Source organism: Nyctereutes procyonoides, unplaced genomic scaffold (genome assembly GCF_905146905.1).
Source record: "Nyctereutes procyonoides isolate TBG_1078 unplaced genomic scaffold, NYPRO_anot_genome, whole genome shotgun sequence".
In the NCBI taxonomy this organism is placed as follows: domain Eukaryota; kingdom Metazoa; phylum Chordata; class Mammalia; order Carnivora; family Canidae; genus Nyctereutes; species Nyctereutes procyonoides.
In genome coordinates this window covers 75,838,467-75,899,414 of record NW_026575146.1, presented here as the reverse complement: position 1 = coordinate 75,899,414, position 60,948 = coordinate 75,838,467, and the positions used below count along the sequence as shown (strand labels likewise).

The 60,948-nt window shown below is 50.6% G+C and overlaps 3 protein-coding genes across 4 annotated transcripts; all 3 read right to left on the bottom strand.

Annotated features, from left to right (window-relative positions):
- Nucleotides 1-3,251: 3,251 nt before the first annotated feature.
- On the bottom strand, nt 3,252-5,746 carry IRF2BP1 (interferon regulatory factor 2 binding protein 1). The gene has a single exon (XM_055311350.1). The coding sequence runs from the start codon at nt 5,407-5,409 to the stop codon at nt 3,655-3,657; it is 1,755 nt and encodes a 584-aa protein (XP_055167325.1). The 5' UTR covers nt 5,410-5,746; the 3' UTR covers nt 3,252-3,654.
- A 1,666-nt stretch (nt 5,747-7,412) lies between these two features.
- MYPOP (Myb related transcription factor, partner of profilin) lies at nt 7,413-16,379 on the bottom strand. Of its 2 annotated transcripts, XM_055311353.1 has the most exons (3): nt 16,334-16,379; nt 15,030-15,581; nt 7,413-10,147 (listed from the first exon to the last, which is right to left on the bottom strand). In XM_055311353.1, the coding sequence occupies exons 2-3, from the start codon at nt 15,526-15,528 to the stop codon at nt 9,426-9,428; spliced, it is 1,221 nt and encodes a 406-aa protein (XP_055167328.1). In that variant the 5' UTR covers nt 15,529-15,581; nt 16,334-16,379; the 3' UTR covers nt 7,413-9,425. The 2 variants fall into 2 exon arrangements, with proteins under 2 accessions (XP_055167328.1, XP_055167327.1); XM_055311352.1 differs by having other exon boundaries at nt 15,030-16,369.
- A 10,820-nt stretch (nt 16,380-27,199) lies between these two features.
- On the bottom strand, nt 27,200-27,616 carry NANOS2 (nanos C2HC-type zinc finger 2). The gene has a single exon (XM_055309840.1). It carries the CDS (start codon nt 27,614-27,616, stop codon nt 27,200-27,202), a length of 417 nt encoding a protein of 138 aa, XP_055165815.1.
- Between the last annotated feature and the right edge of the window lie 33,332 nt (nt 27,617-60,948).

Genomic DNA, 60,948 nt, shown 5'->3' with positions numbered 1-60,948 from the left:
TGGGACTTCTCAGCCGGCTGGCTGACTGTCTCAGCCGCGCGTCTGTTGTCCCTGGGCGTCCCCGGGTCCTCACCTGGCTTCTCCCCGGGAGTCTGTCCATCCACCTAATGTCATTCTGACTTCTGCGCTGTTGCTTTGGGGCTTGTTCACTTGGGCACACAGTGTTGTCGGGCCCAGGTGCTAGGCCGTCTGGGAAGCCCCAGACACGGGGAAATGAGATGCTGTCCACCCCAGCTGATTCCTGGCTATTTCTGTCTCATTTCCTCCATTCTCTTCATTCAGTGCATGAAACCCTCTACCCATTCCTATTAAAATAAAATCTGAAGTCCTAACCACGGCCTACAGGGCCCCCGAGCTTCCCCTACCACCTCTCTAACCTCGTTCTTTTTCTTTTTTTTAAAATCTCACTTTTAAGTCATCTCTATTCCCAACGTGGGGCTCGAGCCTACCACCCTGAGATCGAGAGTAGCACGCTCTACTGGCTGAGCCAGCCAGGTGCCCCTTCTGACCTCATCCCTCCCCTTTGGCACAGCGGTACTGGCCACCTGGCTGCTGCTGGAACAAACCAAGCAGGCTCCTGCCTCAGGGCCTTTGCATCTGCTACTCCCCGATTTCCCCCTGGCTCGCTCCCTCCTCTCTTCTTTCAGTTTAGTGTCAGCTCCTCAGAAAGACCTCCTCTACCTCCTTCTTGAGGTAGCAGCAACCTCCATCACTCTCTATCCCCTTCCCCCGGTTTACTTTTTCTCCTTAGGACTTACCACCTCGTGGCTGTCACGTTTTATGGATCTGTCTGTATCTCCTACCCCAATGTTTGCTCCATGAGAGGAGGGGCTGCATTCATTCCCAGTTGTATCCATAGCACCTACCGCAGTGCTTGTCACATGAAGGATGCTGAATATTTCTCGAAGGGAAGGAGCACATTACTCTATCCGCCCTTTTAACTAACTCTGTTTTGGGTGATGCTGGGTTCAGAGCGCCGACTGAGACAGCCCTGGCCCTGCCCTCATGGGGCTGACAGTTCATTCACCAGGGATAATCCAGAATGTGCTGGGCTGGTATAGGGGAATGCAGGGTTTGTGAGAACCCAGAAATGACACTTGACACAGCCTGGGGATCCAGGAGGGCTTCCTGGAGGAGGTGTCAGCTGAGTGGGAGTGAGCCAGGCCTTGTTGTGGGGACCAAGTGATCAAGTCAGACTCAGCTTGGCCCTTCTTCATGGATCTGCGTTCTTTCTCTCAGTCTCCTAGGACTTGAGTTTGAGGATGTCTCAACTCTCTGTTTCAAACCCACACCTTCCCCTGATTTCAGTCTTTCTTTCTTCCGATCTCAATTCCTCTCTCCCTCCTTCGAGGTCCCTGTTCTTGGCATCTCATCTGTGCATCTCAGTGTCTCTGAACCTCTCTGGGGATTTCTCTACTTAGCTTTTCTGAAAGTCTGTCTGCATCTCTGTGTCCACGGCATCTCCCCCATCTCAGAGGGTCTCTCGAGCTCTCTTGTCCCCTCCGGGTCTCTGTCTTCTTCCAGTGAGCTGATCTCTATAGCTCCTACTCCACCTCTCCCTCTCCACCTTCACCATCATTCCCTGGGTCTCCCTGTCCATTTCTCCTTTTGGGAAGTTTCTTCATCTACTCACTGATTCCCCCAATAAATCCAGAACCCCTCCACTCTGGCCCCACCCTGGCACAGGGGGGAAGGGGGGATGGATCCAGCCCCTCACACCCACACAGGTCAGACCGTCTGTTCTGTTAATGGTTAACTCAACCTCTATCTAGAATACACACCAGCCAGGCTGGGGGTGACTCCCCTGCCCACCCTCCCACACCAGCTGTTCTTAAAGGACCAGGTGTCCTCCCCAGCTCTTCAGCCCTCACCAGGGGGTCCTGGTGTTTGGAGGCCCTGAGAATGGGGGGAAACTGCCTAGTGCTGGGGTCTGCAGAGCAGGGGCAGGGGGATGCCACAAGATTGCTGGGGATGGGTGCCCAGGCCTGGAGCTCCAGCCGGTGTCTCCCTTGCCCCAGGCTTATCACCTGATATATTTAATCAGGGCTGGTTTTCCCAGCCCAGCCCAGGGCCCAGGCTGGCAGTACCAGGGGTGACAACACCTGAGGCCTGATGGCTGGGGGAGGGGATGGGAGCACCCCCTCCCTCCAGCCCAAGAACTGGGGGTTCAAAAGTTAAGGGTCCTCCAGATGTTGAGGACAAAGTCCCCAGGTCCCTAATATTTGGGATTTGGGACATGTGGATCTGCCAGATATGTGTGGGACACGTGGGTAGCTAAGAGGATGAGTCGACTATAGGGTCTTCCAGACTTAGGTGGTGGGACACCTGTGTTCCTGAGATGTGGGGCAGGTGGGGTCTCAGGGCTGTGTGCCAGTGCTGCGTGGTCACAGGACACACTATCATTCCCCATCTTTCCGTCCATCTGCTGGCCTTGGCGCCCCGCATCGCCCCTTCCCGCAATCTCCACTTTGGGGTCCCACAGGGAGACTGCAGGAGTGGGGGCTGGGCTCTTGGGGCGGCCCCCTCCCCTTAACCCGTGCTTTGCCGCAGGCTCCTCAGGCCCCGCCTCTTGACGCCAGAGAGCAGGAAGTCCTGGTTAATGATCAGCCCATCGGGACAGGTGCGGGACAAGGCCGCGCACATCAGAGGCGGCCGGCTGCAAGGGTTGTGCCTTTTACCCTGCCAGTCACGGTGTCCTAGGATGGCCACTATTGAGACTGGTCTCCCAAGATGGGCGCGAGGAGCACAGTTCAGGGCACCACCAGAGGCAGGAAGCAGTCCCCTTGTTTCCAGGAATCCTGTTAGGGTACCCCACAGAGGTAAATTTCCTCTCCTAGGTCAGTCCCCCTAAGCAATGTAGCCTAATTCTCTGCCTCTGAGCAAGAACTCACTATCCTTCCCTTCTAGGAAGCCTCCTGATGCCTCCTTCCCCTCTCCTGGAGGGCGCGGAGTCCCCTCACGTCCCGGGCAGATACAGGGGCTGGACTGGAAGGGAAACCTCCTTCCCTAGGTTGGCTCTGGTTCCCACGCAAGGAGCCTCCCGTGCTCTGGGCCTCAGTTCTGCCATCTGGAAAATGGGCAGATGGCTAGCACGCTTGAGCTGCGGCCCGCCTTTCTAAAAACAGCCAACGGGCCCGCCTGAGTGGAGGGCGCCACCTGGAGGCTACAACGCAAAGTCCCTTCCCTGCAGGACCAGTTCGGTCCCAGAGAGGGCGCAGCATCTCACACAACTAAGGGACCAAGAAGAAAAAAAAAAAAACCCATCTTTCGGTTTATTGAAGGAGGAAAAGGGGGCGGGAGGGGGGGGGCAATAAAATGCTTTTGCTTTGTTTATAAAGAGCGAGATTTCATGAGGCCCCTTCTCAAGGAGGAGGGGGGCACCTCTCCCCCAACTACAAGCAGCAGCAAAGCCAAGCCAAGGAGGGGCGAGGGATACTGGAGGGGCCGTGGGACCCCAAACACCCCCTCGAACAGAAGCCACAAGCTTTCTCCCCCCACCCTCAATGCATCTACTCCAGGGGACCCATCTGGGATGAGGAAGGGGGTATGTACACAGGTGGGGGTAGCACTGGGCTGGGGGAGAGGGAATAATTTATCCGCAGAAGCGGTGGGTAGCAAGGGGGTGGGAGGCAGTAGACTGGTGGCAGTGGTGGCCTAGGGGTCCCGTTCTTTCTTAACCTTGATGTCTCCAGCAAGGATAGTGGCGATCTCGCCCTGCATGAAGGCCCAGGGGACAGAGGAGCCCACCAGGGGGCACTTGTCTCCACTGGGGCAGTACACCTCCCCGGCAGGGCCCTGTGCCTTGATGAATTCCCGTGAGCAGGGAAAGCAGAACTTGTGTCCGGGCACTGAGGGGCACTGGACGAAGTGGGTGTCTTCCAGCCGCTCCCGGCACAGGGTACAGCACAGGGGGGCCCCAGGGGTCGCCCCGGTGCCGCTACCACCCCCGCTCACAGCTTCTGCCCCTGCTGTGGGGCTGACTTCTGCCTCACCATTGCGGGCCACTAGACGATGCTGGGCAGGAGGCTGGGCGGTGGAGGAGGCTGCGGGGCTGGCACCCCCAGCGCGCACAGGGCCCCCGCCCCCGCCAGGGTCCTTGGGGGAGTGGCCCAGGGCCTCCGCCACATTCTTCAGGGCGGCGATGGGTGAAGGCACACCGGGGGTGTCGGCGGAGTATGGGCCACCGGGCGCTACCCAGTGCCGCTGTTGCTGTTCCTCGGTGGTCATCTTGCCAGCCGCCTCACCCTCGGGCTCAGGGGATGCCTTGCGACGGCGTGGCGTGGGCACCAGGTTCCGGGATGGGGCTCGCGGGGGTGGGCCACAGAGGGCTGCAGGGGCTGGCTCCGGGTACTGCTGCGGCAGGGCCTCGGCAGGAGCGGGCTCTCGGAAGCTGCGGACCCCGTCGGTGAGCAGCTCCCCCAGCTGGCGCCATTCCCCTGAGCCGTGCCTCCGTTCATATTCGAGGTACTTGAAGCCTGATGAGGCCAGAGCCTTGCCCGGCTCCCGCAGAGCATCATGAAACATCTGGCGAGCCACGGCCAGGACTCCTGCGTACACGTTGCCAGAACCACAGGGGTATTCGGTAAAAAGCTTCAGCTCGAACTCGTAGCCCGGCGGGCGGGCGGTAGCGTCAAAAGCGAACACCCGCCCCACCAACCCGTGATCCTTCTTGAAGCGGACGTTGAAGGGGGCGCAGGCCGACAGGGCCAGCAGCTGTTCCCGCACAGCTTTGGGGCGCCCGTGCCACTCCTCTGCCCGGCCACGCATGGCCTCGTTCAGTTCTGCCAGACAGTCCGCATTCCTCTGCTGCTTCTCCTTCTCGAAATCGGAGCCAAAAGCTGGACGGGCAGGACTCAAGCCGGGTGCCAGCGTCAGCCCTCGGCTTCCCAGGCCAGATACTGCAGCTGCCAGCAGCCCGGGGGGCACCAAGCTGGGCATGGAGCCAAGCAGGGCCCTTCGCGCTCCCTCCGCCACGGCCTCCTCCCGGCCCAGCCCATTAGCCAGGCGGGACCCCAGGGTGTACTCCAGGGCGGGCGAAGGCAGGGGGAGGCGGCCGGACGATGTGGCCCTGTCATAGCGGTCCTGGCCCGAGATGCCGCCGCCTGTCCCTGACGGCTGGGGCTGGGCCTGCGGAGGCGGTAGCTGAGGCCCCTGTGCGGCGGCCGCAGCCAGGTCCTTAGTGGTCGGGTGCTTGAGGGCTGGGGGCCCGGGGGAGCGGCCCTCGGGGAGCACGTGGCTGCGCTTGAGTTGGCGGGCAGCGTCGATGAGCAGCTCGATGCGATCCGCGCCCTCGAAGTTCACGCACCCGCGGCACACAGCCTCGCTGAAGTCCCACACCATGGCCCACGGCATCTTGGGCAGGTCGCACAGGTAGCACCACTGGCGGCGGGACGCCTGCACCGACGCCATGACCCCCGCGCGCGCGCGCCGCTGAGCCCCGGCGTTCCACCCGCCGCCGACGTTCGATCCGCGCCGCCCGACGTTCGATTCGTGTCCCGGGGACCGCGCGAGCCACAGTCAGGCCTCTCCGGCTCGGCCTCCCCTCCGATCCAGGCCCGGCCCCCCTTCCCCGCCCCCTGGGCCCTAAGCCTTTTTCCTCACTCCCGCCTCCTTGAAAAGCCTGGAGGAGGCACGTCGGCGCCCCCGCCCGCTCCGGGCTCCCGGCCGAGGCGCACAGCTCCGGCCCCGCGATGGGCCGCGGGCGCCGCCGCCTCGGGGTCCCGCCGCTCCCGCCGCCGCCGCCGCTGCAACGGCCGCCGCCGCCTCCACCTCCTTCTGCCCCAGAGGCCGCTTCGCAGGGAAAGTTACATAACGCGCCGGCAAAGCCTTCTGGGAAACGTAGTCCCGCCGGGGCCGATTCTTAAAGGGGACGGCTGGCGCCGGAGGAGCGGGCTCGCCGTCTCTCAGACGCGCAAATCCTACCGCTCGACGCTGCCCGGCGGTGAGCTCGGCGTGCTCAGAGGAGCTCGGGCGCTGGGGCTTGGGAGCGGAGATGATATCTGAATGGTCAGAGCTACCCCGGATTCAGACATGGTAGGAAGTGGACAAGCTTTCGGGCGTCTAGAGTCGGCTTGGACTTGCTGTGCACCTTCAGGCAAAAGTCTTGCTCTCTCTGAAGCCCGATTCCCCGCCCATCAAAGGTGGGCCAATGACAGGTTAGGGAGGCAGCAGCTTCTGGGGCGGGGCGGAGGGGCTCTGATTGGATGGTTGCAGGGTAGGGGGGACGGGAAGCTGGCAACTCGGGGAGGGAGGGTTCTGCTTTGGCACCTCGTTTTCCTGCTGTCTTGTGTAGCATTCTCTGAATTGGGCCGGGAACAGCCGGAGCGAGGGGAAGAACGGAGGCCTCTGGGCCAGGACTTGGCCTCAGTCGTCTCATCTATTAAAGAGAGTGGTGGAGCGCCCTCGAACTCCGTTCCCGCTCGACCGCGCGCTCCGGTCTACAAAGGGTTACGCGGTGTTTCTCCCTCCCGCCTCCCTGCCACCGCTTCACTACAATTCCCAAAATGCTCTGCCGGGAGGATAAACTGACGCACTTCCGCTGTCTGGGAGGTGGGGGGGAGGCCTTCCCCATTCCCGCTGTCTTCTACCCCCGGCTCAATTTCTGGGTGCTTTACTTTTTGGGGGAGCACCAGGTTGAGGGAATCCTCATCCTCCACGGCTCGGTAATTTGGTGGAAGAGAAAGAGGCCAGAGATGGCGAGCAAGAGTTGTGGGGGGTGATTTTTCTACAACCTTGAATGCTTACTACCTGATCGGACCAACCAGGTTTTGGGGACACCCCGCATCATCCCCCGGACCCGGGGAGAGGGATTTCTTCTTAGCATCGGGAACGGTGCGAGTCAGGCAGGAAGAGTTAGGGAGGGGAAGAGAGAAGTCTCCAGATTCTAACACCCATCACCCTCTTGCTCTCTGTAAGCTGGGATAAGCGCTCAAAAAATATCTGAATGGCTTGTCAGAGTTGCATTCATTAGTAGTTCTCAAACTAATTGGATTGTCTGCTTCCTCTCCCACATCCTGCTGCAATCCTAGCAGCTCTGATTTTGCTAGCCAATCAGTGTCAGCTTCACAATTTCACTTACCACCTGGATTATTTTCTGGAAATTGACTCCCCTGAGGTGGGGTGTGTGTGTGTGTAAAGGCGTTAAAAAGGATTACTTTTGCCTCATCCTAAGAAATACAAGCATACCTCGGAAATATTGTAGGCTCCTTCCAGACCACCACAATACAGCAAATCTAGCAACAAAGCAAATCAGATGAACTTCTCGGTTTTTCCAGCGCGTCTAAAAGTGAAGGTTACGCTTTGCTACAGTTTATTAAGCGTGCGCTAGTATGACGTCCAAAGAAACAACATATATACCTTAATTTTAAAATATTTTATTGCTAAAAGATGCTAACCGTCATCTGAGCTCTGAGTTTTAGTCACTGATCACAGAGCACCATATCAAATGTAGTAATAATGCCAAAGTTGGAAATATGGCAAGAATTACCAAATGTAACACAGACACAAGTGAGCGACTGTTGGAAAAATGGCACCAATTGACTTGCTTGACACAGGGTTGCCACAAACCTTCAACTAGTAAAAAATAAAAAAGCAGTATCTGCAAAGTGCAATAAAGCAAAGCACAATAAAGCGAGGTATGTCTGTATTATGTGCACAAGTGTAGGTTTTTTTAGGTACTAGCTGCAGTTTTGGGGTACTAGCTACATTTTAATCAAGTTAACACACCATATAGAATCATTAAAAAGGCCATCCACATATCCCCTAGAATTGCCTTTAAGCCATTCTTCAGGAAACACCAGTGGGGGATCAAGAGTTCTGGCCAGAGTCCAGCTTCAGGTGGCTGAATTGGGATTGGCCGCTCGCAAGGTTAGGGAAAGTCCCTAAACTTCTCAGGAAAAAAACAGAGACCTCTGGAGAGTCTGCTTTTCATTGGGCAGGTTCAAGTTTAAAGGAAAACCAGTAAAAATGTTTAGCATGGTGCCTGGCCCAGGAAAGGAGCACCATACATAGCAACCCTGCTTTTTGAGCTGCCCATTAACTCAAAGATGCAACCCTCTTCTGTGTTGGGCAATGCTGAGGACACAGCACTGAGCTAGGTACAGGCCTTGCCCTCACTGAGCTAGGTACAGGCCTTGCCCTGACAAGGCTTATCCTGGTGATGGAGGCAGACAAATCAATTTAAGTTTACTCAAATGATTATTTAACTGGATTTTCCCTGCCTAACTGATGGGGTGGGTAGAGATTGCCAGGAAAGCCTTTTCTGAGGAGGTGAATATTTGAGTCGAGACCTGAAGAATGACAATGGAATGCAGCTGTAGCCTCCTATGTTTTTGTGCCCATTTTACAGATGAGGAAAAAGAAGGCCCACACAGTTGGCCAGGGTGGCACCAGGGGCTGGGCCAGGTAGGACCGGATCCAGGGTGGTGGTTATTAGCTACTTTGCTACTCTGCTTTGTAGCAGGTTTAGGAGTAAAAAAGAGAACCAGTTCTTGCCTTCCTGAATCTGGGGGGTGGGGATGGAGGAACTGGCTTTAAACGGATAAAGGCAAGTGTTCAGTTAGGGACCACAGGATACTAGACAGTAATCGAGGCAGACCCATCCTAGCCTGGAGGAGGATATCCAGAAAGTTCTCCTGGAGGTGACACTTAGAGGTGTCAGAAGGAAGAGTAAGTAGTAGTAAGATTTGAAAACAGGACTCGACGGCTTTCAGGAAAGGCCAGCTTCCAACTTCAAGGGGAGGATGCCACGTGTTCATGGAGGGGTGGGGCAGGCGTCAGTGCTGAAACCCCAGGCCTGTCTCGGAGCCCAAAGTAATTGTATTAAAAATAAGTTTATTCATATCTTGTCACCACGGGGGAGAAACGAGGGGGATGGGCCCTGGAGGTCAGACACAGCAATTGGAGGCAGAGGGCCCCACCTATACCTCCCATGAGAACTCCACCCCCCCTCCCTAGGGTATAGACTGCTATATCCTTTGCCATCCGTATTCTGATGTGTCTCGAGACTCCCACCCCCTCCAAAGTCTGGATCGGGGAAGTGAGGAGGCCCCTACGGGTCAATTCTCTTCAAGTCAAGACCAGGAGTTGTTAGGGAAGGGGGTTATGTGCAGACCCGAGAGGTTCCCTCTGAAACCCACAGAGGGCAATAATAAATAACATAAAATTGATGGCTTAGAAGTTAGGGTTCAGAGAAGCAGCCAGGCAGACAGCGCTGTACTGGAGAAAGGGCCGGGGCACCCATCAACGAGGTCCCCTGAGAATCAGGCACTAACTAGTATAGGGAGTGGGGTGCTTGTGCCCCTGCAGCAGGGGAGCTGGGTTGCAGCTGAGATGGGGAAGGTGCATCGCCCTCCTCCACTGGGCTAAGCTGGGGGGAGGAGGTGCAGGCAGAGGAGCCCAGACAAGCTCAAACCCAACAGCAGATTTCAAGGAGATTTCCATCGCCCCCGCCTCTTCCGTGTAGGAAAGCCTTTCCTCCTCTTGTGTGGGGGTGAGTCATGGGGAGGAAGCGGGGCTGGGGGTGGCCGGGGGGTCCCCTCCTCGCTCCTAGGGGCAATGATCACCCCCCTGGCTGCTACCACTGCTCCGTCCACCACAGCAGCTACCACAGATACGGGCTCAGGGGTGATCTCCACTTTGGGGGTAGGTGGGGGCAGGAGGGGCCTGGGGGGTGGGGGTGGGGGTGGGGGTGGGGGCAGGGGTGGGGGCAGCCTGTCGACTGGGGTTCCGGGCAGAAGAGGCAGTAGGGCGCTGAGGGCCTCACTCAGCTTGGCCAGTCCCTGCTGAAGGGTGCCAGCCAGCTCCCGGATGGCGTTGGCAGTCTCCTGCTGAGCCCGCAGGAAGTCCAGAGAGGGGTCTGGGGCCGAGGGCGTGGGTGTTGGCAGTGGAGGAGGTGGTGGGCTGGGGGACGAGGGTGCCACATGCACCTGCTGAGGTGCCTGGGGTGGTGGTGGCAGCGGCGGCGGTGGTGGAGGGGCTGGGGGCGGTGGAGACAAGGCCAGGCGGGGCAACTGGACCGTCTGCAGGGCTGGAGGGGGCGGGGACTCACGCTCCTTCGGTGGGGGGCAGCCACCTTCCTGGGGACTGCAGGAGGGCCGGGCCCACTGCTCAGGGCTGCTGGAACCCCCCTTGCTGTGGGCTGGTGTATCTGTGGAGAGAGAGATGTAGGTAAGGTGACAGTGAACCCCCACTGCCATCTTGATTTCCCCTTTTCACTTCCCACCCACCCAGGCCCCAGAGCCATCCTTTCAAAACCCAAGGCAAATCAAGCCTCGGAGGAGAACACAGGGGAGAGAGTCAATATATTTAAGGACCACCTGGTGGCCGATGCCAGCCTTAGTGGAGACAGGGTCCTGGAAGTCCCCTGCTGAGCCAGTCAGCACCAACATTCTAGAAGGCTCTGAACGCTCTAGACACTCCCCCCATCACACACCTCTCAGGCTGCATAAGCTGGGCTCTGTCCTATCAGGTGGTAGGAGTTCTATCTCAGCTGTGTCTGTACCAGTTCAACCCCAAGCCTGCTGCGCTTCTCCCTGACTCCTCTCCCCCGAGATTTCATTCATGCTCAGGAACTTGTTCAGTCTGCAAACAGAGGCTCCCAGGTTTCCTGGCCCAGCCTGAAACCTCTCCTCCAGTTGTGGACACAGCATACCCCCTCCATCATCTAGCCAGGCCTCAAACTCTCTGGCTCAGAGCCGAGCTCCTGGTCCTCCATCTCCCGCCCCTCCCTCAGTCATCCCAATCTCCCCTGATGACAGCTCCTGTCTTTCCTGTCACTTGGGCCAAAATCTTTCACTCCTTTTCTCATCCAGGACACTGTTGTCCATGTGCAAATGTCACTGGCTCTGCCTTCAAACTATTTTAACATCCAACCTGTTTGTTCTGTCCACCTCCACCTCCACGGCCCCTCCTAGTCCAGCCACCAGCATCTTCCACCTGGGACTACTGACGTCCCACCAAAATAACATGTCAGCTATGCTACCCACAGAGGACCACATAGCCTATGATCCATTTATATGAAATGTCCAAAACAGGCAAATCTACCAGAGACAGAAAGTAGATTAGTGGTCACCTTGGGCTGGGCAGAGCTGGGGATGACAGCTAAGAGAGGCAGGGTTTCTTTCTGGAGCGATGAAAATGTTCTAAAATTGATAGTGATGGTTGTACAACTCCATAAATATGTGAAAAGCTACTGCATTGTTCATGTTTTAAATGGGTGGTCTTTCTCTGCTCAAAAGTTCCCTGGGGTTCTCATCTCTGAGAGTAAAATCAAAGCCCTCGAGGCCCCCGAGACTCTGCACAATTTACCCCACTGTCTCCCTGACCTCATCTGCACTCTTCTCCTCTGTATTGCATTCACCAGGCTCCAGCCACCTTGGCCTGCTTGTCAACCCACAAACACAAGAGGCCTGCTCCTGCCTCAGGGCCTTTGCACTTGCTGTTCCTTGGCCTGGAAAGCTCTTTCCCCAGATGCCTGCCTGGCTCCCTCCCTCAGCTCCTCTGCTCCAATGTGGCCTCCTTGGGAGGACCTTCCATGACCTTCTGTCTACAGTAGCTCCCGTCTCTGTCCTTTTCTCTCTCCTAACCCTACCTGATTTCTTTTATACCACTTAGCTCCACCTGGCATGGGGTCGCTCTGTTTGTTGTCTGTCTCCTTCTCCTGATGTCAGCTCCATCAGGCAGGGCTTTGTTTTGTTCACCGCTGTTTACCCAGCGCCTAGAATAATGTTCAGCACAAAATTTTTTATTTAATGAAAAAGGAACTGTGGCTTCCAGGGAGTCAGCACTGACTGAGGCACTGGGCCCCAGGTCCTTGCTGCAACCCGCCCACAGGCCCCCAGAACCCACGGGGGATCAGTCCAGCCCCTCTTTAAGGCTGTAAGGCCTCAGCTCTTACCCCTTTCTTGTCCCTCTTCCTTGGCTCAGAGCCAGCGTACATGCAGTTCCCTCCACCAGGAGCACCCCCACTGCATGGCCTCTTGGCCAGCTCAGATACTCCTTCCTCAGGGAAGCCTGTCTCCTGCTCCAAGGCCAAATCTGATCTCCCGGCTCTCCTGTCACAGACACAGCCAGCCACCTCTAGCCTTAAATGCTGGGGCCCAGCCTCCCTGGGCCAGCCAGGTGGGGGAGGCAGGGGAGGCGGGGAGAGAGGTGATAATCAGAGCTAACACTTGTTGGACAGTTTCCTGGCTCATCCCCAGGCAAACCAGCTAAGCTTTCCTCCTATAGTATTTTGGTGATTCCTCTTAGCTATTCTCTGGGGGTAGGTGCTGTCATTATTAACCCATTTTACAGATGAGGAGACCTGAGGCCCTGAGAGATGTCACAGTGCTAGTGAATGGGAGAGGAGGGATTTGAACCCATGCTTTTAGCCACTCCTTGGACCAGGCTGTGGGCCCAAGGGCAGTGAGCCTCCCTCATAAGGGGTGTAGGGTCTGCAGCCACTCTGCAATACTGCTCTTCTAGCCTACTCAACAACAGAAAGTGGCCCAGCCTTTGTGCTCATGGCGGGTCATGGAAGGGCCATGACAAGATTTAAAAGGATTTATTTGCAAACTTTGGGCCTCAATTTCCCCACCTGTAAATAGGTATGTAGTAAGCAAAGGTCCAAGTGACTCAATAACCAGAACATCTCCCTGAGGGCCATCATAGGGATTATATGAATCACCCCAGGCACAGGGTTTAGGCTTCTGCCTGGCAAACCCTGTGCCTGGCACACAGTAAATCTTCAATGCTGTTACTGTTTTTTTTTTTTTTTCTTCAAATACTGGGTGAGAGGGAAATTATCCTTAGGTCTCCCTCTAGTGTCAACAGAGATGCCTCAGGCTGCCCCAGACACGGTTCCAGTCTTTCAATCACAGCAGTTCCTCTTATGAGTTTACACGGTGGGTAATCTCTGTGTGAGGTTCCAATCAAGGACGCTTTAAGCATGTTCCTGCCTCAGGGCCTTTGCATGTGTGGTTTCCTCTAGCTGAAGTGCTGTTCTCCCAGATAGCTGCTTGGCTCAGTTTCTCTCTTCAGTCTCTGCTCAGATTCCACCTTCTCAAAGATGCCCTCCTTGACTACCCTACATATAGCAGCCCCGACATTCATCACTCACTATTCTCTTCATATGCTTTATTTTTCTCCTTAGCTTTTTTTAATCAAAGATTTTATTTATTTATTCATGAGACACACACACACACACAGAGGCAGAGACACAGGCAGAGGGAGAAGCAGGCTCCCTGTGGGGAGCCCGATAAAACACTCAATCCCAGGACCCCGAGTTCATGACATGAGCTGAAGGCAGATGCTCAATCACTGAGCCACCCAGGTACCCCTTTTATTTTTAGTTCTAATCATCTCCTGGTATATGATCTGTTTGGGGGCTACTTGTTTGTGGTCTGTCTCCAATAACTGGAATGCCAGCTCCATAAGGAAAGGGAAATTGCCTTTTTCCGCACTGTATCCCCAGCATCTACCACTGTGCCTGCCTGGCAACAGGTGCTCAATTTGTATTTGTTGAATGAATGAGTGAATACAATAACTGTACAACTCTTGAAAAAAAATTAAGGTCGCCATCTCCGTTCTGGTTCAATGTGGCCATTTCACAGATAGAAACGATGAGGTTTGACATTCGTACTGAGAACAAGGGTCCCAAGTGATTGTGTCTCTCTCTCCTGCCCAAAATGGCTCTCAGGCCTCCCAAATGCCCTGAAGATAAAAAGTCTAAAGTGCTGACCTTCACTTACAAACTGCCGGTGATCTAATTCTGGCATACGCATTAAGTCTCAGTCATATCAATCATTCCTGGTATTTCCAGGCCGTCTAGCCCCGTGGTTAAGTGCATGCACTGTGAGTTGGACACAACTCATATTTGAGTCCCAATTCTACTACTTACTTGCTGTGTGACCTTGGGTAAGTGAATGAACTTCTCTGAATCACATAGTCCTGAACTTGTTTGATCACTTCCATGACCTTCTCTTTCTCAGAACCCTTCGGTGACTCCTTACAACCGCTGCGCCACCCAGGGATCCCTCCTTACAGCGCTTGGGATAAAATTCCTCACCTCAGCCTAGAAGCTGCTGCATGGTCTGGCTTCTGCTGACTTTTCTGACCTCTTCTCAAAAACATTTCCTTTCTTCAATCTTTTTCACTTTCCCCTTCCCCTAAATTGCAAACTCCTCAATTCCTAAACTGGCTAAGCTTTCTTGTCTCAAAGCCACTGTACATGCTGTTCCTTCTCCCAGGAACACTCCTCAGCTCCTCATTCTTGCTCTGTGTCTCTGATGTCTCCTCCTCCAGGAAGCCTTCCTTCACCTCCCAGTCTGGGTCAGGTGCCCCTGCTGGACTCCCACAGCTCAGCCCCAGGAGGTCAGGGCTAGGGATGTCTCAGGCACCATTGGGTCCCCAGCACTGCCCAGCACAGGGCAGATGGTTGGGGAAATAGCTGTAGAAGAAAGAATAATCCAGAGTCAAGGCTAAGTGGAAGTTTTTGTACTCTGTTCTCCACACTTCCCCTACTCATGGCATGACCTTGTGCAGGAGACGCCAGCCGTACTAAGGAATTTTCACATATTAACTCATCTAATCTTCACAACAAGCTTTTGAAGTAGGGACTATTTTCTTTCATCCACATTTTACAGAGGCGGAAAGTGACCTGCAGTAACTTACCCAGAGTGACCCAGCTGAGTGGCAAAGTTGTGACTGAAGCCTGGACAGTCCGCCTCCATCGTCACTACCCTATGTTGCGTTTAATGAAATCCTGAATGTGCCGGGAATCCCAGGTGTGTGGACTCTGGAGCCAGACCTCTTAAGTCTGCGTTCCATTCATGACTCACAATCATGAGCTGTGGGACTTTGGGCAAGTCATTTCACTTTTCTGAGCCTCGGTTTCCCCATATTTAAAAATGGGAATAATTACAGCACCCACCGCACAGGGTTGTAGTGAGGATGTGATGAACCACGGAAAGGGCTGGGGAACAGTGCGGAGCACGCGGCTGACTTTGCGACTGTCTGCTCTGGCGAAGGTGATGCTGGAAGGAACTCACCTGCCCGTCGGTCGTCCCTGCGGTCCTCGGACAGCACGTAGCGTTGGGCGCCGGCACTCGGGGCGGGCGGCTGCGAGGAAGCGGCCCCGGAGGGCTGCTCGGCCCCTGCACCTGCTCCCGGCCCCGCCACACCCGGCCCCAGGATGGCAAAAATGGTCTCCTCCTCCGCCGAGAAGGCGTCCTCGGCGGCAGGCCCCGCGCCCTGCGTGGAGTGCGGCACGCGGGCCAGCTTCTCCTTGGTGCGGCGCTTGAAGTCATTCCAGCGCTTCTGCACCTCCTGGCCGGTGCGCTTCCAGCTGGTGATGCCGTTGATCTTGGCCGCGATGCCGTCCCACACTCGCCGCCGCTCCGCCACGCTCACCCGACGGCTCTGCGCGCCGTAGAGCTGCGGGTAGTGGGCGCGCACCTCGCGGATCAGGATCTGGTTCTCCTCGAACGAGAAGCGCGGCTTGCGCAGCCGGGTGGTCTCCTCCGCCTCGCCCGCCGCCGCCGAGGCCATGGCGCCCCCCGACGCCGCCGTCCGGCCGCCTGGCGCATGGGGGGGCGCCGGCGCTGCGGGCACAGGGCGCACGGCGCTGGCGGGGGCTCGGCGTCCGCGCGCCGCCCGCCCCACCCCGGCCGCCCCGACACCGCCTCCTGTGTCCCCGGGGCCAGGGGTTGCGGCGTTGAGTGGCTGGGGGCGACGAGCCACGCGGGACATTCGGAGTGCCTAATAATAGCTGACACCCGCTGAGCGCTCCTCCCGTGCTTCGCGCGGCGCAAAGTGCCACGCCGAGGAGTTGATGGAAATTGGGGGAGGGTCTGGAGGGGTGGAGGGAAAGGAGGCAAAGCCAAGGAGGAGACGGTGTCTGCAGGAGTTAGAGGAGAATGGGGGGACAGGAGAATGCGAAATGGAGGGGCGATGAGGGTGTCTCGGGGGTCGAAGCAGCATGGGGGTGATGGGGGTCAGGAGATGCTGAAGGAGAGATGCAGCAAGAAGGGGGATCTGGAGCAGAGGAGCGCTCTGGGGGTTCCGGGGCAATAGGACGTCTGTAAGAACGGTATTGAGAAGGGGTCCTCAGAAGGGATGCCCAGGAATAACGGTGAACTGGGGGCTTCTAGGACAGTGGAGGCGCGGGGACTATAAAATACGAGGGATTAGGGTATGCGGGGATTGTGGGGGCTCTGGGGATTGCCAGGAATTAAGAGGAGCTTCGGGAGAAATGGGGTCCGGGAGTTAGAGGGGACAACGGAGGCGATGGGGGACTCCAGGAAGAGTGAGGGTCGTGGAGGATGGGGACCGAGTCGAGCCGCGGGTCACTCACCGGCGCCGCCGCAGCCCCCGCCTGCCCGTCGGTCAAGGCTCGGGCTTCTGCGGCCTCTTCCCTCCCCCCTCCTCTCTCTGCCCCCTCTGGGCCCCGCCCCCGGCCACCCCAATAGCCACGGCGCAGGCGCACCTAGCGTCTGTCAGCCCCCAACGCCCGTACCGCTTGAGTTTCACGCCCCTCCCACGGCGCAAGCGCAGAATTGCTTTCCAAGGGCCTCCTCGAGCCGGGCTTAGCTGCGCAGGCGCAACATTAGCGCGGCGTTAGGTTCCTTCACTTGAAGCCACAGCCGCGTACGCGCAAAACTGTCCACGCATGCGCGCGCCCCCCCCCCGCTTTGGTACCCGGGGCTCCGTGTCTGCGCAGGCGTAGCAATCCTTGGAGTAGGTGGGAGAAATGGAGAGCTCGCTGAGAACGAGCGGCGTCCTCGCCTTTCTGACAGTCTTCCTACCTAACCCTCTTACTATACTTGGGTATCTTTCTCTAGGAGAAAGGGGAGGGAGACGGCGCTGGAGGGAAGCGCTCCGTTTCCATGACAACGGCGTGGGTGGCGTGGGGGCGTACGAAACCCCGATTGCCGCCCGCTGGTACCTGCCCCGGCGCGGGGCCGCTCTGGATCCGCCAACCAACTATTACCCAGTGGGGCGGGGCACCCTGGGGATATTCCACCCCGGGCGAGTGCAGTAACCAGGGCAACCCGTCAACCATCCAGCAGTGCCGGGAGGTGGGGGGGGGAGCCCGTCCACACACTGACGTCATGGAGCGGGGAGGAAGGATTTAGAGAGAGAGTCTGCGGGACTTTTAGGGGAGGGTGATCCTGGCGCAGGTATGACTTAAAGCATGCTCGGAGGCGGGACTGAATCTAGAACACGGGTTGGGTGAGCTGGAGGAAAGGATGATGGAGTTAAGTCTGGCCGAGAAATGCATTTTGCATCTTGCAGGAGTCCTCAAGGTCATTCAACAAACGGCGCTTCATTCATCTAGTCAACGAACAGTTACTGAGCACCTATGTGGTTCCAAGTGCAGTGAACACGAGAGACGAAAATCTGTGCCTCCATGGAGCTCACAGTCGGGAGTAACAGACAATAAGCAAAATAAATAAGATACATAAGTGAGGAGGTGATTGATGAGTATTACGGAAAAAATGGAGGTAGGAAACAGAGTTGGGGAGTATGGTGCTTGTGGGCATGTCTGTAATTTGAAAATAAGGTGGCCAGGGGAGACCTCCCTGAGAAGGTGACATTTGAGTGAACAACGTGAGGGAGGTGAGGGACCCAGTGAAGCCAGAAGCAGGACTGTGTCTCTTGTGTTCCCGGAACGTTGAGGCCAGTGGGGAGGGCAGGGCAGGGAGGTAGATGGGACTGTGTCTCCTGTGTTCCAGGAACGTTGAGGAGGCCACTGGGGAGGGGAGGGCAGGGCAGGGAGGTAGATGGCACAGGGCTCATGGGTCCCTGTAAGGACACTGGCCTTTACAGGAGTTCGAGTCACAGGAGGACCCTTGAGTAGAGGAAGGACATGATTTATCTTACTGTTCTTGGTTTAATAGGATTCCTCTAGGGGAACTGAATTTAGGAAGCAAGAGTGGAAGCTGAATGCCCAGTGAGTTCAGGAGAGAGATGGTTCAGGAGAGAGGTGGTGATGGTTCCAGCTTGGGTGGTAGCTGTGGAGGTGAAGTGAAGTATAGTTGGGTATAGGAAGTGGGAGAAAGAAAGGAGTCCAGGATGACTCCAACATCTTTGACTTAAGCAACAGGAAGGTTGGAGCTACTAGAAGCAAAGATGGGCAGAGCTGCAAAAGGATCGAGAGTTCAGGTTTGCCCAAACTTGAGGTGCCCTTCACTCAACCAAGGACAATTGTCAGATCGGCAGTTGGATATTTGAGACTGGACTTAGAGGAAAGGTTCAGTCTTGAGATACAACTTTAGGAGATGTCAGTGATTAAATGACATATAAATCAGGGCACCTGAGTGGCTGAGTGAGCATCTGCCTTTGGCTCAGGTGGTGATCTCAGGGTCCTGGGATTGAGTCCTGCATCAGGCTCCCTGCATGGAACCTGCTTTTCCCTCTGCCTGTGTCTCTGCCTCTCTCAGTGTGTCCCTCATGAATAAATAAATAAAATCTGAAAAGAGAGGGTTTTTTAATTTATTGATTGAAAGGGCTTATTGATTGATTAAGATTTGGAGAGAGCCAGCCTCAATGATCCTTTCTAGCCCAACAAAGGGGTCTATCTGGAAGGGGGCATGGGATCTTAAGAGGTTTATTTAAGATAGGAATTGTAATACTATGTTGTGGGCCAATTTAGGATGATTCAGAAGAAGGGAGGTTGATGGTGCACGTGAGGGAGGGGAGAGTGTTTGGATCAATGTCCTGGAATGGACATGGTGAGTGGGACCGAGGGCAGGAGTGGAGGGTAGTCTAAGGGGCAAGGGCTGTTTAGCCACACAATATAGTGGGAGGGGAGAGGACATGGAAGCAGGCAAGAGGCAAGATGTGATGTCCGGAATATGTGAACGTTCTCTTCTGTTCCTTAGATTGTCTCAGGAGAGTAAGAAGAAGGGTCTGAGATGACAGGGAGGTCTTGAGGTTAGGGAAGAGACAGAAGAAAGTGTTGAAAGAGTGAGTGAGTACCCAGGGAAACAGGCAATAGACCCAGTCATTCAAGGTTACTGGTGTTGAAATTGAAATGAGATCGGGTTTTCTCTGATCACATTTCTCTGTGTGCAGGTACACAGTGGGTAACAAGCTGACTTTCAGTGGGGCTGGGTTTATATGAGGTCCCACCGTGTGTCCGATGAGGGATCAGAGTCCAGGGGTCCGGGACAGCCCCTGCTGAGCGTTATGGGCAACATAAAGGAGCTTGAATGCAATCATACAGGCCGTGGGTTCTGAGCAAGGAAGGATACGGTCTGATTCGTGCTTTAGAAAGATACCCCCCAACCCCACTCAGCTGTATAGAGAATAGGTGGGAAGGGAAAGATTATTGGCTAGACTCAAAGGAGAAATCTGGGACAGGGGCAGAAAGGGGATAGAAAGAGGGGTGGAGGAGACTAGGCAGGGATGGTGCAAAGGGTAGAAATGAACTGGAAGACATCTGAGAGGTAGTAGTACAGGGCATGTAACTCTCAGTCTGGGGAGGAGGAGGGAGCCCTCTAGGTGACCGTCAGTACTCTGGTCTAGGAGTGATCCTGCCACAAGCCAAGGAAGGCCCAGGGCAGCCAGAGGCTGCAGGAGACAAGGAAGAAAGCAAGGAGGCAAGAGAAGAGGCATAGAAGGATCCTCCCCCAGAGCCCACAGAGGGAGCGCAACACTGCCAACACCTTGATTTTGGATTTCTAGCCTCCAGAATGGTGAAGAGTATCTTTGTGTGTGGGTTTTTTTTTAATATTTATTTATTCATGAGAGACACAGACAGAGGCAGAGACAGAGGCAGAGGGAGAGGCAGGCTCCCCAAGGGGAGCCCAATGTGGGACTTGATCCCAGATCCCAGGATCACAACCTGAGCAGAAGGCAGGTGCCCAACTGCTGAGCCACCCAGGCATCCCTACCTTTGTGTTTTTAGTCACTGGTTTGTGATACTTTGTTATGGCAACTCGGGGAAAATTAATATGCTGGGCATCAAAATGAGGCTCCCAGAATGCTGGTGACACCAAAGAAGAGTGGTTTGGGGGGCTGTGGAGCTCATGAGAAGGGATGGAGGTAGGGAGCTGTGGGCAGAGGTGAGGCGTGGGGAACCCCGGGGTGTGTGTGTGTGTGTGTGTGTGTGTGTGTGTAGGAAGTCAGAGAGCGAGGCCCTGGGATGGGGCATAAATCAGGGAAGCCTTTCTAAGACATGTTTTCCAAACTGTGGTCCTGAAAAAATGTTTAATGGGATGCAACAACTATTAAAGAAACAAAATAGGGCAGCCCGGGTGGCTCAGAGGTTTAGCACTGCTTTCAGCCCAGGGTGTGGTCCTGGAGTCCCGGATCGAGTCCCATGTCGGGCTCCCTGCATGGAGCCTGTTTCTCCCTCTACCTGTGTCTCTGCCTCTCTCTCTGTGTGTCTCTGAAGAATAAATAAATAAAATCTAAAAAAAAAAAAAAGAAACAAAATAAAGCAAAATAGGAAAAAATGAGACTGCGCTGTATGGAGATAAGATGCATCTCAGGATAGTGGAAATTTCTCAACTCCAGAGGCATCCTGTCAGGGTTCAAATTCTCCCTCTCTTTGTTATGTAACCTTGGACAGGTGACTTAACCTCTCTAGGCCTTACTTTTCCTCTCCAGAAAGTGGAGGTTAACCTCAGAATCTACCTCATTGGACTGTGATGGGTCACTAGGTATCAAGTATTTGAGCAGTTCCTGGTGTGTAATAATTGTCCTATTATTATTACTACGATTATTATTTTGTGAAACTTTTGCACCAGGTGTGTGTGTGTGTGTGTGTGTGTGTGTGTGTGTGTGTGTGTTGAATCAAGATGTGAAATGGACTTCTCGCTATTGTTTGCAGTAAAAAGTGAAAGGAGCTGAATTTAAGAGAGGACGTTCTCAGCCCTCTTCCTTAAACCTGTCAACTAATTGGATCAGGCCCACCCCAATGATCCAGGATAATCTTTCTTACTTAAAGTGAACTAAACATAGACTTTAATCACATCTACAAAACACCTTCATGGCAACACCAGGATTCAGTGTTTCAATCGCTGGGGACTGTAGCCTCGCCAAGTTGACACATGAAACTGACCATTGTAACCACAGACATAATAAACGAGCAGTAAAGCATGCTAGATGGTGGAAGGTGTTAGGAGGAAAGAGAAGTAGAACAAAGTAAGAAAGGTCCAGAGTGTGGGGATGGGAAGGCCTCACAGAGAAGGTGACATGTAAGCAAAGAACTGCAGGAGGCAAGGGAGGTAGCCATGTGGCTCTCTGGGGCAAGGGCAATCCAAAGAGGGGAAAGGGTAAGTAAGTGCAAAGGCCCGGTGGCAGGAATATTCTTGGAGCATTGAAGGAAGAGGGAGGGAGGAAAGAGTGGGTGGAAGAAGAGGTCCTGGCCTTTCCCTGCCTCCAGCCCAGAGAGAGGCTAGGACTTGGGCTTTTACATAGTGAGACAGAAACCATGGAAGGACTCTGGGCTGAGGAGCAGCACAAGCAGACTTGTTTCTAATGGGATCACTTATGTTGGGATTTGACATGTACTCTGGAGGGTCAAGAGCAGAAGCAGGGACACTAGGGACAAGGAAACTTATCAGTCATGGTGGGGATCAGGTAGGTAGTAGTGGGCTGGGGGCAGGTGGTCAGATTCTGGGTGAATTCCAAGCCAATAGGATTTCTTTTTTGGACATGACGAGACATCTGGGTGGGTATTGCATTGGCAGGGGTACATGATGAGAGTGGAGTCTGGGAGAAAGGTTTGCATTTGTCAGAATGACTGACAGAGGAGAGGGAAGGGAGGGTGGGAGGGGAGAGGGCAGAAGGAAGAAAGAAAGGAGAAGAGAAGGAAGGCGGGAGGAGACCAAAAGGACAAATGAAAGACACATAAAGCAATAGGAAGGGAAACCCAAAAAGTGATCTCTTGGCATGCTCAATGCAGATTAAAGTTAATACTTTAGGTTTTTTTTTTATTTATTTTTTTATTTATTTATGATAGTCACACAGAGAGAGAGAGAGAGAGAGGCAGAGACACAGGCAGAGGGAGAGCCCTGGGTCAAAGGCAGGCGCCAAACCGCTGCGCCACCCAGGGATCCCTAGTTAATACTTTAGTTAACAGAGCTACCTTTTCTTGTCCTTTGTATAAAGTCCTCCACAATGGCCCCAATTCTGGTCAACTGTGGAAATCAGCTTTAACTTCTAGTTCCAGCTCACCAGGACACGTGGACCTCCCACGGGGCCCAAATTCAATTTCCAAGACCCAGACACTGGCAGGCACCATGCATACGGTGGGAACCTGAGTTTCAGGGATTCAGCCTCAGGCTTGCGCTACTTCAGGGCACAGTGAGAACACTGTGGGGTTCTAGATCCATCTTTAGTGGATCTGATTCTCCTTCCCCAGTGCTAAGTGGGTATAGAACCTCCCCTCCTAAGTCCACAGTGGTTCTGGAAGGAGGAGGTCACTTCTAAGCACTTGCTTCTCTGCATGAAGTGCAGCCTCTGTCTCCTCTCTTCTGTTCTAGAAGGCACAGAGTGGGTGCATGAAGCCCCAGAGCAGAAGACTCTGGTTGCCTTCCCAGACCACCCTGCCCCTTGTCTGCTTGCTCTGAGTCTGGGAGGCTGCCTTGTGTGCTGTCCGTCTGCCCAGCTGCCTTGTCTCTGTGTTCATGGGGGATGGAGGAGATGCTAGAGGATGCCAGCCCTCCTGCATCCTGGCTCAACGTACCCACACCTGCAGAGCTCCATGTGCCTCACTTCTGCCCGTGGCTCCCCGCCTCCAGCCTTCTCATGAACTGATTGATTGATTGATTATGATTTTATTTATTTATTCATGAGAGACACACACACACAGAGGCAGAGACACGGGCAGAGGGAGAAGCAGGCTCCATGCAGGGAGCCCGATGCAGGACTCAATTCCAGGACTCCAGGATCACACCCTGAGCCCAAGGCAGGTGCTAAACCGCTGAACCACCCAGGGATCTCTCTCTCTCTCTCTCTCTTTCAGATTTTATTTGTTTTTCATGAGAGACAGAGAGAGAGAGAGAGGCAGAGACATAGGCAGAGGGAGAAGCAGACTCCCTGCAGGGAGCCCGAAGCAGGACTTGATCCCAGGACCCCAGGATCACAACCTGAGCCAAAGGCAGATGCTCAACCACTGAGCAACCCAGGTGCCCCTGTGTATTAGTTTTTAGGGATGCCTCAGTTTCCAAGGGCAGTCATAACAATACCACATAGTGTGTGGCTTAAAACAACGCAAATGTACTCCCCCAGTTCTGGAAGCTAGAAATCCTGAAACCAAGCTGTTGGCATTCCTGCATTCCCTCTGAAGTCTCTAGGGGAGGATCTCTCCTTGCCTCTTGCAGCCTCTTGCAGCTCCGTGGCCTTCCTTGGCTTGTGGCAGGATCACTCCAATCTCTGCCTCTGTCTTCCTCTGTGTACCTCTTTCCTCTTATTTTTTTTTTAAGATTTTATTTATTTGAGAAAGAGTGAGAGAGCATGCAGGAGCATGGGGAGTGGCAGAGGCAGGTGGGGATCAAGGGGAGAGGCTGAGGAAGAGGGAGAAGCAGACTCCCTGCTGATCAGGGAACCCTGCACAGGACTTGATCCCACTACCCTGGGATCATGTCCTGAGCTGAAGACAGATGTCAAACCGACTGAGCCACCCAGGCCCCACTTTCCTCTTATAAGGACACCAGTCAAGTTGGATTAAGGGCACCTCATACTCTAGTATGACCTCATCTAAAAGGATTACATCTCCAATGACCCCATGTCCAAAGAAGTTCCCATTCTGAGGTACTGGGGGTTAGGACTTCAACATATCTTTTTTGTGGGGATAAAATTCAACCCATAACACCCCCTGAGCACGTGATACTCACCATGTCTTAACTGACCCCTTACCCCCAGCCAAGATTTGCACCAGACCCCTGCATGTCATCCAGACAACTCCCTTCACCCTGGGCATCTAAGGAAGGCAGCCAGGATATTGTGACTCGTTGAAAGTCTGGGCTCAGTGGGGAGTTGGGTCTAAATCTGGTGTGGAGGTCACGAGAAAGCTGCAGGTAAGGAGCCATTGGCAGAGGAGCACAGAGCTCTGCAGCTGTGAGGTGCTAGAGGTGATAGAGGTCAGGGTCCATTGTTCCCTTGGCTTCTTTATGTTCTTCCCTTTTGTCATCTACCATGCCACTCAATTATCTGTTGAACAAATGACTTAATTCATTAAAAAAACAAAACCTGCAAGCTTGACAACCACTAATTGCTTATCTCCAGCTCTCTCCTGAGCCCCATCCCAGGTGTCCAGAAACTTCCAGGATGCTTCAACCTTGTGAGGCGCTGGTGGATGTCTCCAAGAGCCTCCCATCCTCCACACTCCAGATGCACCTTGGTATCTTTCTCCCTCAGTTCTCGGGGTCTGACATGCACCCCTCCACTCATTGTAATGCCCCCAAATACTGCGTGTACCACCACTTGTCGCTTTCTGTACCTGCTGCCCACACTTTGTCAGACGGGGTCCCTTTATTAAACTATGAAGCTATCCATCGGTAAATTTGAAAGGCCATCATCTTCCTGCTCCATGCAGATTCCTCTTCTTCTGGGGCTCAACCTGCTGCCCAGGGAACACCATGGCTCCGGGTTTGGGGCATCTTCTTTTTATGTATCATTTGGTTTAACTTGGGGGAGGGGTCTCTATTGTGGACAGAGCTGTGTTTCCGGAAAAGAACCTGGGAGCAGAGATCCTTAACTGGGTCTTCGGTTCTCTATGTGACTAGCATACATAGGGAGGGGTCTATGGTGCCACACACAGTCTGAGGATGCACAATGAAGGTCAAGTTCTCACCAGGGTCTGCAAGATCCTCAACTCTCTGCCCACCTCATGAACCTCTCTGATCTTAACTCTTACCATACAGCTGGCCTCCTGCCACTGCAGGGCCTTTGAATTTGCTGTCCCCTCTGCCAAGAATTCCCTTCCTCCAGATATTCTCTGCTTTCCTCATTTCGTTTGGGTTTTGCTCAAATGTCACCTCCAAGTAAAGGCCTTCCCTGACTGCCCTGTGGAAAATAGTTTCTTTTTTCTCCCTGCATCCCTTCACCCTACCTTGTTTTCCTGCAGAGCACTTATCATCCACCATTTTATTATGTGTTTGTTGATTGATGGTCAGTGCACCCCCTACCCCACTAGAAAGTCAGCTCCATGAGGCCAGAAGTGTCATCTGCTTTGTTCACTGATATACCCATCCATGCCTAGAAAGGTGCCTGGCACAAAATAGGCACTTAGTAAGTATGTGTGGACCAGTGGGGTACAAGGTGCCCTGATGTTAGGGGTGCCTGGGTGGCTCAGCGGTTGAGCATCTGCCTTTGGCTCAGGGTGTGATCCTTTGGTCCTGGGATCGAGTTCCGCATCAGGCTCCCTGCATGGAGCCTGCTTCTCCCTCTGCCTGTGTCTCTGACTCTCTCTATGTGTCTCACATGAATAAATAAATAAATCTTAAAAAAAAAAAGAAGCCCTGATGTTATAGGCAACATTTTGTGCATATGGGCATTTCCAAGGGGGCAGGGACCATATTCTTCACCACCTCTCCAAAGAGCGTCTGGGAGTGGAATTTAAGAACTACCATAAAGTTGGTCCTGGGAGACCTGTAGTCTAGCAGGGTGGGAGGGGGGAACCCCAAGAAGGACATGGAGAAGGAATCTGGGATCAAGTCCTGGATCGGGCTCCCCGCAGGGAGCCTGCTTCTCCCTCTGCCTGTGTCTCTGCCTCTCATGAATAAATAAATTAATTAATTAATTAAAAAGATTTATTAATTCATGAGAGACATAGAGAGAGAGAGAGGCAGAGACACAAACAGAGAGAGAAGCAGGCTCCATGCAGGGAGCCTGATGTGGGAGCCGATTCCGGGACTCCAGGATCACACACTGAGCTGAAGGCAGGCGCTTGACCGCTGAGCCACCCAGGTGTCCCAATAAATAAAAGCTTAAAAAAAAAAAAATGGAATCTGGGGTTAAGGTGGAGGCAGAGACGTGGAGACATGAAGAGGGGCATGTATAAGGACCCCAAGACCCCTTCCTGTTCTGCCTCCCTTTTTCCATGCCTTGGGGCAGACGTGGTTTCCTTCCCCCAGCCTCCAGGTGAGAAGACAGAACCAGAGTGACTTCAAAGACAACCAGAAACGCTCTTTATTCACTAGTGCTGAACACCCAGGGCCCAGCCCTGAGCCAAAAACGGAGCAACTTAAAAATCTGACAGGGGCTCTTTCTTTTCCTTGCCCCTAAAATAAAATCTAGGCAGTTGCCTTTCCCATCTGGGCACTAAAACCCCTTTCTTGTCGGAGCTTCATTGATTAAATGTTGGAGGACGAAAAAAAAATGAAAAAGAAAACTGGGAGAAAGAAAAAAGACTTTTAGCAAACTACCTTGAAAGGTGGGTGGGAGGCAGTGGAGAGCTGCCCACCCTCCGGCTGTGGGAAACACCCATTGGTGATTTGCGGTTGGGGGTGTTGGGGGCGGGAGTGCAGTGAAACAGAATGAACAACAAGGTCTGCCAGGGGGAGTTGAAGGATGTCAGCAGCGCACCCCAAGCTCTCCACTCCCAGATAAGCCTTCCAAGACAAGGTCCCCCCTCCCCCTCCCCTGCCTCCTGCCACATGCCTCCTCCTGTCCCCAGCTCCCGGTGGATGGGCTGCCCGGGCTGGGAAGGAACAATCCAGGGAGGTCCACGGTGAAACCATGAGTTCACATGTGGTGGCTGAAGCAGGTGGACAAAGCTGGTCTCAAGTAAGAATCACATCTTGATGTTCTTGGGCTAGAGTGTCCAAGCCAGTCTCGTTCACTCTCTCCAAGTTCTCAGGCTGGGCCTGGGAGAGCACGCTGGGTCCTCTAGGTCCAACAATCCAAGAAGTCCACCAGGAATGGGATCATGGGGCTGCTGGTGACACTGGCCCCCAGAAAGACTAAAGATCCACAAACGGTGGTCCAGAAGGAGCCACCAGGCCTTGCAGTCCAGAGGGCAGCAGTCCTGCCTCACCAAGCATCCACAGACACCCCCAGGACAGAGCTCCAGGCCTGAGAGGCCCCGGGGGGCAGAGCTGGCGGGGCTCCCCAGCAGCCTGTTGTTTCAGGATCCCGCAGGGATGTAGCTCTGGGAGCCAGAAGTTCCAAAGGGCTGGGTGAGTCAGGGGGAGGGTCCAGAGACTAGGCAGGAACCGAACCAGGAGGGTTGGGGGGTAGGAGGGGGGTAGGCACCTCGCAATCCTCAGCGCTTGACCTTGCGGCCAGCTGAATTGCGGCCACTGCGGCGGTACAGAGACTGCTGGCCGCCGTTGAGCGGACAGTACTTGAGCGTGTGAGCCTGGCCACCGGTGGCCCCGCACAAGGGACACACATAATGCCGCAGGATGGGGCACACCACCACACCCTCTGGGGTCTTCAGCTGGTGTGAGGAGTAGACGTGGCGCGATTCCCCATTGTGCTTGCAGAAATTGCACAGGGTGGCCAGGCTTCGGCTGGCCCCCGGCCCTCCCACACCCTGATCCTGCCCCAGCTGGGGCCCAGGTCTCGGCTCCCCATTCCCTTGGGCCTCTGGCCTTTGCCCCCCACTCTGGATCAGTGCCAACACCACCTGGCTCAGGTTAAAGTAGTCCTTCCACATGTCGAAGGCTGGCAGCTGCATGGCTCCCAGGCGTAGGTGGTGGGTGGCTAGAGGAAGGCCAGGGCTCTGGGGCCAGTGGGCAGGAGCAGCAGGTGCTTTTCTGGAGCAGAGAGGAACTGCACCCCCTTTTATACTCCCCCAAAGACCCTTCTAAACAAAGGTGGAGCTTAAGATTTAAAGGGCCCACTCCCTGCCCAGGATCCCCATCTGCCTGTAATCCCCCATGGAGATCGGAAGGAGGCCCTTCCCCTTGTCTCTGGTCCTTGCTCTGCTTCCAGGCTACCCTGTGACTTCTGGAAAGACCCTTCCTTTCCCTGGGCCTCAATTTCCCTATCCATTCCATAAAGTTCCATGTGTGAAAATGCCCCCTTGCTCCCCATCCTCATTTACCCCAAGGCTGGGGGCCGCCCTATACCCCAGAACCATTCCTAATAATAAGGTTTTATTCATTTATTCATGAGAGACACACACACACACACACACACAGAGAGACAGAGAGAGAGGCAGAACAGTAGGCAGGGGAAGAAGCATGCTCCCTGTAGGGAGCCCTATGCCTAACTCGATCCCAGGACCCCGGGATCACACCCTGAGCAGAAGGCAGTCCCTCAACCACTGAGCCACCTGGGCGCCCCACATTCCTGATAATAATGACAGGTCCTTACCAGGAGCCCTACTGTGTGCTGCATCTGTGTCATCTGATCTCACTCTCACAACATCTATGCGGGAAACACAGTTATGAGCCCCACAGGATAGACTGAGTTACCTGAAGCTCAGAGAGGGAAACTCGCTGGCCTGGAGTCACAGAGCATGCAAGCCACGGAGCTGGGACTCTGACCCAGGTCCTGAACTGGGAGCCCTCTATTCGACAGATACTTTTTGAGCGCACACTTCAGTGTTCAATGTTTTATATGTGAGATCTATGAACATGACTTGAGCCTCATAACCACTCAGGGAGGTGGGCATAATCACTCACATTTTATAGAGAAGAATATGAGGTTCAGAGAGGTTAAGGAATGTACTTAAGTTCACTCAGGAGGGAGATGGCACAGTTGGAATTTGCACTCATTTCCACTCTAGAAATGCTGGGAATTGATCTTAGAGGCAGCAGAGGTCCATGGCATGGCACAGTCTCACTTAGAGTGCTCCACCATGGCTCTGTGCATTGTCCCAAATCCTATCTGAGGTTGGCACCTAAGAAAAGCCTTGCCTCTTGCCCACATCACCTCCAGGAATTCTTCTTCCACTAAACTCTGTCTCCCTGACATTTGTCTAGTGCAGAGTCATCGAGGCTCCTTAGGTCGGATGCTGGTCAGCAGTGACAACAGCTAATCTGGTGCCTATTTCCAGTCCATTGCGGGGCTTGGGGGCTGAGGAACAGCCAGCAAATGAGAAAATAATAGACCCAAACCACTGAACTACATATAGACAGGGGGCTCCAAGGGAGACTGGACTGGGGGAAGTGGCCTAGAAGCTGAGAGCACAAGGAAGAATCTTCCAAAAAGAGGAACACAAGACACGGAGGCCTGAAGTTTGGGGACAGCAAGGTGGGTGGAGTGGATAGAACAGAGTGAGAATCTCAAGATAAGCCAGCCTGGTGTGCACGGGCTGGAAGCCATCAGACTGTCGATTGCTTTTAGGGGATGTTTTGGAAATGGTGGGGTCCTTTGGGTTTGTCACAGTGATTGGCAGTGTGGCTGGATTTACTAGGCATGGACTAGAGATGCCAGATACCTCAGCAATCCGCATGCTCTTGGGCCCCACTTAGCCACCCAATGTCCCACTGGACACCCATATATGTAGGAAAACCCATTTATGATGATCCAAGTCTAGAACCTAGCTGTGTCTTGCATATAAACACTAGTGCTTTTACGGTATTTTCAGATACACTGCCTTTTCCTGGAATGCAACCACTGTGTACATTGTTATTCAGAGCTATTCACTATTTCTAGAAGCCCCACCACCCGAGGCTATGCTGATTGTGGCAACTGTCAAACAACACACAGTTTGTTCCTGTCTCATTGGTAGGAGTCGACACAGAGATGCTAGTATCTGCCTAATGAGATGTGCTTTAGATTGGCCTTATCTGAGCATTCATACATGAGAATAGATTATTATTTTATTATAAATGGCTTTTATTTCCCCTTTGGAGTTCAGTTAGGACACAAAATTCATTTTTAAAAATACAACCTGTGTGTTCATGGGCTACAGTACCTATGAGTTTAATTTCTGAATATTATTTTTTTAAGATCTTATTTATTTGAGAGAGAGTGAGAGAGAGAGAAAATCACAGAGGGAGAGGGAGAAGACAGCCCTCGACTCAGGGCTCAATCCCAGAACCCCAAGATCGTGACCTGAGCCGAAGACAGATGCTTAAGTGACTGAGCCATCCAGAATGCCCCCAATTTCAGAACATCAGAGAGGCATTTCAAAATGTTAGATAAAGCAAATGTTGGGTCTCACAGAGTGAGAACCAGGGATATAGGCCAAAGTCAGCCCATTGGTCTTTGCCTTCAGAATAATAGGGAGCCACTGATGGGTATAAGCAGGGGAAGGACATATGAGAAATGTGTTTTAGGACACTACTCTGTTTGCTGTTGATTGAATAGGGGCAGAGGGGCTGTCCCCATCAGTTCACATTGTCTCAGTTTGGTCAGGAAGCAAAGTCTGAACAAAATCACTTAAGAAACCCTGATGGCAGACACTATGTTGTGCCTTCAGAAAGAGCTTAATAAAATTGCATTTAAATAAAATATTTTTAAAAAGAAAAATAAATACAAATCAGTTCATCGTGAAAAAAAGAGCTTAATAAATGATTTTAAAAAAAGATTTTATTTATTTATTTGAGAGAGACAGAAAGAGAGGATGAGCAGAGAGAGGGAAAAGCAGACTCCCTGCTGGGCAGGGAGCCTGACATGGGGCTCCATCCCAGGATCCCAAGGTCATGACCTGAGCCAAAGGCAGGTGCTCAAATGACTGAGCCACCTGGGCACCCCTTAATAAATACTTATTGAGTGGATGTATTTTTTCTGTGGATAGGCTCATGGTTGGGAGGCAACAAAGGGGGAAATTCATGAATGTCACGGGAAAGGTTTTCTTGCCATATGATTTCCCAGGTTTCTGTCATTTCCTTTTGAAGTCATGATTTAGATAATGAATTGTTCAATCTCTGTCCTCAGTGGTTACCTGTGAGCCCAGGGAGGCCAGGTAGGGCTGTCTTGGGCAATGTGGCCTCAACATTGTGCAGTGCAGGGCTGGGCATTGAGCAGAGCAGGGGATATTAACCAGAAGAATGAATAGGGGCTCCTGGCTGGCTTAGTTGGTGGAGCACGCGACTCTTGATCTCAGGGTTGTGAGTTTGAGCCCCATGTTGAGTGTAGAGATTACTTACAAAAAAAAAAAAAAAGGGATCCCTGGGTGGCGCAGCGGTTTGGCGCCTGCCTTTGGCCCAGGGCGCGATCCTGGAGACCCGGGATCGAATCCCACGTCAGGCTCCCGGTGCATGGAGCCTGCTTCTCCCTCTGCCTGTGTCTCTGCCTCTCTCTCTCTCTCTGTGTGACTATCATAAATAAAAAAATTTAAAAAAAAAATAAAAAAAAAGTTTAAAAAAAAAAAAAGTCGAATCAATGGATGAAGGTCTCAGGACCATGTTCTGTTTTCTTGCTCTAAATGTCCACAGACCAATGATAAGTTTTCACATGGTGACTCTTGTATCTTGAGTGCTCACAACGGCGGTCACCATTCAGCTCTAATGTCTCCTCCTCCAGGAAGGCCTCCTGACCCCCCGACCCTGAATCCCTGGGTCAACTTCTCTAGATGTCCCAGCTCTGCCCACTCTGAGTTACCACTGACTGAGAATGGGTTTATCTCTCCCTCTGGACTGTGTGCCCCTGAAGGCAGGGCTGAGGCTGTCCCCAACAGGGCCATGTATGCATTTCAAGTCACTTAACCCTCATCATTTTCTTCAGCTAAGTGCTATTAGTAGTCATGATTTGCAGAGGTGGCAACTGATGCTCAGAGAGGTTAGGTGACTTGTCCATGGTCACACAGCTGGCAGGCAGCAGAGCCGGGATTCCAACCTGGGTCTGCCTGAGTCCAAAGTCTTTGCCTTAAACTACTGCCCTATATGGCCTCAATAAATACTTGACAACACAATGAATGAATAAATGAATGCATCCAAGAGTTCCATAGGATCTTCCAGACCACCTGGTCTAGCTTGCCCCACTTTCTTATTTTGCAGATGTAGAAACACCTCTGGATGAGAAGGATTCAAGATTCAGTTCTTTAAGTCATGGTTCCTGGTGAAGGTCCCTGGATTCATGTGCACACCAAGCACTTTCTGGAAACCTGTAAATAAAAGTACACTCCTGGTTATCTAGTAGGCTGTGAAGTTTTCTGCTGGTTCACCTCCCTGAAGAAGTGAATCAGACCTCTGTGTTCTAGAGTGTTGGCATCCTTGGGTCAGGCAGTGGGGTCACTTGAGCATGAAACACCTCAGGTTAGTTGGTGGACAGCATCACAGGTAAATGCTCAATAACCAGCCCTTGGTTCTAGCCTGGCTCTACCACCTGCTTGCCAAGTGGGCTGATTACTTAACCTCTCCTAGCCTCGGTTTCTCATCTGTCAAGGGGGAATGATGCCAGGACATGCCCCAGAGAACAGACTCCAGTTGTGGTTGTAAATAGCATAGAACCTGGCTCGTTGGATGTGTTGATTAAATGGTAGCCATGGGATGCCTGGGTGGCTTGGTGGTTGAGCAGATGTCTTTGGCTCAGGTCGTGATCCTAAGGTCCTGTGATGGAGTCCCACACCAGGCTCCCTGCATGGAGCCTGCCTCTCCCTTTGCTGTGTCTCTGCCTCTCTGTGTCTCTCATGAATAAATAAATAAATCTTTAAAAAAATGTTAACCAGGATAATTAAGACACAGTTAAGGCAATATTTTTTTAAAGATTTATTTATTTTTTTAGAGGTGGGGGTAGGGGCAGAGGGAGAATGAGTCAGAAGCAGACTCCACGCTGAGCAGGGAGCCTGACACAAGGCTCGATCTCATGACCCTGAGATTGTGACCTGAGCGGAAACCAAAAGTCAATGCTTAACCAACTGAGCCACCCAGGCGCTCTGATTAAGGTAGTAATTTTAAGGGCAATTATTTACTGAGCACTTCCTGGAGGTCAGCACCATGCTCTGTGTCACCCCTGTAAGGTAGGGTGTATGAAGAGCCCCATTTTACAGATGAGCAACGGGAGGCTCAGAGGGACCAAGAGGCTTGTCCAAGGTTATATGGACAGTGAGTGATAGGCTGGAGCCGAACCCAGGACATCCTCCGACTCCTGTGAAAGTCTGCAAATTGGTTAGCAGAAAGCAGGGGAGCGGGGGCAGACATGCCAGGTGTAGGGACTGCAGGATCAGGTGGGAAACTGGCAAAGACGGGGGTAGCTGAGCCACGCAGATTTTCCGACTGGGAGAACACATGAGACCATCGATGGGACCTTCTTGAAGGCAGAAGAGAGCAGAATCGACCATACGGAAGAAGAGGGCTCCTGGAAAGAGGAACCAGGGTGAGTACAGGGGTCTCCCCACGAAGCGCTTTCCATGAAGTCACAGCTGGAAACCAACGCTCAGCAGATGTGAGTCCTTGGGTGTGGACAGGGATGCAGGGACCCAGTGCCAATCCCTGAAGCTGTGGCATCCCCTGCATGTGTGAGGTGGCTACGGGGAGGTAGAGGTTTGGAGGTTCTGCGACTCCCCTTAATCATGGCACCTGCTGTTTGGAGACTCTCAGATTCTATTGCTTGCAAGCCTGGTTTTTTTTCTTTATTATTTCTTCTGTGCCCCCTCACCCCCAACCCTGTTCCCCAATGGTTTTTTCCTAGGGCTCTGTTATGAGGGCCATGGCTACCCTTCCTCCCCCTCCTGGGGGTGTTTTACTGGAACAGTAACTGAAGCACATCCCTTCCCAGACCAGCCTTCTTCCATGGAGCCCCTGGGGCTGAGGGCAAGTGGGAGATGATACTGATGAGAAATTCATCAGCCATGCTGTTTACTCCATCACCACCTCCACCCCCACCATGGCAGCCCCACTCTCCAGACTCCAGGTTGCCCTGTTTACTAGTGAGTTTCCCTCTCAGCCTGGTGCCTGGAAGTCCAGAGAGAGGGGCTGGGCGGGGCGAGGGGGAGTCAGGAGGAGGGGGACCCCGAGAAAGTGGGGGAGATGGGAAGAGGGGGCAGGGATTCCCAGAGGGACCAAGAGGCGCCCTTGTGCAGACATCAAGATGGGGAGGCGGGGCGCCTCAGTGGGTTAAGCATCTGACCTCAGATCAGGTCATGATCTTAGGGTCCTGGCATCGAGTCCCCGCTGAGCCCCTGCATGGAGCGCCCCTCTCCCCACCGTGGCTCCTGCTCTGCTCAGCATCAGCAGGGGAAGCTGCTTGCCCTCTCCCCCTGCTCCTGCTCTCTCTCTCTGTCAAATAAATAAAATCTTTTTTTTTAAAAAAGAAAGAAAGATGGGGAGGTGAAAGGGATTCCCCCAGGACCAAGGAAGTCAAGGTCATTGTCCTCACGATCTCTATTTATTTAAATACTTATTTTATTTTATTAAAGATTTTTTATTTATTCGTGAGAGACAGAGAGAGAGAGAGGCAGAGACACTGGTAGAGGGAGAAGCAGGCTCCACACAGGGAGCCCGCGTGGGACTCGATCCCAGGTCTCCAGGATCACGCCCTGGGCCAACGGCAGGCACCAAACCTCTAAGCCACCAGGGCTGCCCTTAATTTATTTTTTATTTATTCGTGAGAGACACGGAGAGAGAGGCAGGCCCGCTGCAGGGAGCCCGATGAGGGACTGGATCCTGGAACCCCGGGATCATGCCCCAAGCCAAAAGCAGATGAGGCCCAACCACTCAGCCACTCAGGCACCCCACGATCTCTATTTATTAAGTACTGGCCTGTGGCATCTCAGGGAAGCCTCCTCACAACTCGGACAAGTAGTCTTCTAATATCCCCATTTTACAGAGCAGGAAACAGGCGCAGAGAGGCAACATCTCTCACCGATGTCCAGTCAGCCTGGATTCAAATGCAGGTCTGCAGAGAGAGGAGGGGGACGCCCTCACCCTCAGAGTGATTGCAGGAGAGAGGCTCCAGCAGAGAACGATGGAAACAAGAGACAGAAAATGAGAATAAGATATGCAGTCGGGTGGTTGGGAGTGTGGCCGCTGCAAACGGAGGGCCTTGGGGAAATCTTGGCACTGCCACTTGCAGCTGTGTGGTTTTGAGCAAGTAATGTCCCCTCTCTGGACTTCTGTTTCCTCCGTTTGACCAAAAGGGAGATCATTGCAGACCTGCTGTTTTGGGGCTGTTTTGAGGACGACAGATGACGACACAGCTAAAGTCATTAGCATAGGTACATACATAGCGAGCTTTAGCCATTATGTTTAATTTTATTCCCTCACTAAAGATTCACTGCGGAGTGCTATGCAGAGGCACAGAGATGGGAGACTATTTGCTCATTCATTCCACAAATATTTGCTGATTACTTAATGTGTGTCTTGCGCTGCTGTAGGTGCTACAGATACAGCGATGAGCAAAACACACCAAAGCGCCTGCCTTCATAGAGCTGGAATTTTATATTATAACAAATAAGGCAGACAAATGATAACATATTGTGTAAGGCTATGTACTATAGAGAAAAAAGATAAAGGGGATAGGGTGACAGACAGTGGTCAGGGAAAGTCTCTTGGAGGAGGTAAGAGAGGGAGTCTTAGGACAAATTGGTGGCTCAGGGCATGATCCTGGGATCCAGGATCGAGTCCCACACTGGGCTCCCTGTGGAGGCCTGTTTTTCCCTCTGGCTGTGTCTCTGTGGCTCTCATGAGCAAATAAATAAATCTTAAAAAAAATAAGAGAGAGAGAGACAGAGAGAGAGAGAGTGTGTGTGTCTTACAGGTATATGGAGAGAGAAGAGAGTCTCAGGTAGAGGGAACAGCCAGTGCAAAGGCCCTGAGGTCAGAGCATGACTGAGGTATTCAAAGAACATTGTGGTTTGGGTAGATTGAGAGGGAGAGCAGGAGGAGGTGGTAAGAGATAATGCAGGGGGGGGATCCCTGGGTGGCACAGCGGTTTAGTGCCTGCCTTTGGCCCAGAGAGTGATCCTGGAGTCCCGGGATCAAATCCCACGTCGGGCTCCCAACATGGAGCCTGCTTCTCTCTCTCTCTCTCTCTCTCTCTCTGTGTGTGTGTGTGTCTCATGAATAAATAAGTAAAATCTTAAACAAAATCTAAAAAAAAGAGAGAGAGAGAGATAATGCAGGGCCCTGTGGGCTACTGTAAGAAATCTGGCTTGTGCTTTGAGTGAGGTGGGAGCCATGGACAGTGGGGTTTTCTGAGCAGAGAAGGGACATGATTAGATTCAAGATCTAATGGGTCCCTCTGACTGCTGGGTGGAGGAAAAGACTATGGGAGTTGAGAGTAGACGCCAGGAGCCCGGTTCAGTCTGGGGGAGAAGTGATGAAGGCTTGGGCAGGTGTGGGCAGGGAAGAAGTAGAAGGAAGCGGTTGGATGTTGACTATTGCATAGCAACAGAATAAGATTTCTAAAATGCAAATCAAGTTCTGTCGCTCCTGCTTAAAACTTTCTCTCATTCTCTGTGAACCTCAGAATTCAGTCCCAAAATTTAGCCATGGCCCACAGGTCCCTAAGTGCCATGTCCACACTCCCCTCTGGCACCCACGGCCTCTACTGTGATCTCTCAAACCTCATTTCCAATCTCTCTCTTCTCATCCAGGCCTTCTTTCTGACCCTCAGATATGCCATGGGGCCTTTGCACTTGCTGTTTTCCCTTCCCTGAACTTCTCTTCTTCCCCACTCACCTTTGTGGTTGTTTTTGTTTTGTTTTGTTTTGTTTTGTTTTGAGACCAGCTCCTTAGCTCTATCCAAATCTTTGCCCAAACCCAAATCAGTCTTCAATGGCCATAGTCTCAACAGAGCTCACTCTCTCACCCCCATGTCCCCTGTCTTGCCCTCATTTCCTTACTCTGTCATTACTCTGTTTATCAGCTAGTTTAACATCAGCTAGTTTACTAGAGTGTGAGTCTCACAGGGCAGTGTCTGGCTAATATTCTCTACAGTATTCCCAGGCTTGGTATACCATGGACAGTATAGATGCGTGAATGAACGTAATGGGTCTTCACAATTCCCCACAGCCCGTGCCTTGGGTGAGTCAACACAGAGCCATCATGAGAGTCACAGGCTCAAATCCAGCTCTCCTACTTCCTGCAGTCGCTGTCACAAATTCTTCAATCTGGCTATATCTCGAACAGGAGAAAAGTAAGGTACCCACCTCTTAAGGATGTGGTGAGGCGTTAACACATGCTAATCAATGTGTGCTTTGAACAGTGTTTGACACACAGTAGCTGTTTCAACAAATATTAGCAATTACTTTGATCTTTACAATCATCAGAGAGCACAGAGTAGGTAAATGTTGAATGAATGTATGAATGCCAAGCTAAGGAATTTGAACTATGCATTAAGAAGGTCCCTGGGGAGCCTAGGAAGGTCTGTAAGCAGGAGAAGGTCATGGTCATACCTGAGCTTTAGAAAACACTCAAGGCTTTCTCTCCATTTTGGGCCATTGCATATACTACTCCCTCTGCTTCAAACATTCCTGCCCACTAATTTCTACTGCTCCTTCAAATCTCAGTTTGGGGGCAGCTGGGTGGCTCAGTGGTTCAGCATCTGCCTTTGGCTAGGGATGTGATCTCGGGGTCCTGGGATTGAGTCCCCCATTGGGCTCCCTACTGGGAGCCTGCTTCTCCCTCTGCCTATGTCTCTGCTTCTCTGTGTGTATCTCATGAATAAATAAGGAAAATCTTTTTTTTAATTTTAAATTATTTATTTATGATAGTCACACAGAGAGAGAAAGAGAGGCAGAGACACAGGCAGAGGGAGAAGCAGGCTCCATGCACCAGGAACCCGACGTGGGATTCGATCCCGGGTCTCCAGATCGTGCCCTAGGCCAAAGGCAGGCGCCAAACCGCCGCGCCACCCAGGGATCCCTAAATAAGGAAAATCTTTAAAAAAAATCTCAACTTGGATGCTCCCTCTTCCAGAAAGCCCTCTGAGACCACAAGGCTGGATCAGGGGCCCCCTTGGGGCCTGTGTTCACTCCATTCCAGCCTTACTTACTCGAGGTTGTTACTGTCTGGGGGACAAGTCTGTCTCCCCCACAGGACTGGAAGCCACATGAGTGCAAGACCAAGAGTGTCTTGATAACAGCTGTGCCCCTAGCACTGCCCTACATGGAGCTGGACAATCAGGGCAATTTGTGGGGATTAAATGAATGAGAACAAAACTACGACAGAATTGGGGAGGGTTGAGGTAGGAACCTACCCCAGTCAAGGGCTCTTTTTCCAATACATCACTGACTCTCTTACTCCAAGAAATAGTTTCTCAGTTTTTCTCCAGCCTCCTCTTGAGCCACTTTTTCACTGCTACCACTCAGAACTTCTAGACAGAGCAAAAACTGAGTAGATCAAGATGGACATGGAGGGAACTGGAGGAAAGGTGAATGGGAACTCTGGTGGTGATTGTGACGTAGCTTTTCAGCATTCTGGTAATTTGGTACAGCTTTAGAGTTTAAAGTACCAAAAATCCGGGATCCCTGGGTGGTGCAGTGGTTTGGCGCCTGCCTTTGGCCCGGGGCGCGATCCTGGGGACACGGGATCGAATCCCACGTCGGGCTCCCGGTGCATGGAGCCTGCTTCTCCCTCTGCCTGTGTCTCTGCCTCTCTCTCTCTCACTGTGTGCCTATCATAAATAAATAAAAATCTTAAAAAAAAGCTTTAAAGTACCAAAAATCCAATATTTTTGTTAGAGTCATAACATATTTTTTTAAAGACATACTTATTTTTTTAAAGATTTTATTTATTTATTTATTTATTTATTTATTTATTTGAGAGTGAGAGAGAGACAGAGAGAGCAACAGAGAACACAAGCTCAGTGGGAAGCCCAAGTTAGGACTCGACCCCAGGACCATGGGATTACGTCCTGAGCTGAAGGCAGACGCTCAACCCCTGAGCCACCCAGGCATCCCGAAAAATAGTAACTTTAGAATATTGTGACTTGGTAGACATCATCTTACCCAGGTGATCAAAGTTAACATGTCCCCTGAAGTCACATTGATATCATGTATATAATATGATAGATAAGTATGGCATCATCCCTTTGTGATGTTTTCCCCCCAAATCTAGAACTACAGTCATTATGAGAAAACATCAGACAAGCCCAAATTGATGGTGGTTATTCAACAAAATACCTAATTCAACTAAGTACTCTTCAAGAATGTCAAAGTCACGAAAAATAAGCAAAGACCTAGAAACTGTCCCAGATTGAGGAGTCAAAGGAGAGATAAAGATGAAGTACAGGGGGATCCCTGGGTGGCGCAGCAGTTTGGCGCCTGCCTTTGGCTCAGGGCGCGATCCTGGAGACCCGGGATCGAATCCCATATCGGGCTCCCAGTGCATGGAGCCTGCTTCCCCCTCTGCCTATGTCTCTGCCTCTCTCTGTGTCTCTCATGAATTAACAAATAAAATCTTTTAAAAAAAGATTATGGATTGTGCAAGAGAAAAAAGACATTGTTGTCAAAACTGGTGAAATCTGAATAAATTTTAGTTTTATCACTTGTATTGTGCCAATGTTAATTTCTGAGTTTTGATAAACATAGGTGGTTGTGTAAAATTAGGGGAAATTGGGTAAGTATACATGGGAGCTCTCTGCTTTGTCTTTTCAACTTTTCTGTAAATCTAAAATTATTTCAGGGCACCGGGGCAACTCAGTTAAGTATCTGACTCTTAATCTTAGCTCAGGTCTTGATCTCAAGGTTGTGAGTTCAAGCCCCGTGTTGGGCTCCATGCTGGGTGTGGAGCCTACTTTAAAATAATTATTTCAGGGCAGTCCCGTGGCTCAGCGGTTTAGCGCTGCCTACAGCCTAGGGCGTGATCCTGGAGACCCCGGATCGAATCCCACATCGGGCTCCCTGCATGGAGCCTGCTTCTCCCTCTGCCTGTGTCTCTGCCACTCTCTCTCTCTCTGTGTGTGTCTCTCATGAATAAATAAATAAATAAATAAATAAATAAATAAATAAATAAATAAAATCTTTAATAAAATAAAATAATTATTTCAAAAGAAGAGGTCTGGGGTGCCTGGGTGGCTCAGTCAGTTAAATGATCTCAGGGTTCTGCCTCTCCCTTTCTCTCTGTGCTCTCTTTCTCAAATAAATAAATAAAATCTTTTAAAAAAAGAAAAGAAAAAGTTTTGTGAAAGAAAATCTCATTTATATATTGAGTCATATCCAGTGAGCTATTGCATATAAAATTTCCAGTGTGACAGTCTTTGTCTTTTACCTATTTATCCACTTACATTTAATATAATCACTAAGATATTGGGATTAAATCTACCATTTTTTTATTTAAAGATTTTTAAAAATTTATTTATGATAGAGAGAGAGAGGCAGAGGGATAAGCAGGTTCCATGCAGGGAGCCCAACATGGGACTTTTTTTTTAAATTTTTATTTATTTATGATAGTCACACAGAGAGAGAGAGAGAGGCAGAGACATAGGCAGAGGGAGAAGCAGGCTCCACGCACCGGGAGCCCGATGTGGGATTTGATCCCGGGTCTCCAGGATCGCGCCCTGGACCAAAGGCAGGCGCTAAACCGCTGCGCCACCCAGGGATCCCCTACCATTTTATTTTGTACTTTTTATTTGTCTGTTTCTCTCCTCTTTTTGTTTGTTTGTTTGACAGGGTATTTTTTTCTTAATCATTAAATTCCCATCCCGCACCCCCAACACAAGTTGGAGTTTATGTGTTTCTGTTCTTTCAGTGGTTATCCTAGAAATTACAAATGCATAATTAACATATTGAACTCTGTATTTAAACTTTCATCCACTTCTGGATAATATAAGGCCCTTAGAACACTTTAACTCCACTTAATTTGCTCCCAATATATGAGTTACTTCTGTCTGCAATTTTAAGTCTATCCTCTTCTATTTTATTTATTATTTTTTAAAGATTTTATTTATTTATTCATGAGAGACACGCAGAGAGAGAGAGAGAGAGAGGCAGAGACACAGGCAGAGGGAGAAGCAGGCTCCCTGCAGGGAGCCTGATGTGGGACTGGATCCCAGATCATGCCCAGGGCCAAAGGCAGGCACTAAACCACTGAGCCACCTGGGGATCCCCGTCTTCTGTTTTATTTTAACCCCACAAGACATTAACATTACTATTTTTTAAAAAGATTTTATTTATTTATTCATGAGAGACAGAAAGAGCGGCATAGACACAGGCAGAGGGAGAAGGAGGCTCCCTTTAGGGAGCCAGATATGGGACTTGATCCCAGGACCCTGGGATCATGACCTGAGCTGAAGGCAGATGCTCAACCACTGAGCCACCCAGGTGCCCCCCAGGTTTTTTTTTGTTTTGTTTTATTTATTTAAGTACTCTCTATACCCAACAGGGGGCTCAAACTCACCACACCAAGATCCAGAGTTGCATAGTTTTCTGACTGAGCCAGACAGGTGCCCCAAAGTCACCTCCAGTTTAACAATCTACTTTCTGCTGAAAGTAATCTATTTCCTTCCCTGGCTTCTTTTTAACAGGTTTACTATGAGTTCTCAATGTGTGTATTTCTCTTTGTCTTGTTTTTGATTTGCTGGCTTCTTCAAGTTGTGATCTGATGTCTTTTATAGGTTCTGGAAAATTTTCAACCATTCTGCAGGTATTACTTCTGCCTCATTCTCTCTCTCCTTTCCTTCTAGGCCTGGCATTAAGTATATGTGTTAGACCTATTAGCCTCTCTCTCCCTCGGTGTTTTCCATTTCTCCCTTTCCTGATGCTATGTCTTGGATGACTTCTGCCTTTTCATCTTTTGTGTCCATCCTGCTGTTAAACACACCTGCTGAGTTTTAAATTTCAGTGCTTGTCTTTTTTCTTTTTCTTTCTCTCTTTTTTAAAAAAGATTTTATTTATTTATTTATGAGAGAGAGAGAGAGAGAGAGAGAGGCAGAGGGAGAAGCAGGCTCCATGCAGGGCGCCCCATGTGGGACTCGATCCCGGGACTCCAGGATCACACCCTGGGCTGAAGGTGGCGCTAAACCGTTGAGCCACCTGGGCTGCCTTTTCTTTCTTTCTTTCTTTCTTTCTTTCTTTCTTTCTTTCTTTCTTTCTTTCTTTCTTTCTTTTCTTTCTTTCTTTCATTTATTCATGAGAGACTCACACAGAAAGAGGCAGAGACACAGGCAGAGGGAGAAGCAGGCTTCATGCAGGGAGCCCGACGCGGGACTCGATTCCGGGACTCCAGGATCGCACCCTGGGCTGAAGGTATGTGCCAAACTGCTGAGCCACCCAGGGATCCCCCAATCTTCTTCTTCTTCTTTTTTTTTTTAATATTTTATTTATTTATTTATGAGACACACACAGAGAGAGAAAAAGAGAGAGAGAGAGAGAGAGAGAGAGAGAGAGAGAGAGGCAGAGGGAGAAACAGGCTCCACACAGGAAGCCCAACATGGGACTTGATCCGGGGACTCCAGGATCACGCCCTGGGCGGGAGGCAGCTCTAAACCACTGAGCCACCCAGGATCCCTTGTCTTTTTTTCATTTCTAGTTGTCTGGTTATCTTTAGAAAAAAACATCACTTTTTTATAGTTTCCTAATTCTCAGCAGATGTTGTCTCAGCAGATGGCCCCCAGCAGGTGGGGGCCTGTCCTTATTTCAACGTGGTAAGTGTAACTTTTAAAATCAGCGTCGAGGGGGATCCCTGGGTGGCTCAGTGGTTTAGCGCCTGCCTTTGGCGCAGGGCGCGATCCTGGAGTCCTGGGATCGAGTCCCACGATCGAGTCCCACGTCGGGCTCCCGGCATGGAGCGAGCCTACTTCTCCCTCTGCCTGTGTCTCTGCCTCTCTCTCTCTCTCTCTATGTCTATCATAAATAAATAAATCTTTAAAATCATCGTCTAATCTTTCTAGCACCTGAAGTCTGGCCACACCTGCTCTGTTCTCTTGGCTCTTGCTGGTGTTGTAGTATTTCCTTGTGACGTGATTATTTCTGACTGATGATCACTGAGGTTTACATTCAATTGTGGGATTTCCCCTAGTCCTGATAGGGATGTGATACCGCCAGAGGCTGTGTTTGCTTTGGCCGTGCTCTGGGACAACCCTTCCAATCAGAGCCACCTCCAATCCAGTTCTGCCTTAATGTTCTTTGACTCACCCAGTTATCTATCCCAGGGGTGTCAATCTGTTCTTGAGTCATTCTGAGGTCACAGCTTCTCAGGGACTTTTGAAAATTTCCTTCACCTGCTTTGCTCAGTGTCAGGGCTGTTGCTCCTGGAGTTGGGGCAAGGAGGCAGGTTCAGATCTGGCTTGCCCTAACTTGGAAAGACACTTTGGGGTCCCATTTTAATATGGAAGGGTTTTTCATTCTACTTCCTGTCTTGGCCAGGCCCTGGGCCTTGATTTTGGGGGCCACAATGTGAAACCCATCTGTGTACGCCCAGAAAACACTCTGAGGATACAGCACCTCTGTATCTCTGTTTATACGGTAAACTCTGCAGGTTTTTATCCTATGTTTGCATCTCATAAATGATTTTTTTAAAATTAAACTTTAAAAAAAATTTATTTATTTATTCATGAGACACACAGAGAAGGAAAGGCAGAGACACAGGCAGAGGGAGAAGCAGGCTCCATGCAGGAAGCTGGATGTGGGACTCGATCCCAGGACTCCGGGATTAGGCCCTGAGCCAAAGGCAGACGCTCAACCTCTGAGCCACCAGGCGTCTGTAAAATTAAACTTTTTTTTTTAAGATTTTTTTTTTATTTTTATTTATTTATGATAGTCACAGAGAGAGAAAGAGAGAGAGGCAGAGACATAGGCAGAGGGAGAAGCAGGCTCCATGCACCGGGAGCCCGATGTGGGATTCAATCCTGGGTCTCCAGGATCGCGCCCTGGGCCAAAGGCAGGCGCCAAACCGCTGCGCCACCCAGGGATCCCTTTTTTTAAGATTTCATTGGGCAGCCTGGGTGGCCTAGCGGTTTAGCGCTGCCTTCGGCCCAGGGTGTGATCCTGAAGACCTGGGATCGAGTCCCATGTTAGGCTCCCTGCATGGAGCCTGCTTCTCCCTCTGCCTGTGTTTCTGCCTTTCTCTTTCTCTGTGTCTTTCATGAATGAATAAAATCTTTTATTTATTTTTATTTTATTTTTTATGTTTGAATAAATAAAATCTTAAAGAAAATAAAAAAATATTTATTTGAGAGAGGGAGGGAGAGGGAGCACAAACAAGGGGAGGGGCAGAGGGAGAGGGAAAAGCAGACACCCCGCTGAGCAGGGAGCTGGATGCAGGGCTCAATCCCAGGACCCTGGGATAATGACCTGAGTCGAAGGCAGACACTTAACCAACTGAGCCACCCAGGCTGCCCCTGCAAATTAAACTTTTTATTTTGAGATAAACTGTCAAGTCACATCCAGTCATAAGAAGTAATAGAGAGCATGTGAACTCTTTTTTTTTTTTTAAGATTTTATTTATTTATTTGTGAGAGACACAGAGAGACAGCGGTAGAGACATGGGCAGAGGAAGAAGCAGGCTCCCCGCAAGGGACCCAATGCGGGACTTGATCCTGGACTTGGAGATCATGCCCTGAGCTGAAGGCAGGCGCTCAACCACTGAGCCACCCAGGCGTCCCAATCCTGTGTACTCTTAAATCAGTTTGCCTAAATGATAATACAAAACAATAATATAATACCACAACCAGGATGCAGACATTGATACAATCGCCTGATCTTGTCCAGATTTTGCATTTACTTGAACCCATCTATGTGTGTGTATGTTTAGTTCTATGCAATTTTATAACGTGTACATTTTGCATATCTACCACCATAATCAAGATACAGACATTTCCATTCCCCAAGGATCACCTGGCTGCTCCTTTTATAAACACACTCACCTCTCTCCTGCCTCCTACCCTCTTCTTAATCCCTGGCAACATATTTTATTTTTTTTTCCTGGCAACATATTTTAGTCTCCATTTCTGTGATTTTTGTTGTTTCAAGAATGTTACAGAAATAGAATAATAGGGTACGTAACCTTTTGGGACTGGCTTTTTTTCACACAGCACAATTCTCTGGAAATTCATCCAAGCTGTTGTTCGTGCCAATAGTTCATTATATTTTATGGCTGAGTCGTGGTCCATGGAATGGATGTACCTCAGTGAGTTTAACCATTCACCTGTCGAAAGATATCCAGATTGTTTTTTGATTTTTTGGCTATTTGAATAAAGGTGCCATAACCATTCATGTGCCAGTTGTATGTGTGACCATGCATGCATCTCTTTGGGAAAGTGCTCATAATGTAATTGCTGGGTACTGCAGTAAGTCCCTGGTTAGTGTTACAGCAAATGGTCAAACGGCTTCTTAGATTAAAAAAATACAGATAGCCAGAGTTTCCCTTGTGTTAAGCTAGAGGGTTGATGTGAATAATTCAGCCTCCATTACCTGAAGCAAAAAAACTAAATTTTCCAAATCTACTATCTTTTTTTTTTAAGATTTTATTCATTTATGAGAGACACACAGAAAGAGGCAGAGACGTAGGCAGTAGGGAGAGCCCAATGCAGGACTTGGATCCCGGGACCCTGGGACCCGGATCTGAGCCAAAGGCAGATGCTCAACCACTGAGCCACCCAGGCATCCTGCCAATCTACTATCTCTAAGAAGATGGCCAGACCACAACTTCTCCAGGTTACAACCTTTCCTAAAGATTATTACTGGTTTCATTCTCACGTCCCAATTTGTTAAGGTGAGGGTCTTTCTTTCTTTCTTTTAGGTTTATTTTTATTTTTTATTTTTTTTAAAGATTTTGTTCATTTATTCATGAGAGACACAGAGAGAAAGAGAGGCAAAGACACAGGCAGAGGGAGAAGCAGGCTCCATGTAGGGAGCCTGACGTGGGACTCAATCCCGGGTCTCCAGGATCACACCCTGGGCTGAAGGCAGCACTACACTGCTAAGCCACTCGGACTGCCCTCTTTTTTTCTTTCAGATGTATTTATTTATTTGAGAGAGAGAGAGAGAGAGAGCACAATGAGGGAAGGGGCAGAGGGAGGGGGAGAGAGAATCCCAAGCAGACCCCACGCTGAGTCCAGAGCCCAATGTGGGGCTTGATCTCAAGACTCTGAGATCATGACCTGAGTGGAAACCAAGAGTGGAATGCTTAATTGACTGAGCCACCCTGATGCTCTGGAGTGTCTGTTTTTATGTTGATTACTCATTTGTATTCTCTGGTCCAGTGTGGCCACCTTGCTATTTCCAGAAACTACCCTCCCTACCAGAGAAGCATTCCAGAAGATGGAGCTGGGGAGAAAGAAACACTTGGGGAGGGGCAGGGAAGAGATTAGGGATGCAGGGGAGAGGTTCCAGCAGAGCCAAGAGCCTGGCTATCACCATCCTTCCCCTGCCCCCCCCCCCCGAAGATTTTATTTATTTATTCATGAGAGACACAGAGAGAGGCAAAGACACAGGCAGAGGGAGAAAACAGGCTCCCTGGGGGGGGGGGGGGGGCTCATGTGGGACTTATCTCAGGACCCCAGGATCACAACCTGAGCTGATGGCAGCCGCTCAACTACTGAGCCACCCAGGGCCCCACCATCCTCCCTTCTGATTACAAATGGGATCTTACATATTGGTCTGTACCTGCACTCCCCCCACCCCCACCCCACTGTGGGTAGCTTCCATAAACTCCTATCAGGTCACTTCTGGCCTTCTTTTCTGTCTCTGATGCTTCAATGGGATCCAGCTTCCCATTGGATTCAGCCAAGGTCTGCCTCCCCCTCCCCCATTCCCTCTCCTCACAGTTCCTAGCCTGGAGGTTAACTGCCCTAGGGTACCTCACCGTCCTTAGGGGTTTAGCTACACATTTGTTTTTTTTTTTTTAATTTTTATTTATTTATGATAGTCACACACACACACAGAGAGAGAGGCAGAGACACAGGCAGAGGGAGAAGCAGGCTCCATGCACCGGGAGCCCGACGTGGGATTCGATCCCGGGTCTCCAGGATCGCGCCCTGGGCCAAAGGCAGGCGCCAAACCGCTGCGCCACCCAGGGATCCCTAGCTACACATTTGTAAAGGACAACTTTGACCCAAATGGAATGTGCCCTGTTTCCTTTTAGGACAATAGTCTAGCCTTCCCTGGGGGTTCCTGAGCTTTCTTGGTGATGGAGGTGAGAGTCCCCGGAACTTGTGCTGGGATCTTCACAAATCCTAAAGGCCCTGCCTCCTCCCACTCCCACTGCCTCATCTCAGAGAACCCTTCCCTTTCCAGACTCCAGCACCCCGCTCCTTCACCAAAATACATACAAACACACAACCCTATGATGCAAGGACCCCCATCCTTCAGAGAGACTCTTTGGACACTCCATTTTAAGGACCCTTGGCGCATTGTATGTCAATTATTTATTTTAATTTATTTTTTATTCTTACCAAATGCTTTGAACTCTTGTAATCCTTTCTTTTGGTGTTTTACTCCCAGGATTCTAGATAATGTGTTTAAATTGCTACCTCTTATTTTTCTATTTCACGTTATCCATTGACTTCCACTGGTTTGGAAGGTGATAGGGTTTCATACACACACACACCCTCCCCCTAGGACACTTACTCTCTCCTTCCTCACTGAAGAATTGCTTCCGGATTTATTATTAGATCAGTATTCATGCCTACCCTATTATGATTACATAAAATCTGTCCCCAGCTGAGCCTTATAGTATGCTATGATTACATTTTTCTTGGATAACTTTCTGTTTTCATGAGACTGAACAGTTGCTGTCTGTAGTCGTTGGCCTAATTTCTCACCACGAGAAATTCTTCAGGGTAAGAGTAAAAGCTCCTTGGGGTGCCTGGCTGCTCATAGGAGGAGCATGTGATTTTGATTTCAGGATCATGAGGTCGAGCCCCACATTGGATGGAGAGATTACTAAAGAAGAAAAGACACTTAAAAAAACTCCTCTTGGGGTGCCTGGGTGGCTCAGTGGTTGAGCGTCTGCCTTTGGCTTGGGTCATGATCCTAGGGTCCTGGGATAGAGTCCCTCATTAGGCTCTCTGCAGGGAGCCTGCTTCTCCTTCTGCCTGTGTCTTTATCTCTCTGTGTCTCTCGGGAATAAATAAATAAAATCTTAAAAACAAAGACAAAACAACTCCTCTTAAAAGTCTAAACATGCTGGGGGACATAGCAGTTTTATGAAGTGTTATTAGAAATTATTCTAAAAAAAGTTTTAGGTGTGATCATTGTATCTTCATGATGTTTTAAAAAGCTCTTTTTTTAAAAAAATAATTTATTTATTTGAGGGAGAGAGTGAGAGCACACATGGTGGGGAGTGGCAGAAGGAGAAAGAGAATCCTGAAGCAGACTCCCTGCTGAGCACAGAGCCCTGTTGGGGGGACTCCATCCCACCACCCTGAGATCACAACCTGAGCTGAAACCAAGAGTCAGATGCTCAACCGACTGAGCCACCCAGACACCCCCGAAAAGCCCTTATTTTAAAGATACTCCCTGGATGGAGTATACGGATGAAATGATAGAATGGCTGAAATATGTTTGAAGTAACAGTGGGGGATACATGTAGCTCCCCAGAGTCCACTGACTTGCTCTCAGCAAGACTGCTTTGCACCCTAATTCCTGGATTTTAGTTCTTGGCACTATTTCTCCAAGGCTGGGAGTGGAGTAGGGTGATGGATATCCCAGAGTCATCAGGAGGAGCTTAGGGAGCTTGTTAAAAATGCAGCCTCTAGTCCCACACCACAGAATCAGAGGTTTCTGAGGATAGGTCCTCAAGTAGCTGCATTTTATTTTTTTAGATTTTATTTATTTGAGAGAGAGACAGAGAGAGTGCAAGCAGGGGGAGGGGCAGAAGGAGAGGGACAAGGAGACTCTGCTGAGCAGAAAGCCCGATACTCGGCTTGATCCCAGGACCCTGAGATCATGACCTGACCCAAATCAGACATTTAACCCAGAGCCACCTGGGGAACCCCGATAGCTGCATTTTATTTAATTTATTTATTTGTTTATCTATTAGCTGCATTTTAAACCAGCACTCTGGGTGATTTTTTTTTTTTTTTTACTCTTTTTAATTTTATTTTTATTTTTTTACTCTGGGTGATCCTAATGCACACCAGTGTTTGAAAATTATCCTGGGGGATCCCTGGGTGGCGCAGCGGTTTGGCGCCTGCCTTTGGCCCAGGGCGCGATCCTGGAGACCCGGGATCTAGTCCCACGTCGGGCTCCCGGTGCATGGAGCCTGCTTCTCCCTCTACCTATGTCTCTGCCTCTCTCTCTCTCTCTGACTATCATAAATAAATAAAAAAATTAAAAAAAAAAGAAAATTATCCTGAAGAACTTTTGATTACAGAAATTTCAAGCATACATTGTTATGGGCTGAATTGTGGTTCCCTTTCCACCCTATTCATATGGTATTTGGTAATGGGATCTTTGGGGAGGTAATTAGGGTTAAATGAGAACACAAGAGTGGGGCCCTAATCGGATGAGGTGTCCTTAGAGAGAAAGAGACACGAGAACATACTCTCTCTTTCTTTCTGTCAGTCATTTTGTCCCCACGAGCACACAGGAAAGGCCACGTAAGGACACCAGGAGAAGGAGAAAAGGTGGCTGTCTACAAGCTAGGAAGAGAACTCTCACCAGAAACCAAAGTAGATGGAATCCTGATCTTGGACTTCCAGAACTATGAGAAAATAGATTCCCATTATTTAAGCCACCCAGTCTATGGTATTTTGTTACAGCAGCCTGAGCAGAGTAGTAATATGCACACAAAAGTGGAGAACATGGTTAGTGAAGCTGTACCTACCCATCACCCACCCTCCACTTGTTATTGACACATGGCCAATCTCTCTCTCTCTTTCTCTATTTTAATAAGGTTTTAAAATAAGATTTTATTTATTTATTTGACAGAGAGAGAGAGAGATTGAGAACACGAGCACAAGAAGGGGGTGTGGCAGGAAGAGGGAGAGGGAGACAGAGCAGGAAGCCCGATGTGGTACTTGATCCCAGGACCCTAGGACCATGACCAAAAGGAGATGCTTAATTGACCGAGTCACCCAGGCGCCCCTGACACATAGCCATTCTCATTTGATCTCTGTTCTACCACATGTCCTGCATATGCTAGATTATTTAAAGATTCATTTATTTATTTTAGATAGAGAGAGAGAGAGCACAGGTGGTGGGGAGGGAGAGAATCTCAAGCAGACTCCCCTCTGAGCAGAGCCTGAAGGGGGCTTCAATCTCACAATCCTGAGATCATGACCTGAGCCGAAGCCAAGAGTCAGATGCTTAACCAACTCAGCTACCCAGGTGCCCTTGCTAGATTATTTAAAACAAATCCCAGGCATAATATCATTTCAACCACAGATACTAGAGTAGGTAATTCAGAGATTTAAAGTAGAGCAATACAATATGATGCCTAATATTAATCATAATTTCTTAATGCTATCAAATATTATTTTTTTTTTAAAAAAAGGTTTTATTTTTAAGTAATCTCTACACCCAACGTGGGGCTCGAACTCACAACCCCAAGATCAAGAGTCACACATGCTCCCCCAACTGGGCCAAATCAGGTGCCCCGATACTATTAAAAATTCAAGTGTCCAAATTTGAAATCCAAATATGTGTGTATATATATATATATTTGAATGTATGGTTGTTGTTTTCTTTTTAGACTTCTAGACATCATTCATGACACATGACACTGGTACATATTTCAATGTGCATGCACCTCCTAACAGGAGGTACATTCTCCTAAACAGCCATAGTACAGTGATCCAATTCAAGGAACTTGAAATATAAATAGACCACTATTATCAAATATAGATATTCAAATTTTCCTAACCATTTCAATAATATGTTTTATACTGTTAGCTTCATTTTCCTAAATCCAGGATCCATGCTACATTTAGTGATAATGTCTGTTCAGTTTCCTTTCATCTAGAACACTCTCCTGCCTTTTTCCATTCCCATGAGATTGATACTAAAAAAAAAAAAAATAGACCAGGTGTTTGGTAGTGTCCCTCAATTTGGGTTTGTCTGATTTTTCCTCGTGAGTAGATGCATGCATTTCATACAATCATAGTGCAAAAGTGCTATCCTGTCCTGTCCTTCTTTGTGGGGAGAGGTGTCACATTCCTTGGTTAAGGGGTGTTCAGATCTCACCACTATATAGGTGCCTTCTCCCCTTTGGGATTACCAAGTAATGTCTGGAATGACACTTTGAGACTATGTGAAGATCCGTTTAGGATACATTTTAACATTTTAAAAAGCTTTGGAGAGCAGGAGACAGAAATGCTCCTTGCTCTCAAGGAGTAAACATTTTATTTGGGGGTGGAGTGTGGGAGGAACACAACAGACCAGCGAATAAGCAAATAGTTAAGAGGTTCAGAGTGTGAGCCTCCTGAAGGCAATGACTTTGTCTTGTTTACTGCTGTGTGTGTTGCCTAGAACAGCATCTGGCACCTACACTTTATAAAGACGTGTTGAAATCAATGAATGAATGGTGTTCCTGCTATAAAGACTCTAAATTAGGATATTCATTAGAGACTCTGGGGTGAGGTGAGTTGAGTGGCTATTTTAGGTCGGCTGTCGAGTGGGAAAGAAGATGAAAAGCAAATGTAGAAGGTCCCTGAGGCAAGACAGAATTTGGTGTGTTGATGAGCAGAGAGAGAAGACCACCAGGAATGGGGAGGGAGGGGTGGGCAAGGAGAGCCAGCCAGGCTGAATCCAGGTCCCCTCAAGATCAGACTGATGAGTTGGCCAGTGGAGTGGGACTCTGCAGACCACAGTAGGTAGTGTGGATTTTACACGGGAAGCCTGGGGTCAGGGCAGGGGTTATAAGCAGAAAGTGATAGGATTAGGGATCCCTTGCTATAGAGAAAGATACCTCTTGGTGCCTTTCTGTGGACTTCTCTTACCATTTGGGGGGCCCACTGGGGGATCTAATCAAAAGGGGTAGGTAAACGCATGCAGTTTTGTATGCAGTTTCAGGGGGTTCACTGGGTGCTCAGGTTCAGACTGGTTTGGTCCATGCCACGCCCCTCAGACAGATAAACTGAGACTCACATCTCCTAATAACTAGCACCAACAGAGCCCTTAATCTGTATCAGGCTTTGTTCTAAGTGATTTATAAACAGCTCAGTTTTTGCCAACAACCCATGAAGGTCCTTCTTGATCCCCATTATATAAATGGGAAAAAAGAGAACCAGAGACAGCCTTTTCCATGATCCGGTAGGTAGTCAATGACAAAGGAAGGGTGACAAGACTGAAGTATCTCTTCTTGACTATTCGGTGAGGACTCCCTCCAAGTTAACCCAATCTCAGGGGTCAAGGACACTCTGAAGTCCATGCTGGGTCTTTCCAAGGGTCTCAGGCTCAGTGGCTAGAAACTTTGGTTATTTGACCCCATCTGTGCCAGGAAAGCTGGACAAAGCAAGGGCTGTCATTGTTGGGGTCAGGGGAGGACCCCAGGCATGTAAGGTGGGGAGGCCGAGTGGCGGAGTCCCACCGCTGGCAAGGTGGACAGGGAGAGGGGATCATTCATTCAGTCGGAGTGTGCGTTGTGTGCGTTTGTTGCTTGTTACCTTGTGTCTGCTCCTGAGGTCCGTGGGATCATTTGAATCTTAGTAAATCAGAGCAGAGGCTCGGGAAGGAGGTTGCAGGACTTCAACTCCCGCTCACGGCTCACTAGCTGGACGACTTCAGGCAAGTTACTTATCGTCTCTGTGACTCCTTTTCCTTGTCTGTAAAATGGAGATAATCAGTTTCTACCTCATAAGGCCTTGTGAGGGAGGACTGGAGGAGATGGTGCGCATCAGGTGCCACCCAGCCTGCGGCGGGGTCGGGGAGGGGGCTCCTCAAGGGCAGCCTATTCGATCTAGTGTGTCGTTCCGCGGCGTGTGCCGGGTGACATCCCATCAGCTTCACTGTGCGTCCGCTGGGTGCTACGTTTGCCATCCTGCGTATGCCTCAGCGCTTGGAGCAGCTACAGCGGTACTTTCCGGATCCTCTGCTAAAGCGCTGGTTGCAAACTTATGGTTGGCATCCACTCCACTCTCAGACCCGGGCGCGAACCCGGGTTCCGGAAACACTCCCTCTCCGCCGCCCCGCGATCCAGGACTAGGAAGTGATAACTTCCTTTCAGTCTCCCGGGGGCCCGCGTCCCTTAGCCACGCCCAACACGATGTCGTCACGCCTCAGCCCTCCAATCCCAGGCATGATGCTGCTAAGCCACGCCCACCGCCTGTCAATTCCAGGCCTGCGCGAGCCCGAAGCCTCGCACAGCTCACCACGCCTCCCTCCCTCCCTCCCTGCTCTAGCCACGCCTTCTCCGCCCCCCACCCCAGTCTGACACCTGGCCCCGCCCCGCCCCTCAATGCCTGAGGCCTTGAGCAGTCACTAGATTGTGGCTGGTGTGGGTCCTGGAGACTTTATTTGCCCGCAAAAAGGTCTTGCCATGGGAGGTTGGCAAAGTACATCTTGCCCTAGGGACACATGAACCTCTGGGCCTTGGGGGGGGGGTAGGCAGAAGCCCACTTAGAGACCTCTGCCCACCCCCCTTTATCCATAAATGGTCTGTATTTCAAAAAACATCTCCAGGGATCAGTCTTCCTGTGGGGAGAAGAGAGCCAAAGGCACCTGGGGTGATGTGGGGATACCCCTCACCAAAGGCCACTTGTTTTCTACCTTCATCCTCAAAGTTCCACCCAATCTCTGGAATCTATAGCAAGAGAGGAAAACGTTATGATTGTTTTGTTTTCGTTTTTTTAAAGAGGGGAGGTCAGAATTGGGTAGGCTCCCTCTTGCCTCTAAGATACAAAACTAAAAAAAAGGAAAGAAAGAAAGAAAAAAAGAAAAGAAAAGAAAAGAAAAAGAAGGGGAAAATGCTACTTGGTTTACTAAAAGAAACACATGAGCTACATATAGCTGTCACCTTGGAAAGACCCAGAATGGGGGTCTTGCCTCACTGAGTGAAGAGAGGGGGAAGGAGGAAGGGTGACTCCAGGGAATGTGAGGAGGGGGCTTATGGGTTCTGCCCCCAGCCACTCTGCCTGGCTTCCTCTATTTTTGGTTCTCTTCTTTCTCTGGATCCCTACTCACCCCCTCTTGATCTCTGTCCCCTTCTCTCTGGGTCTCTATCCCCCATCTCTCTAGCTCTCTATCCCCCATCTCTCTAGCTCTCTAGATCCCCCTCTCTCCTTTTTGTGTCTCTGTCCTCTACCTAAGTCTCTTGTCCCTCTCTCTGACTGCTCCCCTCCTTTCTATGGTCTCTGTCCATTTCTCTCTGTCTTTGAGTTTCTCTGCCTTCTCTCTATATATTTTTTTAAAGATTTATTTTATTCATACATGAGAGACACACAGAGAAGGGCAGAGACACAGGCAGAGGGAGAAGCAGGCTCCATGCAGGGAGCCCGACGCAAGACTCCATCCCAGAACTCCAGGATCACCCCAGGGCTGAAGGCAGGCGCTAAACCACTGAGCCACCCAGGCGTCCAGTTTCTCTGCCTTCTCGATCTCTGCCGTCTATCTGGACTTTTGGCCACACCCCCTTCTCAGCCCTCCAACTTTGGGGCTGAAGACTGTCCGTGGATATTTCTCCCCATCAATTCCAGGGCCGTTAATCTACACTTCTCCTCCCAGAGTCCCCTTTTGTATCACTGGTAAGGCCCAAATGACTAAGTGTTCGTGAGTGGAAGATGAGCAAAAGTTAGGAAGGCTTCTCCACCTCCCCTATCCCCTTCCCTGGGCAGCACCCATTGGTGATGGTGGAGCCCATAAATGGGCATCTGCTTTAGGTCTGCTTTGTACTGCTGTATGAGCAGGAGCTAGCCTACCATTGTCGTAAGCCACCAAGATGTCAAGGTTTCTTTGTTACAGCAGCTAAAGTTACCTTACCTAATACCATACCCACCCTTTCTTCCCATACAGAAAGCTGCCCAGACCCCAAGGCTAAAATTCCTGAATTTTCAACTCCCATCTATTTCCAATGGCAGGACAATATCCTCTCCTATCAGGACCCTACCCACATCCTACCAAAAGCTGAGTCAACATTTAAAGGTAATCTTACCCCAGTCTTAGTCTCAGCTCTACCTTTGACCTAACCTGATTCTGACTTCAGGTAAATCCCTAGCTCTGTTTCTGTTATAAACCTAACTTTGACTTTGTCCTTAATGTCATCACTGTCGTGGCCTAATTCTCTTTTTAATGACCTTGGCCTTGATACAACCCTTAACCTTAAGTCTGATGATTATGACCCACTTATATCACAAGTCTAAATCTTAACCCTGGTCCCGAGCAGAAATTCACCCTGACCTTGATCCCAGCATCAGCCTCAATCCAGTCCTAGATCCAAACCCAGCCTCGATTTTAGCTATAATCATAGCCTTGATTTTGATTCTGGCTGTCTTAACTCTATACCCAATCTTTACCCAGGTTCTGTGTACCTAACTCTTACTCCAACCATGGCCATAACCCAAACACTAGGGCTAGTCGCCACCTTTACCTGAATCATAATCCTGTCTTCAACCCCAAAATAAACTCTACCAATACTGATTGCTGCTGATCCTTAATCTTAGCCTTAGCCTGATTCTTAATTTCTAATCCTAATTGGAACCAATCTCCAGTTCTTAAGAGTTACATATAATTTGGAGTCACCCCTGATTCTTCTTTCTCTTTCACTCCCCACATCCAGCCTGCCAGTCAATGCAGGCAAGCGCTACCTTCACATTCTATCAGTGTCCAACCATTCCTCTCCACCTCCAGGGTCCCCAGATCTGGCCACAATTGTCTTCTTCCCAGACTGCTGCAGTCACCCTCTCCCTGAGCTCCCTGTTCATTCTACTCTTCCTAGCCCCCAGTCCAAAGGGATCTTGTTAAAACCTAAGTCAGCTTACATCTCTGTGCTCAGAACCCTCCAATGGCTTCCATCTCACTAGGAGTAAAAGTCAAAGTCCTACACTGGTGCCCAAGATCCTAAATAGCATGGCCCCCTTTGTCTCCTTTCTGACCTCATTTCCTCCCATCCTTTCCTTGCTCACTCTGTTCCAACCACTCTGGCCTCCTTGCTATTCCACACATATTCCAGGCCCTTTGCACTTGCTGTTTTCTCCACCTGGAATGCTCTTTCCCCAGATATCCACACACCCACTCCCACCTCTCCTTCAGGTCTTTACTCACATGTCACATTTCCAGTAAAATCTTTCCATTCAACTTATTGAAAATTGCAGTGCCTCTCTTCTGGAATCCTTTTTCCCTTCTCTACCTCGTTTTTCTTCATCCTGCCATAGGGTATAAGCTCCTCAGGATAGGGAGCTCTTGTTACTCAATGTCTTTTGTTACTCAATGTCTAGAACAGTGCCTGGCACATAGTAGATGCTTAATGAATATTTTTTGAATGATCACGGGCTTCCTGAGAAGGAGGCAGCTCCATTTCCCTGTAGTCCTAAGACGATTGGGTAAGAGGAAGAAGAGTGAAGAGGGGGTGGAGTGGCAGTGGCCACAGCTTCCAGGGGAGCCGCGGATTGTTCAGTTACACCTGGTCCACAGAGGAGCTGACTCTGTCCCCAAGACCCTGTGGCGGCTTCAGCCCTGGCCAGGAACTCACTAAACGTTTGGTTCAGGTACATCTGCCTCGAGAGCAGCTGAGAAACGCGAAAGCCTGGGCTCTCTTCCTTGTTTGTCTATGGAACTGGGGGCACCCATATATTCCCTTACAGCTCTGAGCCTCCAGTTCAGCTGAGAATAGGGTGAGGGCCAAGAGGGAGACTCCTCTCAACGCTGGAACTGGGGGGATGGGGTGAGGATGAGGGAAGAACACTGTGGGGCTCCGCACAGACAGCTGAGAAGAAAGAGGGCAGAGAAGGCCATAGAGACAGAGGGACTGAAATACAACTGGCCAGTGAAAAAGAGGCAAAAAAGAGACAAACAGACCGAAGGTGAGAAACACAGACACACAGAAACAGAGATGGACAGAGAAAAGGTGTGTGCAATAATGGGGGAAAAAAAGATATCCCCTACATCTATTCTGCTTCGCGTTTGTTCCACTCTCCTACAGCTTTCCAGCGACTGCAGAGACTGGCAAGCCGAAAACTACACTTCCCAGAATGCCTTCTGGCAGAATCCCGGAAGGTTTAGGAGGTTTAGGCTCCACCAATCAGATGCCTTCGCGGGAAGCTTGAATTTCTAACTAAAGTTAGCGGGGAGGGAGGCAGCTGCGAGGCCGCCGCCCTGCCTCCGTCTTCCTCAGAGCTGGTGCGACCTGGAACCAGCCTTTCCTGAAGATCGCGCAGGAGGAGGGGTAGCTCCCGGGCGGATATTTCTGGAGGGTGGATTTGGGAGTGCCTTGAAGGCACTTTAGACAGTGTTTCTTTAGACAGGTTCTGTTTCCCTCAGTAAGTCCCTGTTTACACTGGCCAGAGTGGATTCTGTTCGTTGCCACTGAACAGTGGTGGGTACACAGACAGGGAGAAAGAGATGCAGAGGCGGGCAGAGACAGAGACACCCTCCCCCGCCCGACCCCCCGACCCCCCCAAGGAAAAGGAGAGAGACAGGGCCTTGCCGGGATACAGTGAGCTGATTTTTTTTTTTTTTTTAAGGGGAAGGGGAGAAAAAGAGCTATGGAAGGAGGAAGATACAGTGAGACAGACACCCAGAGAAATACTGAAGGTAATCTGAGGCAGAGCAGGGGCAGAAACCGCATCGCAGAGCTTTCCCCAGAATGCTGGAGTGGGAATGTTGGCAGAGAGGACCCTTTAGAGACTAAATTTCTTCCGAAGGTAGAGTTGGAAGCAGGAGATTGGAGGGGACACTGGGCAGGTCCCTGACTTGCCAGACTCACCAAGGCCTGGCCTGCTGATGGAGTGTTTTTCTGGTAGACTATCTCCGCCCCCCCCCCCTCCTTATTCCCAGTTCCAAGCTTCGATAGCCCTGATTGAGGAAAACAGTAGTGTTCCTGAAAGCACCCCCACCTGCCTGCCACTCAACCCTCAGGTCTTGCCCCTGAAAGACCAGCCCAACCCAGCCTACTTGATATGGGGAGGAGTGACAGTAGTGGCTCAACCATTTTTGATGTTTGTGCCCCAGTTCCTGAGGGTAGAGGAAGACTGAGGGAGTAAGAGGAGTGGAGTGGGCAGAGAGAGAGGGTCTGCAAGAGAGGGGGACCCAGGGGCGAGACAGGGGCAGTGAGCTAGGCAGGCCAGATTTGGGATTCCTGTTAGTGGACTCAGATGACCTGGCTCCTCTGACTAGTTGTCCTGGCTTCACTCTTGCCCCTCAGCTCTCTTTGGTCTCTTCCTTCTAGGGTTGCCAGGTAAGATACAGGATGCCCAGTTACATTTGGATTTTAGACAAGCAGCGACTCCGATATAGCATGGGACGTATTTATCCTTAAGAAAATTATTCTTTTGAGGAAAAAAAATCTGAAATTCAAATCTCACTGGACATACTATAGTTTTATTTGCTATACTTGGCAACCCTGTCGCCGTTCGGTCTTGTTTCTGCCTCTTTTGTGTCTTCTCTTTGTGCTTGTCTTTCCCTCTGTCCTAGCCCACCTGTACCTTCTCTGTTCGCTCCAAATGAATTTGCTCTGATGGACCATGGCCTGAGACCCCCACCATACCCACCACCTAGGTCCCCTCTTCCCTTCGTCCTCCCATCCCAGCCCTCCAGGGCCATCTCCCTCCTCCAGGCAACTCCTTCTTCTTTCTTCATCTCTCTTTTCATCGAGGCCCCCCGCCAAAATAAAATCCTCCCACCCCCACCAGAGGAGAAGATTTGGAGGATTCCAGGAAGTTAGGAATCCCCCATTACTCACCTGCATCCCGACCTCATCTCCTTTCCTTTCCACTTCCTGGGTCAGAGAGGTCAGAGAGTTTCCCAAAGTCACACAGCAGAATAGAGACCACACTCCATCCTCTCCCCCAAGTCCCTTCTAAGTTTCCAGCTTCCTGGTGGAAAATTTCTCTACTTTGCCAGAAAATGGCCTGGCTTGGTAATATTTCTGAACACCAGGCTATACTTGGAAGGCCCGCAGGCCAGGACCAGAGGTGCTGGTAGTGCCAAGAATGGTAGACTTTTGAGCATCTACTATGTGCTAAGAGTTGGGGATATGGCTTTTGGGCTGGCAATATGAGAGTGGTGACTTGTGGCTGTTGCCATGTCCCTGGGCCTCAGAACATAGTAGGTGCTCATTCTGTTGAACACATGAATGAATGAATGAATGAATGAGTGAATGAACGAGAAAACATACCCCAAGCAATTGAGGATCCTTCTCCACGTCTGCTACTCTCTTCATTCCCATCACTGTCTCTTTCTCACTTTGCCCCTGGTCTGTTTCCTTCCTCCCATCCCCTTCTCTTGGTTTCTGTCCTTCCCTAGAGTCATTTTATTGTTATTTTTTCAGTCAGAGGGGTCTCTACAGTGACTATCACATGCTGAGCATGTCTTTTGTGTCAGACATTGATGGGGCGATTCGCTTGTGGAATCCTTCTGGAATATTCCAGAAGGTAAGGAGAGCTTTGTAGGGCATTTTTCATATGTGGAGACAGACCCAGAGAGAGGAAACGAGGTGCCCTGGTCACACCAGAACCAGCATGTCTGGCCTCACCCTACACCTGTCTCTCCATCTCAAAACACCTTCTCCCTCCTGCTTGGCACATGGTAACCTGCCCAGCTGCCTCTGACACCTCCAAAATATAAAGATATTAGTATTAAACATTGACCACAGGGGTTGCAAACTTAAATGTGTCCGGGGGCTGGGCATGTAACATGAAAGAGTAGTACAGGGCAAGGAGGAGCTGAGGCTGCCTGCCTTGGATGATGGGCAGTGCCTGGCCCACTCCAGCCAGTTACAACCACCCAAAGACACCACATCTGATTTCTTAAGAGGGTCTTGCACCCCACATTTTCAGAAGTCTCCTGAGGTTTAAATGCTGGCACCGAATTCACACAAAACTCTGTTCAGGTCAAACGAGATTACATGTACACCAGATAGGCCTGCTGACCAATGGTTTGCAACCTCTGAATTGTTTTGAGTCCCATGTGCCAGGTTCTCTACTAAAGAAGAATTTCCAGCTTCCAGTAGAACATATGCTCCATGAAGGCAGAGATTTTTGGGGTCTGTTTTGTTAACAGCTTTATGTCCAGCACCCAGAAAGGTGCCTTACACATTGTACGTGCCCAATGATTTCTTTTAAGTGGATGGTGTATTGAATCCTAGCATCAACCATAGAAATAGCATTAAAACATCTCCATTTTATCCATAGGGAGATGGAGGCTCTAAGGGTCAAAATCCCAGGATTCCGTAGCAGCACTGAGATCTGAATCTGGATCTTACCTGACTTCAAAACCATAACCCTAGGCTATCCTGACTCTCCCTGGGGTTGTGCGTTTGCAATGCTGTGTGTGAACGTGGGTCGAGGGTGTTTGTGGGACTGTGGTGCCGAGTATATGTAGTGGCAATAGTGGCATTGGCCCTCCTGATTGGACACTGAGATCCCCGAAGCTAAACCTGGACGCCTGCTCCCCTCGGACACACTTGCCCTGGGTGCTCACCCAGTCCAGAGAGAATACTCCACCACTCCCCTCCTTCCCCCTCCTGGACCCATCCTCAGGGCCCCCCCACCCCCTCCCCTAGATACCCAGAGCCCCGAGGGAAAGGGGGAAAGAATTTAGGATGAGGGTGGAGGTGCGGGGAGGAGGGAGAGGGAAGGGGATGGGTTAAGAAGGAGTGTGTGATGTCAAGCAAAAAAGACAACATTAGACACAGATGCTGAGATGGCGTTTATCGCGGCAAAAAAAGGTGAAGTCGCCGAGGGAGGAGGGGAGGGGTGTGGTGGGGGCCGGGGTGGGGGCCATGGAAGCTAATACATGGTGCACTAGGTCACACGACGGACACTGGGGGTGGGTGGGTGGGGGTGGGCGTGGCCCAGGCATGGCAATGTGGGGGAGGAGAGAGGAGAGGGCAGCGGGCCCCAGCCAGGAGCTTCTGGAGGTGGTGGGGGAGGGTGGGGGGGAGGTGGGCGGCGTCTCTGGTCGCAGAGGATGGAAGGAATCAGTTAGAAGGGGTTGAATGGAGGCACTGGAGGCATGGCCACAAGGCGGATGGTCTGGGCCCAAGAAAAGTAATGCAAGGGTGGGACAGCAGGCAGCGGGCCAGCTCTGGGCTTGGGCAGCTAATCTAAGGATTAGGGACACCCAAGGGACCTTACGGGTCCTCCAAGCCCCCCATTTTCCAAGGGAGAGAACAAGCCTGGGAAGAGGCGAGCTTAAGG

Coding starts and splice junctions, on each gene's coding strand:
- IRF2BP1 (XM_055311350.1), bottom strand. CDS start 5,409: ATGGCGTCGGTGCAGGCGTCCCGCCGCCAGTGGTGCTACCTGTGCGAC.
- MYPOP (XM_055311352.1), bottom strand. CDS start 15,729: ATGTCCCGCGTGGCTCGTCGCCCCCAGCCACTCAACGCCGCAACCCCT. Junction 10,148..15,029: donor CAGGGACGACCGACGGGCAG/GTGAGTTCCTTC, acceptor CTCTCTCCACAG/ATACACCAGCCCACAGCAAG.
- NANOS2 (XM_055309840.1), bottom strand. CDS start 27,616: ATGCAGCTGCCAGCCTTCGACATGTGGAAGGACTACTTTAACCTGAGC.